Consider the following 72,089-nt stretch of genomic DNA (forward strand, 5'->3'; position numbering starts at 1 on the left):
GTATGAATTTATAGGCCTTTTTGTAGCGTAATTTCCTCGTAAAACGCTATCAAATTCTACTTTTCTACTCCTCCTCGTCAATACTATCCAATCCATATCAACACAGCTCCAAACAACACCTTAAAACCACATAAAACAGTCCAACTATCAAGCCTCAGAGAAACGTCATGTTTTCGGACAAATGTCATCCCATGGTTGCCAACAAATGCCACTCCCTCTCATAAAACTATATTACAAAATTAACGAATATAAAAATTGGACAAGACCAACTTTGAACAAAGTGTGTAAGAGATTATAAATAAGAGGAGAGGAAAAGAAAAGGTAGCTTCATTTGCTTGAAAGTGTACGTGTATACTACAACAGGTGTTTGCTTGGACTTCAAAAATTTAGAGACGGTGCCATAGTAGAAACGGTGCCATAGCTAGGGGTTAGAAACGGTGGAATAGTGGGATTTGATTAGGATCCTTTTCGTAGGATTAGTTTTTTTTGATAAATAGATTAACTAAAAAATTTTAAATGAATATTTTCGTAATTTAACTTTTAAATTCGGAGTTCATGCTTTGCTTTTAATAGAAGTATAGATATAGCTAAACTCCCAATATTTTTCTACCATATAGAAATGTGAAGCCATGAACGACCATGGCATTTTTGCAAATCTAACTTCAGTTGAGGGCAAATAGTAATAGTATCATCAGTGGCTAAATGAAACTGTAGAAGAATCCTTTTTCCATGTACATCTCTAACAGAGAAAAAAGAATTAATAGATGCAAAACTATTCTCTTCATCTTCCAAGGTAGTTTATCCGCTGTTCCATCTCCTTTATTCTAGATTCTTTCAGTTGCAAGATAAATTCTCATCCAACTTTTCCTTTACTCTTTTGTTCGCTATGTTTATATAAAAAAAAGTCTTTTAATATTCGAATTTTTTCTTTACATAAAAAAAAGTTCACTAACAGATAAAAAAAAATTAATATTTTTTCATGCATAAGTGTTATATGATTAAATTTTAATGCGCATTTAATTAGAGTAGCTTAGTCAAATTACCTGTTTTTATTTAGGAGTTAATATTTTTGTAATAAGTGTGCAAATAACTAGTTCAGTTGCAAGATAAATTCTCATCCAACTTTTCCTTTACTCTTTTGTTCGCTATGTTTATTACTCCTCCGGATAAAAAAAGAGTCAATTTAGCCTTTTTTTCTTACATAAAAAAGTTCACTTAGCGAATTAAGAAAAAATTAATCTTGTTTTTTCATGTTTGCCCCTATTAAGTGTTATATGATTAAATTTTAATGCGCATTTAATTAGGGTAGCTTAGTCAAATTACCTATTTTTATTTAGGAGTTAATATTTTTATAAGGAATGTGTAAATGACTAAGTGGACTCTTTTTGATCGGGAGGGAGTAATGTTTTTCTTCTTTGAAAGGAGGTTTGGTATGTGTAAATTGTTGATTGGGGGTAGATAACCATGAACAAACAAATTATAGTAGTAATTTCAGACTTCTTTTTTAAACTAATAGTCCCGTCACTTTCTTCCATCCACTCTTCTCTGTTAATCTGTTTGATCGAAACATTTTAGCTACATATTAATTGTAAAATTTATAGTTATGGATGATCATGTTTTAACATATTCTGCTCAAAATCATCGCATTAGTTCTTTTTTTAATGTAGAACTATTTTGATTGGTGTTACTTCAGTATAGTTTGACTAAAGAGTAATCATGGATTCAGTGTTCCTTTGTCCCCTGTTTTGACACGATAAGAAAGTTCTTAATGCTTCTCCATGCTCATCGAGATGAACCAATGTCAGTCTGTTTTACTCCCAAGCACACCAAGTTCTTGATGGAGCTCATTCTAAGTCTCGGCTGAGAACTTTGATTGATTGTATGTATTCACGCAGTCTGTTGATAATGAAGTATTTGCAATTACTTGCAAATTTGAACCTCTGCACAGTCGATGGTTTCTTTAAGAAACACAAGTGACGAGATGTTCATTGAAAACTTCCCTCATATTTTGCATTAGTTAGTTAGTTTGATATTTCCTCAGACTATTTGATTGTAAGTGGGAATTTTCTGGAAGATGAATAAATCACGGATAATATAGTTTCTTGGTTGGTAATCTTTTCTGATATGATAAATTGATAATAGAGGTGACATTATTAGGGCTTTGCATATTGCGGGTAAAACTGATAAATCAAACCAGAAAAGTTTTACTGGTTTACCGATATCGGGTTTTTGGTTTGATAGCTCAGAAATGGTTTAGAGTTATTTGACTATCTGCTCCATTACCTACTTAATGTCACTTTATCACACAAATATTGATGTGCTGCAGTGCAGGCCTTGAACTTCTCTACTGAAATAGCCTGTCAATTAATGCAAACTTGTTATCTATGAAAGCTAGATTACATATAAACAGATAAAGAAAGGTTTGGATAGCATAAACTGATCTGACTTACATGCTTGACATGAGAAAAGTGAGACAATAATAAGCTACATGTATTGAACATTGCTTTGCCATAGAATGTTAGGTTCCTTTTCTTTTCTTTTTTCTTATATCTCTTCTATACAGCTACATCACTGAGTTAGTCTAAACCCAAATTTGATGAGCTTATTTGACAAGAAGTGAGGAGATTTAAGAGCCTATTTGATTAAGATTTATTAGACTAATTATTTAGTAACTTCCATGTCAAAAGCCATGTCAGGGGAGAGATGCCATCAACTTGGACAATTAATTCAAGCAAGTTGGTGTAGTTTAATATAGGCAGCATCCTGATTTCTAGATACTTCAATTATGTGAAAAATAAATGTCTAGCCAATATCCGTTGGAGCTATAAATGAGCCGTCTAGGAACTATAAGCGATATGCTATTGGTTTGGTTATCAGTTTAGCGTATTTAAAAATCAATGACCGATATGTCCAACGATAACATTCAAAACTGAATCGAACTGACCGATAAGCAGCCCTAGGTGGCAAGATAAGCCTTTTAGCTCTCCTCTTGTGTTGTATTAGTTACACATTTGTGATAGACTATTCTAAGCTGGTATTATTATGAAGAATCACATAGAGCATTAAATTGAATCTCTTCTTTCTTCTCAGGAGGGAGAATGTACAACTTCATAGTGAGAACTTCATGCGTGCTTTTTGTTTCCTTGAAGCTGAGCTAGAAAGACATGGATTGAGTTATTATGGCCAGTATGAACAACTCTTTTTTTTGCTTATGTTAGCTATTGGGAGTTTAATTTTATCTCAACTGCAAATGATTAGAAAATCAATTTGATTGAAATCCTTTGTGATTTTCATATTTTCACCTCAAGATCCTTTTTAACTTTCACCTATTTTTTCTAAATCTGACAATTCCTTTGAACTTGAATAAATTGTGGAAGCGTAGTGCAATAAGAACTTATTACTATTGGACACCTCGAAAGAAAATAATACTTTTCATTTCCTTTTTAATATTTGTGTTTGTATACCATTTTGAATGTATTGTGCCTAGCCATTATGAGACAAATAGTCTTGCGGTTGAATGATTCTCCATGTATTTGAGGTTGGCTGTTGGAATTACAGGAGTTGGCTTACTTTGTTGTTTCAAAATTTTTTGGGTAATTTACAAGACAACATGTGTGACAGTGGCTCAACTGGAGCTATGTCTTATTATCAAGTCACGGAGAAGAAGCCCGCTTGATTATTATCTTCAACTACTTTATGAAATCAAGGCAGTTAACTGTTCTGGTATGTTCCTTTATTCATGTTCTTTTAAGAAATAGCTCCCATATTTTAATGTAGCTGAATTCTAGAATGCTGTAAGAATTGTTGAAACTGCCAACATTGATTCAGTGCAAGTCTGGTCCCTAATTTGTCATTTGGTCTGATATTCATGTCTTAGTACATGATGTTTTGTAATGAGATCTATTTCAGGATCACAACCATTATACCTCAAGGAGTTGATAGCTCCTACACTTACGAGGATATAAACATTTTAATTTAAGAGTTACACAGACCATTAGGTGGTTCTGAATCTTTGTATTAACTCATTGATGACTTCATTTTATCAGATAATTGAGCCTTAGAATGTTACTCGAATCTTATAAGTTCTAATGTTTGAAGCATAATTTCTTTTGCTCTACATGCATGGTATACAACGAGATGTTGTTTCAGCCTTCAGGATAGAACTTTTGTTTTATTTTGTTGTTCGAAGAATCAAATAGAAATTCTTTTGGAGTTGAACTTTTTAAAGTTCTTTATTTTCTTTTACATTTTGGATTAATGAATCGTAAGAAAGTGTTTGTGTTGTGAATAACTGGTTTGGCAAGATCTAATTGCAAAATGACTCCGGCTTATCTCTTTGCGAAATCTCTCACTCCACCTATGTTTAGTGTGTGTCTGTAATCTAAAGCCAAGAACTTCTCTTTGTATATATTTTCTCATTTTTCTTATTAAAAATATACATTTTTCTTATTAATTTCCGGGTGCTTTTTTAATATTTATAACCAAATTTCATATATTTCTTATATAACTATACCTAATCTACGTCGGGTTTAATGGGTGCTGGAGCACCTCCACAATGTACATAGGTCCGCCCCTACTTCAAGGCATGTACTGAGTGTAATTCTCAGTACATTAAATAACTTGCTTTAACTGAAGATCTGGAATAATACAGATAACCATTATGATAAGAGGGTATAGGAAGTTAAACTACCAGGACCAGTTCTAAGAAATTTTAAAAACTTCCGTTACATCTCTAAGATATTGTAGAATTTTGGATCTTCTATGGCAATGAATTGACTAGGGATCTCACAGATTGAATTGCGTATAAAAATCTATGTTGATGATGTTAGATCTTTTCTTAATTTTATGATCGATCAAGCCTCCTTGAAAGAAAGAACCACGCAATTAGAAAGAAGTTTTATTACTTATTGATTACAAAGCTAATAACCTGAATCATTGAAAAAATAGAGCAATACTTCCATATCTTTTCTCTGAGGGGAAGACATGAAAACTAAACAACATATTCCTCAAAGAAAGGACATGAAAATTAGATAGATAATGCAAGGCCTGAGTCCATCTCCTAAATCTGTTTTTTCTCAATGTCTTTTTTCTGTGTAACTCTACTTTGTGACAATGTTGATTGAAGTTAGGCCCCGGTAAGTAAATCTTTTAGCTCTTTGGCTTTTAGTTTGTAAATAATACTACCTAAAACTATTATATGGAATATGTGGAGTGAGGAGTTTTTTTCTTTTTGGTTTGTGGCTAAAACTATCATATGGAATATTAGTATGACATAAGTCTTGTATCACTGTTCTTATGGGTACTTATGGATTATTGTTCAGCTCTTCAAACTTTTGAACTTATCAAATTCTTCTTTTGTTTGCAGAGGGTAAGAACTACATGAAGGAATAGCTTTCATTTCTTTCAAGATCAAGAACTACATGTAGCAATATCTTTCATCTCTTTCAAGATTAAGAACTCTGGACATGTAGCAATATCTTTAGATTTTTTGAGACATCTCTTTCAGATTTGACTTTTGAAACTGTTAGTTTATGAAAGATTATGGAAAATCCGTCCCCATTCACAAAGGGAAGAACCGCATATATACAATGTACATGCCATGATTATCGGCAAATCTCTAGGAAACAATATGCTAATAATTAGGAAGACTAAATATCACCTTTGACTAGATTTTTGAGACGGCGGCAAATGAGCTAATAATTAGGAAGACTAAATATCACCTTTGACTATACAACAAATATTAGGCCTAATATTCTAGGAAGATAACGGCGGCAAATCTCTAGGAAACAATATGCTAATAATTAGGAAGACTAAATATCACCTTTGACTATACAACAAATATTAGATCAACGGCAGATAATTAGGAAGGCTTTGAATTATATATATATATTTAACAGTTTAGATTATCTTGAACATTCACACGCTTTGTCTTTTTAATCACTGGAAGGATATGAGCTTGTTCTGCATTCTCAACTTAAACAAGACCTTCTTTTGAAAAAGCCATTTAGTCCTCAATAAAAGTATATTGCATGAAAACGTATGCCAAGAATATCAGATTTCATAGCTTTCTTCTTCCATGTAATATCAGAAATTGGTTAAGCATAAAAAATCACACATTTTATATTTGTTTCTTATATCTTTGTAATCTACATCTTTAAATGTTCCTTTGCTATTTGCTAAGGGTTAACTTATGCCTTACGTTTGTATTTTTCAAATCATAATAACATAACAATATAGTGTAGGATCTAACATAAATAAAGAGAAAATGAGCAGAATTTAAATTACTAAGCACGGCAAACCTCATCTAGTCGAAGTTATAAAGATCCAGATAAAAAGAGATCAATGCTAAAAGGGTTAGCTATAATCTAATAGGAGAGGATTCCCAGTACTATGGGAATCACATCCTATACATGATTTTAAATTAAATAGGATGAGATCAACACGGTTAATATGAGAATAAAAAAACAAAAATGATAAGGACTTGATTTTGACACGATCAGACATAATTCTTTGCTGTAAGCCAGCAACGATGTGACCCAAATAAACCTTCACGAACTCCTCGAGTCGATGAAACATTATTTGTCATGATATCAACCGAAAATTACTTGTGACACATGGCTTCTGTTAATTGACTGATAAATTCATCTTCACTATTAGGATTTAAGAGTGTGCGACCAGCTCATTTAATTAAAAGCTTAAATTGTTAGATATAACACACTTCTACTTAAATAATTTTATCTTCAACATATCCCCACATGTGCAAACCTAATTTTTTTCATGGGTCAAGTACGTGAGTTTTTTTTTTTTTCCAGATAGGTGGCGAAGAGATTTGAATTTAGGGTCTGTATGCCATGGGTCAAGTACGTGAAGGTAATGTTTAGATAGGTGGCGATAAGATTCGAATTCAGGGTATGTTTGCTCTGACACCATGTTGAAGTTTGTCTAACCAACATATTTTTCTTTATTTTATTATATTTTGAACACTCACAAACAATATGATCTACTTGATGAAATAAAGTTTAACAATTTCTTATTTATATGGTAATGTTGGGATTAACTCTCGTGCATCTCAACTCTTTCAAACCTATCATCTCCTACCAACATATAGACAACGAAAACTCTACCTTTCAAGGATTAGGAAAATAGAAAGAAATATCCTATCATATTTTGTCTCTTTTTCTCATCCAATGTCTCAAACTCGCATTGGAGCCCGATTAATAGCCAGATTCGCCAAGCTTATTTTTCTCTAAAAGTGCTTATTTATTTCAATAAGTGCTTATTTCTGAAAAGTGAGGTGTTTGACCAAGCTTTTTGGAGAAAAGAAATGCTTCTGGGGACCGGAGTATCAGAAATAGTTTTTCAGAAGCTAAAAGAAATTGCTTCTGCCCAAAAGCACTTTTTGAAAAGCAATTTGGAGAAAAATACACTTACAATCACTTTTTAAAAGCTTGGCCAAATACAAATTGCTGCTTAAAAGTATCTTATAAATTAATTGGCCAAACACAAACTGCTTTCACCAAAAGTATTTTTTTTTTTATATAAACACTTTTCAAAATAAGCTGATTTTAGAAGTTTGACCAAACAAACTATAAATTCGAGTTTGTGTCGAGAAGTCCTACATTAGTGGAGTAATGCGATTTTATACATAATGGCCGAATCTGCAACCTCTAATTAAGGAAGGAGGAGTACTTATCGGTACTCGTTTTTTGGGATGTCAGATTCTTTGCGCATTCTTACTTTGATTATGTCTTGTGTGCCAATTCCATACTTGGCTCTTGATCAATTCAAATTCTTCAATTAAAGAAATGTTTTACTTGTGCTTGACTAAATCTTCGTACTAATTGTGTCCTTTCAATTGCCTCTTCTAATTACGCCAACATCCAACGTAATCCTTGAACAAATCAAAGGGAATTAAGTTGACAATATGAGTTTCCTATGCTATAAATATCACCATTTAATCTGTTTGTTTCTTCATCAAGAATCCACGAAAAAATATATAGCAGCTATGGCCAAGTACACAACTTTTCTTGCTATCCTCTTTTGCCTCATGTTTGTTGCCGCAACTGGTAAGTCAAGAATTTAAGCCATGCATTACAATGTGTATATATATTCACCATTATCCGCAATTATTAATTATGATGATTCAAGTTAATTTATGGTATATATCGAAGATCATTTTATATTTCCTCTAATATCTCGTACCAATTATCAAACTATTGATTTAAACACCAAACCAAACCAATGTAGTTTTAAAAATTTATACACCAAACCAAACCAATAAAATTCAGCAACCTCTTTCTCGGTTGTTCATTTTCCATTTTCCAATATTATACAAAACATATAACTTTTACTTTAAATAAGTCCTAGTAAGATACAATTATATAATTAAGGTGTTTCTTAAGAAAATAACACAAAATGAGAAGAGTTCCAATTAAAATATTCAACAAAAGCTAATATAATCGAAAAAAATATCGTAAAAAAAATGACATAATCTAAAAATACTAAGTCATGCTAAAATAAGTATTAATTATATGACAAAGAAAAAAACTTAAGTTATGTATTTTTACCTCTAAATCAATTATGTAAAGAATAGATATCCAACATTATTGTTATTTCTAGTAATTTCTTTTGTTAGGATTATGAGTTAGTTTTGGTTTGGACTTTATTTGAGTTACTAACATCCATAGGATATAAAACTTATTGACATTCAAAATTCTAAGTTCAAGAATAATATGATAATAGATAAAAAATTACAAAAAAATTTAAGAAATATTTATAAATTACTTTACAAATAAATATTTTTATGTATAAAATATTTTAAAAATTGAATACATTTTTTTTTAGTTAAAACCAAACCAAACCAATTATGGTCGGGTTTTTTTTTTCCAATACCAAACCACTAGTCGGGTTTTTTTTTTTCGGTTTGACTCGATTTATTTAAAAATTATCAAACTATTGATTTATGTAGTTCCAGCTCTTCCCACTTTCCAATATTATTGTCCTTTATAAAGTAATTACATTATTATTGAGTTCCAATACGAAGAAAAATATCGTCAAATTGTAGACTTGGCAAAATATTTCCCAACTTGTATATTAGTTCACTACGGAATGATGACTAATTTACCAAGTCCACATCCGATATACAAATGGTATTCAAAAATATTTTATGTAGCACTAATTTTTTTAGTCTATTTAAAAAAGAATGATACTTTTCTATATTTGCAAATAATTTAACTGCAAAATTTTGATTTTATGTAACCACGTGATTTTATAGCCATACAAATACAAACAGAAGATGGAAAATATTGCTGGAAGAAAAGTCACAAGTGGAATGGGCCTTGCCACTACTCTTACAAATGTAGCCATCACTGTAAGCATGGATATGGAGCTAAATATGGAATTTGTAAGAAGTACAAATGGGGTAATCACAAACATCATTGGGCAAAATATGCTTGCTACTGCTATTCTCCTTGCCATTAATCATGAAGAAATTTCAAGTCCCAATTGCTGGTATTTAACTAAATAAATAAAAACTGCTTATTTATCCATGTGTATTAAATAAGGGATAGCCAAGAAGTTGGGGTTATTTTGTGTGTAACAATGTAATAAGGCTGTAGCCTGATCAACTATTGTGTTGCTTTCATTTTGTAATTGTATGCTTTTTGTTTAGTGTTAATGTGAAGTATGGTATTGTGCTGAATAAATTATTTGTTGCGTCAAGTACCATGAAGAGCACCGCTGAAATAGATGATTACTGTAAGATTATTAAATCTTTCTTTTTATTCTGGATGATCAGGCAAGGGATTAGGTAAAATTTAATCTTAAAAGCTTATAAATAATCCATGAGTAATAAACATTTGGGATCAAATTCCCTAGTTTCTGTTTTTCTTACATTAAAATTTTAAGCTTAACGAAAAACGTTGTTCAACTAAATTATTATTCTCATTCAAAAGATGAAAGGTGTATAAATTTTCTAACTATTAAAAGTTGAAAGATTTATGTGTAATTTCATTCAGATTAATATGCATTTAGAAAGAAATGTTAAATTAAATGTATCTACCTTTCATTTAAACAAACATAAGCAAAATAAAATCTCATTGGAAAGAGACCAACATTTTTTATTGAGCTCTTTTTAATTTTGTGTCATAATTTCCATTTATATTATTTGTATTTTCAATTTTGCCCTCGTGAAATTTTGTAAAAAAAAGTGGTTTCATTGTTTTGTAAGAAAATAAAGAGGTTAGGATGCGGATCATAAACAAAGAAAGAACAAAACAAGATGCATATCGCAAAAGAGGACGTACGTTAGGGTAAGCCTGTCAAGTGGGTCAGGCCGGGCCAGGCCATATAAATGCGGGTCACATGGGGCTGGGCCGGGGGCCTGGCCGGGCCATAGTTAGTGGGCCGGGATGGAGGAAGGAAAGGGGTGTCCAGCCCAGCCCCCTACCCAGGTAGGGGTACATAGTGGGCTGGGCTAAGTCGATGGGCGGGCGATTTTAATTATTTTTTTAAAAAAAATCTAATACTAAAATTTATTAAGTTTGATACTTTAAAATCTAGTTGTTGTCAACTTTATCTTAACCATTAAGTTCCTTAAATTATGCTTTGGCCCTATTTTCAATCTATAAATACCATTCATTCTTCTCCATATTGTCTCACAATTCCCTACTATATATTTCCCTAAATTTCCTACTCATCTAAATCTCTCTCTCTTCCAACTTCCAAGTTCAAATTTCAAAATTTAAATTTAATGGATAATGATAATCCTCCACCTCCTCCTCCAGTTCGAAGATCAATTTCAAGTCCGGTGTGGTTGCATTTTGAGCGAGTAGACGAGGAACATGTTAAATGTCAACATTGTGGACAAATATATCTCCATAAGTCCGAACCGGTTTTTGGGGGTACTGGTCGTTACGTAGGCACTTGGACAAAAGGCACAAAATTGAACTTTGAAGTTTATCTCTTCTTTAAATTTCTCCATCGATGCTAGCGTTTTGAACTTTTCATTTGTAATAAGTTAATCGCTCAAGTTTGTATGTTTTGAATTTGCAATGTTATCAATTTAAGTTTGAAGTTTTATTTTAAATTACTTATGTAGTCTTATATCACATTCTCAAATTTTTATAATTTTTAGCACTTGAATAGCGGTTTGGGAGTCTTCATTCCAACAACATATTCAAGGTATACACAAATATACCATTAACATATACAAGATATACACAAATATACCACTTAAATATTTTATTTAAAAAAATTAATTAATTCGAAGTGGGTCGGGCCCACAGTGGCCGAAACCCGGCTGTTGGGGGCGGCACTGGGCTAAATGGCATGTCCCGTATGTCCGGCCCAACCCCCTAATTTTTCCATTTAGCCGTACTCCACCACCCTTCTTCTTAGGGTTGGGGGGCCGGGCCGGTTATGGGCCGGGTTAGGTGGGCTGGTCCCGGGCAGACCCGGCCCAATTGACAGGCTTACGTTAGGGGTGTAAAACGCAATGGACCGTTCAGTAAAGTGACAAGATAATATAGTTGAAGCACATGAACGAGACGATCATGTGAAAGTAAATATATAATCGAGTGGAAATGTCCTACAATGTAAAAGCTTAACAAGACGAAGTGAGAAGTTCAAATTCGTATACAAGTTTATTCATTAAAATCGTCAGAATAGGTAAATAAGCATTTAGTTAAAAAAAAAAAAAGGGTTTGAGAATCAGATATATTTATGGAGTACTTCTCTTAAGGCTAATTAAAATCAAGAATATATGTGCGTTTAAGTAGAACGATTGCTGAAAAACTTATTTGCATACATATGGGAGAAAATTAAACTCATTGGCCTATCTTTTCAATTTCGATATCAATTTTCGCTGCTCTGCAAATTCTTGTTTGAACCTTAAAACGCTTTGTTGTTACTACTATTATGGAGTATTTGTACCTCTGAAATGATCTAGTTGAGCTCTTTCCCCCCTTTTAACTTGTACACTTATAATCCATGAAACGCACGTAAAATGTAATAGAGAACTACACCATTAAAAACAATTCACAGGTAATAATCTTCACTGATATATAATAGCTTTACAGGGCCATAAAAAATGCGAGACTTCACTTTCCGGGGACAAAGTTTGTGGCATAGGACCATGCATTATTGTTAACTGGGTCAGCAAGATGGTCTGCAAGATTCTCCAATGGTCCCTTCCCGGTGACGATAGCTTGAACGAAGAATCCAAACATGGAGAACATGGCAAGCCTACCATTCTTTATCTCCTTCACTTTGAGTTCAGCAAAAGCCTCTGGGTCATCAGCAAGGCCCAATGGGTCGAAGCTACCACCAGGGTAAAGTGGATCAACAACCTCACCGAGAGGCCCACCAGCAACCCGATAACCTTCAATAGCTCCCATCAACACAACTTGGCAAGCCCAGATAGCCAAGATGCTTTGTGCATGGACCAAACTTGGGTTTCCCAAGTAGTCAAGTCCACCCTCACTGAAAATCTGAGATCCTGCCTTGAACCATACAGCCTCACCGAACTTGACACCGTTACGAGCCAAGAGCTCAGGGAAGACACAACCAAGAGCTCCAAGCATGGCCCATCTGCAGTGGATTACCTCCAACTCACGGTTCTTGGCAAATGTTTCTGGATCAGCTGAAAGTCCAGCAGTGTCCCATCCATAGTCACCAGGAAATTCACCAGTCAAGTAGCTTGGGGATTCACCAGATAATGGGCCCAAGTACTTGACACGGTCCGGACCATACCATGGGCTGCTAGAAGATACAGGCTTGGCCTTGGTAGCAGCCTTCCTCATGGTGACTTTTCCATTTCCGGTGATTTCAGAGGAAGATGGTGAAAGTTTTACTGCCTTTCCGGCAAAAGAAGAGGAAGAGAGAGCCATTGTTGCAGCTGCCATTGTTGAAATAAAATGAAATACTCTTGAATGTTGCTACTAAATGAAATATTTAATTTGTGGCTTGAGTTTCATGGTCTTGCATCAACTGCATGTATATAAATGTCTCGGAAGGACCAAGGTCCTCATCCTAGAATATCATTATCTGTTTTCTAATTGGTGGATCACAATTTGCGTTGTGTTTTTCATGTCCATTTGGCAAAGTTCTGAACCGTTAAGCATGAGTAGATTTTTTTAGATATGTTATTATATTTAAAAATCCAACCCAATGTAGATTTCCTCTCTTAAAGCCAACCCGAAGTTGCCATGTGTGATCGTGGATTTTTTGCAATATCCACTTGACCAGATCATAAGAGCAATTCATGGCCATGCAATATCATCCATAGATATTTTCTACCAAAAAATATACATACGTTTTACCTCAAGGATATAATGATCTTTATGACATTGTTTTTGGTCAAGATATCAAAATTAAAGTACTACTAATTTTAATTTGATAAACATGAATTTTTTATATGAGGAAATTGATCTTGTCCTTAAAAAATCAAAAAACATTTATTTTCTGAGTGGGGGGGGGGGGGGGGGGGTTATTTTTTTCAAATTTCTACTTTTGAAGTGAAAAACAACATCGATCTGCTACTATTTAAAAGCATTTAATTTATTTCTTCACAAAAGATTTGGTCAAACACTACTAAGATATAAGTAATTTTTTTAAAAAAAAGAAAAGAAAAGAAAAGAATACACACTTTTAGTCTTTCAAAAACTTGGTCAAGCAGGCTGTTAGCCTATATATTGCAATATAATTAACCTTTATTTAAGTGAGGTAATAAGTTAATTAAAGATACAAAAGGGTAAACTAATCACAAGATATCATCTGAAATAAGTTTAATTACAAGAAAATTAAATAAGGGAGGTAAGTATAATATCTCAAATAAAGTTGGAACTCAGTGTTACAAAAGTAAATTTGAATGAAGGTGTCAAAAGTTTAGAATCTTTAATACTCAATAGTTCCATTAAAGAACTCACCGCTTTGCTAAAATTGTTATATTGATTTAAAGAGTGGATCTCACTTTACCCCCTTAACCTATAATAGTTGAGAATATGTGATACCTCCTTCATCCTTTTGAACAAGACCGACAATCCCCTTAGCAACATTTTGCGGTGAGCCTTTACCCCCTTTATCTTTAGTGGTTGGAAAATAATGTCCCTTCACCTTTTGAAGACGGATAACCCCTTTGAACAATATTTTTCGTTGAGCTTTGAAATTAAATTTATCGTTCTATTCGACTATTCCGACATATATACTTGAAGATAAAAAAATTAAAAAAAATTAAAAAAATAGTTAAATTATGTATCTGCTCATTGCAATTGGTCTTTTACGCGCATGCAATACAATAGTACATAAGTTTGTCCTTACAATAGTATAATCCTAAATTCAAAAGCGTAAAAATACTGGCACCACAAATATTTGATTAAACTAATAAAATACCGCAAATCTTTATGAAGCGTACATTATTCAGCTGAAAATGAATAATTCTTCTTAATCCTAGCAAGTAGAAGCTTCATAAGACCGTCTACCCTAAAGTATATATCACAAATCCCACCTAGATTTACCTTAGGCTGGTAACCAGCATCATTATAACTATTGCGCCCTATCACTAGTCATGATTCCATTCTGGAAAAATAGCTCTATTGGAATAATCTTCCAACTAGTAGGAAGAAACAAGAATTTAGGACGATTACTTTACAATTTGTTTTTTTTTTTTTTGGCAGACTTTAATATTAATCATGTTGCATACAAGAACAAATGTAATGGACAGACACATATGTAGTTTGATTTTTAATCTTCAAGCTAAGTATGTAGGAGTTGAATAAAAAGATAATAACTTTAAAGTTCACCATAAAAATATTGCTCAAGGGAGTTGTCCATCCCATTCAAAAGGCAGAGAAGGTATTGTTATTTAACTTGAAGAATAACCTTTTTGGTAAAACAATCAAAATTAGGTCAACAACATCTCTTTAGGTAAATTATTATAGGCTTACAACCAAGGGATCCTAGATTGGTTTCCGTTTTTAGAGTAAATGGTTTACCTTAGAAGTCACTCCTAAAACATTTTTTATTTGTTACGAACTTGTTAAATAAGTAATGGTTGTTATCTTATCAAAATCAAGCATCCTTAAAACTTAAAAAACATGTTTGTCATACTGCTCAAAAACTCATACTATTATTTCCCCATCCTTACCAGACACAATATATCCTATTAATAAGTTAATTAAATACACATAGTATTATTCTTATCCTACCACTTTCTCTTTTAGTTCACATTACTTAATGTCCACGTGTTATTAAGGAATGAAAAAATGATTATAATTTGACACCCGCCTAAAAGTAGGACGAACAAACATAAGGAAACGTGAATAATAATTTAAGACGAAAAGAAGGAAATGTGACTAATTATAGGGAGGTTCCATTCATTCTTTTTCTTTAAAACCACAAGACTTAAAGTAAAAACATATTCTTTTCAGATGTTTATTTCACGTAACAGTGTACTAGGAATTAGATGCAAGAATGATGTTAAAGGTCTAGTTTTACCGACAAAGTAGATGATTAATAAGCAATAGCACTAACGTTGTCAACTATTGAAGTAAGTCCATGTCAACCAAACTTCTAGATTCTTAATTATCTTTCAAAAAATGAAATGCTAATGCCAATTAAATCTATCGGTTTGATTTCAATAGATTTGACCAGAATAAAACTAAATTATAGTAGTAGGGAAAAAAGATATGCTTTTCTTTCCTCTGATTAAGAAAAACTACTCTATACCTCCATCCCCACCAACCCATATTAACAGTCGTTGGGTACCTTTTTTCCCTCTATTTTTCAACTTGGGACTTGAATTCTCAGTCTAATGTTTGAAAGTAGAGGAGCTCTACTTCAAAGCAACCCTCTCCCCTTCCAAGACGTTTGAAACTAATGCATACATCTGAATATTAAAATGTGTATTATGATCTAAACTGAATCTAAATGCACATTCAAATATTAAGATGTTGTATTAAAATCTTAATACTAAATTAAGACGGTTTGTTTTATCAACATCGAAATATAATTTATTTTTTTTGTTTAAAATTCAATAAAAGTAAAATTCAAATAAATTACTAAATAAATCTAATATTTTAAAATTTAAATATTTTTCAAATATTATATGGTATGCAGTTGGTGGTGGTGATTGCTGGTTGTGGGTGCCAATTTGGATTCGATTGGATGATATGGTAGTTGTGGGTAATAGCTACTAGCTACTGTTGATGGCAGTTGACAGTAACAGTGGTTGTTGATAGTAGTAGTTGCTAGTGACAACTAATAATTGTGGTGGATGATAGTGATAGTTAATGGTAGTGGTGAATGATGACAGTGGTTGGCGGTATATAGTGATGGCTGATGAGAGTGATTATTAGTAGTGATTGGTGGTTGTAATGGTGGTCGGTAGTGCGATTGTAAATGGTGGCTAATGGTGGTGACAGATGCCTATGGTGATTGAAGGCGGTGATGGTTGTAGCTGAGGATGGTGGTTGTGGGTGGTTGATATGGTGATAGTTGATGGTGGCCGGCTGCCTCGAAAGCGGTTAAAGTGAATATTAGTGGTGAATTGCCTTCTTTACAGAATCCTTAAATAAACATCTTAATGATATTAAAATTTATTATAAATCTTAATTATTTTGATATATTCAAACTCGTTAAGTGGTTGTAGAATTAAAAAGATAATTGCACTTAATTTTTAAGATTCAGACCTAGAAAACAAATAGACATAATGATTGAGATTTAAATAATTAAAATTAAGGCTTTCATTAAGTGTGAATAAATAAGTCGTTAATGCTCATGTTTAGCCTATTTGGTTTTATGTGATTATCGGTCTCCACACATGATATAAACATTGAATGAGGATAAGTATTTTTTGCCCCTCAGGGTCTCAAACAATAGTAGATGCATCCTTATTTCTCTAATCCACAAGTTTATGAACTATTCTTTCCTTTGACTACGTCTAATTCATATTAGGATACTAGAATGATCGTATAAGAACAATGATAAATTTCAAATATATCTTATAAAGTTTGAGCATTGACACTTAGGTCTCTTTAGGTATTACATTATTATTCTCACTAGTGCATGCAAGATGGTGCTCTTTCTACAAATTAGTGTCTTTCAAATATAACATGACATTATATTAATCCAAACACAACCAAAATGGTGTCTCTCAAGATTCATTTTCATTCTTCGAGTTTTCATCAATAAAACTCTTATTGAAGTTGCTTTCTATTCGTTTAAAAAAAAAATTCGCATAACCATGAAACATGATGCTACTCACTTTTTTGTTCCAGGATATTACTCCCTTTTTGAAAAATAGCAATTTTTATCATATTTCCTTCCGGCCAACTTTTAAAAAAAAAAAAAAGGAATAATCAGTTGGTGAAAGAAAAATCCATTTAGAGAAAAACAAAGTTGTAACTTTTCATAGTACTATAAGAGTCAATTTTCAAGGTTTTAATTTATTTGTGTTATTCTAAAAGGGAAAACAGGTTATAAAAGTGTTTGATGTTTTGCTTCCCTTTCCGACATACGCATAAGTATAAAGTATGACACAACATTATTGGATCGAAATAATCAGGGCGTCATGCGAGAGTTAATAATTGCAGACCTTGAGTGACAATAAATCAGACAACAAAGAAAATACATACTAAAACATGCATAATAAATCTAATAAGGTTTGACCAATTGACCTAAGAAAATTAATAAAAAGCATAAAAAACTGTTGAGAGAAAATCTCCCCGTAAACAAAACTCTCTAAACGACTACATTATGGATGTTATTGTGTTATTTATGAGAAGAAAGAATCTCCTATTTATAGAAGTCCAAAACTTCTCCTCCAAGAAAAGGATAGATATGGTAGAATCTTTTTTCACAAAAAAAAAAAAAAAAAAAATACAGAACTTTTCGACCAAAAAATCCTTTTTGAAATAAAACACAATTATGATAGAATTCAAATAAGGTAGGAAATTCAGGCCAAATCCTAACAAAAATATCTCACAATGATTTGCTATGATGTAGTCATTATTATAAGTTGGACCTAAAACGAAAATGTTCTGTATATGCTTTGAGGTATGTCTTTAATATTCTTAATCCTGTTAGAGTGAGATTATCATGATTTCTTTTTTCTTTTTCAAATATATATGTTGGTACTTATTTGAATGATTCAAAATTTGATTTTTAAAAAGGCGGTATTTCTTTTTAAAAGGTACATAAAAAAAATTATAACTGTGATGTCCTGGTCAACTTGCGCTCATTTCGACTAATTCCACCCAGAAATGATGCAAGACCAAGGGCAAGGTTTACCATGTGATTAATGTTGCAAGAAAAATGCGCACATCTACTAGGTTAATCAAATGGGGATTATTGGTGGATCCTATATGCACATTATGCCAATAAGCTCCTGAGACTAGAGACCAGCTTTTTGTTGAGTGTCAACATACCAAACTGATGTGGACAAGAATTTTTAACTGGGCACAGAAGGGTAATTTCCCAAATGGGAATTGGGACACTCACTTGCACTGAGTTATAAGAAATGCTAAAGGGAAGTCACCAGCTGCTAGAATATTCAGAATGCTATACGCGGAAGTAATGCATGGAATTTGGATGGAAAGAAATAAGAGAGTTTTTGACAGGCGAGCTACAGGGTGGGACATCATTGCTAGAGAAGTTGCATATATGTGCAACATTTGAGCTTTCCCTGGAATCCGAAATCTTGTACAGAACTACAAGTTTTGTTTTCTGTTGCTAGATTAGCTTTGGTTTCTGTCTGGTTTCTGAGAATTACACTTGAGCAACCCACTGAGATATAAAGTTGGGTTGCAGTTTGTATAGCTTTTCTCTTGGTGATTAGTAAAATTATTAGTTACCAAAAAAAAAAAATACATCTATTTTTTATGAAAAGATGTAACTCTATAACATTTTAGGTAAATCTCACACTGGCATAAAATAAGATGTTGGGTATATAAGAAGCAAGTTTAGATCCTAGTAATGCGTTTCAAAATGATACCTCTGATTTGGATCTTTCGCATCTATCTCACATTCGCAAAGGAAATTGCTTAATATGCATGCCAGATGAAGTGTAATTAATAGGCGCCTGATTATATTGTAGAATAGTCTTTTCAGGAGTCAATTCCTTAAATGGTTATTGAACTTGTAGAAAAGGCCACTAAATTACCTCTTTTTGTCTAAGAGTTAGTATTTTCATAAGAGGTGTACAAATGGCTAAGTGGACACTCTTTTTTATCCAAAAAGAGTAACATTAAGCAATGATCATAAATAAATAAGGTGTATTTGTTTATTTGCTTGCAGATCTTCTGTAAATCAAACTGTAACAAAGGTTTAAAAAGAAAACGGAAGACAAAGAAGGCAAAAGGTTTCTTGGAAAATAAATAAAAGTAATAATGAAGAAAGAGGAAAATTAAGTGCACTTAGTTTTCTGAATATTATTGTAACATAAAATAAGGAAATAATTCAAACAAATTGAGAAAATAGATAAATAGGAATGGAGGTCATAGAGAGGTGTCACATCACCTGGGGGGATCTATGTTATTAGGGGAGGGTGGCACGGCACTCGGTCGTTTCAGTCGAAAGTCAATGTATATATGTATATATGTAAGCGAAATACTATAAATATTAATCTTGCCACCCGGAGTATCAGATCAGCACAAAGTGCCGATGGTAGATAGTCGCATTTTGCTCTCCAAGGTTGCAAGTTCGAATTCGTTCTGGTACACTTTTAAGACTATTTTTTAGCATTCTGCTATTCTGGACTTGCATACAGCATACTTAGAAAACGCAGCGGTTAATAAATAATGACAGTGTTTCCTAGAGTGCTGGTTAGGACCTATTGTTTGCTTACATTGGTCTATGGTTCGAATCACAATTGGATATTGTTTTGGCAAATATTTAAGCGAGCTTTTATTGTTAAAATTTTTTAGTGAAGCGAGAATTGAACCCTAGACCTCTTCTAACTTGAGATTCAACCAACAATCTAGACTCTTTCCTGTCTACAAATTTGATGAAAAATATCATTTAATGCTTCTCCTAAGTAAATATTGAGACCACTTGACAAATATTGGGTACACTATTGTTCATACAGAATATTGCGTATGCCGCTGGTCATAGCGATGTGGCACCCGAAACTTTTAAATCCTGAATCCGCCTTTGCACATCACCTTGGCTATGCCTAACTTTATATTATATATAGATTTGTTCACTTTCTATAAATAACTACTCCATTCCACCACGGAAAAAATCAGTTCTTGTTTTCATCCTTTAATTCTTCATATTATCACTCTTTTCTGAAGTCCATTTGCTTCATTCACTCAAATTTCTACAAAAGCAATCGAGATATTTAAGAATTTCATCTAGTTGGATGCACATTAATTAGGAGATTCATGAATTGTTTGTTGTATTTTGGAAATAAGATATCATTTTGTTATTTGTACCTAAGTAGCAATAAAAATCTATTTAAAGATATATAGTGCCTGCCATAACATGCTACAAACCGATTTATTTCACATTCATAACTCTATCTTATCTATTGTAAGTAGTATTTATTAATTGCATATTGTTTATTATAAGTGTTCACATTAGTGCTTCCATCTTTAATATTATTCAACAAAATATTGTTGGTTCCTAAGCTAATATAAGTATAATTTGTGAGAATTATGGTAGTAAAATTTGTGAGAATTATGGTAGTAATTTTTTATTGATAATGCAAAGTCAAAATTTTCTTGTGGGTTCTTTTTTCACTCACTTAGCTTTTGTCCTTCATAAACATCAAATGTCCCTCATAGGTGGTGGAAAGTCTTTCTTTTCACTTTATAATGAGAAGTCCTTTCTTGGGTTGGAAAATCTGCTAGAATAAGGGAGTGGCCTCGCGCACATGAAAATTGAGCTTGTGTTTGATTTATTTGTTGCCAACGAAAAATTTGCAAAGGAAATATAGGATAGTTTGGAAAAGAACTATGGTGCTGATGCCAATTATAGAACAGGTTCATGACTATGACAACTTGACTGCTGATGTTCTTACCGAGGGCATGAAGTGTAAAGATGAAGCTGAAAGCATGTTTTTGAAATTCAAAGCAGAAGTGGAAAACCAATTAGATAGGAAAATTAATAGACTTAGATCTGATAGGGGCGGTGCATATGGTACTAATACTCTAGAGGTTTTTTTGTGAAAAAAATGGTATTATACATGAAGCTAGTGCTCTTTATACTCGCGAAACAAAATGGTGTAGCTGAATGTAAAAACCGAGCCCTTAAGGAAATGATGAACTCTTTGCTTTTAAGTTCGGGTTTGTCTGACAACATGTGGGGCGAACCTGTTTTGTCTGCATGTTATATTCTTAATAGAGTCCCTCATAAGAAGTTAGACAAGACTTCATTTGAGTTGTGGAAAGGATTTTCCCCTAACTTGAAATTTTTGAAACTGTGGGGGTGTTTGGCTAAGATTGGTCTACTTGATTTCAAACAAGTAAATGTAGGATCTAAGACTTTTGACATTGTTTTATTGGTTATGCTCAAAATAGTGCTGCTTATAGATTTATGTCTTTGAATGACTATTCTATTTGTGAATCTAAAGATGCAGAGCATGTTTTTCCTTTGAAAAATAATGTGCCTAGTGATGTGTAAAATAATGCTTCTACATCTATGTCTGTTAATTCTCATGTTGTGCCTTCTTCTTCTAATTAGTGTCTATCTACTTAATGAAGAAGACCCTAAGACTTATGATGAAGCATTGAGGTCAATGGATGCTATGTTTTGGAAAGAGGCCCATTAAAATTAGACTCTATAGTTTCTAATCACACTTGGGACTTGCATGATTTGCCCAAAGGTTCTAGACCCATTAGTAGCAAGTGGATATTTAAAAATAAATTGAGACCCAATGGTACAATAGATAAATATAAGGCTAGACTTGTAATTAGGGGATTTAATCAAATGCAAGGTGTTGATTACTTTGACACTTATTTTCCTGTGAATAAAATAGCGACCATTAGAACTCTTATTGCCTTAGCCGCTATTCATAGTTTAGTGGTACACCAAATGGATGTTAAAATGACTTTTCTAAATGGTGATTTAGAGGAAGAGATTTATATGACTCAACCTGAAGGTTTTTTGGTCCCAGTACAGGAAGATAAAGTATGCAAATTGAGAAAGTCCTTGTACGACCTAAAGCATACACCTAAGCAATGGTGTGAAAAGTTTAATGGAACATTAGTGCATGATGATTTTATTTTTAATGCTTCTAACACCTGTGTTTATTCCAAAATAATAGTATCAGATCGCGTGATTGTATGTTTATATGTGGATTACATGTTAATCTTTGGCCCTAATGTGGATGTTGTTAATGCGACTAAGAACTTTTTATCTTCTAAGTTTGAAATGAAGGACCTTGGAGAAGCAGATGTGATTTTAGGAATTAAAATCAAAAGAATTGTTAATGGCTTTTCTTTGTTTTAAGTGGTTTGATGAGGATAACTAAGCTGACACGCCGGAGTTGGCCGCCGGCACATAAAATGGTGCCTTACCGCACCGGGCAGCGGACACGCGGTAGCGTTCGTGGTGGTGCTTCAGGATTCCAATGTACTGCGTCCAAGATCAGAACGAGCTTGCCGGCGGACCACTGCCGTCCCATTCTTGAGTGAGCTGGAGCGCAGCCATCTTATCCACTGAACTAGCTAGTCTCATTACATTGAGAAGACGTTGAAAAAGTTTGATTGTTTTGATGTTGCTCCAGTAAGAACTCCTTATGATCCTAGCATACACTTGAGAAAGAATAAATAATCTAGTGTTTCTCAAACTGAATATGCTAAAATAATTGGGAGAGTAATGTTTCTCATGAACTATACTCGGCCTGATATTGCTTATGTTGTTAGTAGATTGAGTAGATATACTCATAGTCCCAGTAGTGAACATTGGACTGCTCTTTGTCATTTGTTAAGGTATTTGAGAGGTACTATGGATTGGTGTTTGCGTTTTAATAAATTTCCTGTTGTTTTAGAAGGTTTTTCTGATGCAAACTGGGTAACTGACAATGATGAAGTTAGCTACACCAGTGGCTATGTGTTTACTTTGGGTGCAGGTGCTATTTCATGGAAGTCTTCCAAACAGACTTGTATAGCACGCTCTACTATGGAACCTGAGTTTATTGCTCTTGAGTTGGCAGAGCAAGAAGCTGAGTGGTTGAGAAACACAGATGTGTGGTTGTGGGAAAGAAAAGCTTCACCGATCTCTTTACATTGTGACTCACAGGAGACAATCGGGATTGCTAAGAACAGTGTATACAATGGAAAAAGGAGGCATATTCGCATCAGACATGGTGCAATTAAACAATTATTGAAACATGGTGTTATCTCCTTGGAATATGTAAAGTCCGAAAGAAATTTGGCGGATCCTCTAACCAAGGGTTTAGCAAGGAAGATGATCCTTGAAACGTCGAGGGGGATGGGCCTAAAGCCTATGAATTGAGGTAATATGGTGGATACCCGTTTGTGGTCAAATGAAGCCATATAGGCCATCAATATACACTAAATTTCCTATCCATATGGCGTGTAGTAGTGTTTATAAGGTTGAGCGTATTTGCTCTTAATGATTCCATAACTTAAGGTGGTTTATGTTGAGATAGACTTGGTGGGATCACCTACGTGAATGTAAAGGTGTGGTCGCCTTTTATGAAAGACTTAGGCCATCTTTCTAAAGCACTCATTAGACCTAAGGTGTGTGCATGACCATAAAAGCACTTTTGTGAGTATCGCGGAGTTTGCATAAAACTAAGGATATAGTATGTGTTATGGGGGTCTCAACTCATGTCCTTTTAGTTCAAGAGTACTTCACTTTTTGGATGTTTGTTGTTGCCTCATTTCACTACGTGTTAATTCAAATCGAAAGATATTGACACTTAAGTACACGTTTCTTCTTTTGCCCAAAAATTATTCTTATTCTTTAGCTTTGCATTAGTGGAGATTGTGAGGATTATGGTAGTACTTTCTTTATAGATAATGCAAAGCCAAAGTTTCCTCGTGGGTTCTTTTTTCACTCACTTATCTTTTGTCCTTCATAAATGTCAAATGCCCCTCATAGGTGGTGGAAAATCTTTCTTTCCACTTTATAATGAGAAGTCCTTTATTGGGTTGGTAAATGGGCTAGAATAAGAAAGTGGCCTCGCACACATGAAAATTGGGCTTCGTAGGCAAAATGGATCGATTCCCCTCCAACCCCCCCACCCCCACCCCCACCCCAACCCCTGCGCGACATATTTACTTTCTGATTCTGATCTTCACTCTATTGTCATCTAACTATAAAAAGAGGTTTAGAGGTTTCATGGAAATACATCTTTTCTTCTACTTAAAAGTTTGTCTTTTCTTCTAGTTTGTGCAAACTCCAAACTTCTAGCCATTAGTGTAGGTTTTTGGAAGTGTTGTGGAACCTTGGAGCGTACCGAGCTAAACGATTTTCACCGTAGTCGGTCTGAAAATCGCTTTCAAGATAGTGGCTTGCCACGACACAACAGTGATTTGATCAGTTGCTTTCTTCTTTTACTTGTTACTGATCTATATTGTTCTCAATTTTTACTCACACAATTTAATCAGTTCATCGATAAGCTTGTTTACTCACAAGTACAAGTTTAGGTAATCATGCCCCACCTCTTTGATAGTTTCAAACTTTATTTTAAACACTTCATATTAAGCTAATTTCTCTATCTTTGGTTTCCATTTAAATTAAAGGTTCGAACAGAATTATCACCACTTTCTTGAAGGAAGCCTTTATGTTTTGTGCCTAGTCTGTCTTATATTCCCTCCAAATTTTTATGACTTGTTGGTTTTATAGTAATATCTAGAGATCACTAGAATCTTGAGATGCCACAAAATCCATCATGAAAGTAGTTTTGGGTTTGTTAATTAGTTTAATTTGTAAAATTAATATTTTCTCACCAAAAGTGGATTTAAAATGCCATGATAAGGACTTCTTTCCATCTCAATTCACCAAAATTATATTAAGAACAAAGACAAAAAGGGAAAGGTACCAAATATTATACATGCCTCATGTGCTGAAAAACAGTGTGGAGATGATGGTACAACCTAGCAAGCAATGAACTCCCATACAATATTTGAGTATTCAAAGTAGGCGAAAAAAATACTCATGCTTTTTATTTTATTTATTATTAACATTCATGCTTCATTCACATCTAGTGCTAACTTTTCAGAGAATCACTCTTCTGACTAAATGGCTGGAGCTTCAAGTTTCCATTTCTATATTTAATGACCCATCATTTTTCTGAGGGAAAGGTGTTCTTTAGTAATGCTATTTTTTTTTTTTAATTTTAAAATGTTTTACTGAAAACTATTCCAAATATTTGTCAAGACCTAACTTGATCAGTAAGGTGTAGTTGCCAATAAGGCAATAACAACAGAATTTGGGGAATATTAATATCTTTTAGAATAGGTTTGTTAATCTTCCCTTATATTGGTAATTACTTACTATGTACTTATTTCATTTCTCTTAAAAAGATATTAACAATAATAGCAAAAGCATTTTGAATTTGAGTTGTGGAGAACAATGATTAATATTCTCAATAAATAACTTTCAAGGGAATAGTCTCTGATACTGATAGCTATAGTTTTGGCTTTAGATTGTCTTCCGACATCTTTTTATCTCATTATTTTTAAAATTTTAAAAAAAAATCTTTAGATAAAAACTATAATTCATATTGACTCCATTTAGCACATTCGCTTTGGTTTCCATGGATCTTGAAGCGCAAGAAGATTTTATTCGTTGGTGCTAACTAAGGGGTCTTTAAACTTTTATATGTATGTTCATAAAACTTTTGGCATGATAATTTCATTTACGTCTATTCAAGTTTACTCGATCTTTTCTATTGAAACCTTATCATGCAATTATATTATTCGCTATCAATGATACCCTCGATATCATAGTAACATTGTATCAATTTCCTCAATCCTAGTGATTAGACTATTTGATTAGACTGGTGATATCATAGTAACATTGTATCTGATAGACTATGTAATAGTATAAATATTGTAAATATTCCCTTCCTTATGTATTGTAATCGAGGTCTGTAATTTAGGCTAGTATCATTCTAATTAGGGATACCTACTTTGTATATAATAACTTTGATACATCGATACGAGGCACGGATTGATTTACTACATGGTATCGGACTAGGTTTCCTTCGACCCTAGCCGTCCACCTCTCTCTTTCTCTTTCAACCCTAACCCTAGCCGTCCCCTTCCTCCTTCCTCTTCTCCCTCCCATGGGCGACAACAAAAATTTCCATTGCTTTAACCGTCACGAATGTGAAATCCTTAATCCCAATCACTGCTAACATGGAAAGCCATTATCACGAATGGGCAACCCTATTCAAAGTCCTAGCCCGCGTTCACTCCGTACTCGAGCACATCATACCACCCAACGGCCCCATTTGAACTCCACGCGTATGTGTGACAAAGGCGGCTAACCTTCGGCTACGGAAACGCCTAGATGCGGTGGTCCTTGATGGATATACGCCACCGTCTCCCATATTCTTACCTACATTCTCGTGGCGGATGGTGTTGCAGGAACTTGGAATCCGAGTTGCTCGGCTTTTCCAAGATAACAAACACTCGCGGGCGGCGTACCTTGAAGCGAATTCACCACCGCAAAAATGGCCGACTTCGGCTCGGTTATGGCTATTACAATAGGCTCGAGTCTCTCGCGGATCGACTTGCAACGTCGGGTCGCCGGTGTCAGTCAACGTACGGTCTTGCGACTTCGTAGGCTTACCGGAGACGTATGCACACTTTGTCACCACCATTCAACGAGAAAGATGTCTTGCCTTCTTTCTGCGAAGTGTGCTCCGGACTCGAAGCTTGAAGATGCGTGCCAAGGAACGTGCCGCGATTCCAACCTGCGGCTACTCTTGTTGATAATGACACTCCTCTCCGCCCACAGCGGTCACACATAATTCCGCTAGCCGACGTGATAATAATCGTGGCGAGGTTCTAACGCGGAACAAGGGCAAAAATAACAACAACAACGCCAACCCGCGGGAAACAAGGCGCGGCGGCCCGACGGAGCGCCGGTGGTGGCCGGTGGCCGACGGGACGACCACCGGCCCGGGGGCTACTGCGGCTGCTGGCCGCCCCGGCGGTGGCCGGGCGCCGTGCCGTGCCGACGGACGGTGGCGGCGGCGACCTGCCACGTCGCGGCCGGCGGCGGCGTTCTTGGCGCGGTCCTCGGCCTCGGCGGGCACATTCCGTACACGTTCCTCCCGACTCGGGGTACACACTCAGAACGGACGTGGAGAAGCGACCGTGCATACTCTGTCCTTGCATCGACGGATGACAATTGGTACATGGACAGGGCGACTTCTCACGTGTTGCCAACTCGGGTACTCTCGCGTCTTATTTTAATTTGGCTTGATAATTCTGGAATCATTGTTGGTAATGGTAGCAATGATTCAATTCGAGGCTATGGTCATACATCCCTTCCCCACTTAATGCTCGGTTACGTCTCACTTGCAATGTCTTGCATGCTCCAAAACTCATCAAAAAACCTTGTTTCGTACGTAAATTCACTAAGGATAATAATGTTTCTGTTGAGTTTGATCCTCTTGGGTTTTAAATGAAGGATTTACCGACGGGGAGCCGCCTAATGAGATGTGAGAGCACGGGAATTGTATCCTCTCGGCTGCACGAGAATGGTCCACTCCACCATCCACCTTCCTTGCCGCATCACCTAGCTTGTGCATTCCCGCCTCGGCCGTCGGAAAAGCTATCCTTAGTTCTCTTCGTAGTAATGCCTTAATTGAATGTAATAGGGCCGTCTTATTTTTGCACCTCTTGTCCTTTGAAAACATGTTAAATTGCCATTTTCTGATTCGTTGTCGTTTCTACTATGCCGTTTGACATTATTCATAGCGATTTATGGACATCTCTGTTTTAAGTTCTAATGGGCACGCTATTATGTTTTTCTTTCTTGATGATTATAGTAATTTTCTTTGGACTTTTCCTATCTCTAACAAGTCCCAGTGTATTCTATCTTTCTATCTTTTAAGGCATTAATACGGACTCAATTCGAAAGAGACATTAAAAACATTCAATGTGACAATGGGCGGGAATTCGCAAATGGGCAATTTCAATCTTTTTGCGCCTCACGATGGTATAAATTTTCGGTTTTCTTGCCCCAATACATCCCTCGAAATGGCAAAGCGGAACGAAAAATTAAATCCGTGCAACATAGTGCGCGCTCTTCTTGTCCACTCTCCGTCCCCCCCTCTTTTTTGGCATCATGCTCTCCAAATGGCCACCTACCTCCTCGATATACTTCCCACTAAAGTCCTTAGGCATAAATCACGAACCCAAGTTCTCTGTCGACGAACCCCCTCGCATTCGTCTCGGGTTTTGGGTGTCTATGCTTTATCCTTTTCCCATCTACGACTATTCATAAGTTACAAGCAAGATCCACCCCGTGTGTTTTTTTTTGACTATCCGTTGAATCATAGAGGATATAAGTGTTGTATGATTTGTCCACCAACAAAATCATCATCTCACGGCATGTCTCTTTGTGAAACTCGATTTCCCTTCTCAAGTGCCTCCCCACCTCTGACGTCCTATGAATTCTTGGACCGTGGCATTTCCCCGTATACCTTGCATTTCTATCTCCACCCGCTCCTCCCATTGTTCCCTCGGTCCACCCCTCCACCGCTCACTTGCACACCGGTGGACACGGCCGGCTGACCCACTCCCCCGGCTTCACGCGCACGTGGGCGTCCGGCGGTCCCTCCTGTACATTGTCCCCTCCCCTTTGCCCCACCCGTGAGCCGGCGAGTCCTACCACCCCGCCGCGGTCACGCAGCAGCCCTCCCGCATGGTTACTAGAGCCAACGCGGGATTTTCAAACCCAACGACACTTTCGCTTAAATACTTCCGGCCTCTCTCCGTCTCGCCTCTCCCGGGAAATCTGTCAATGCTCTAAATGACCACAATTGGAAAGCTGCCATGGTTGATGAATATAATGCTCTAATTAATAATAAGACGTGGGGAGTTGGTTCCACGTCCCCACGATGTGAATCTTATTCGTTCTATGTGGATTTTTCGTCGCCAAAAGAATTACGATGGTTCTTTTGAGAGGCACAAAGCCCGTCTTGTACGTGATGGCGGGTCTCGACAGGTTGGAGTTGAGCACGACGAGACCTTCGGTCGGTCGTCAAGCCGGCTACTATTCGCCTTGTCTTGAGCATTGCACTTACACACTCTTGGCCCGTTCATCGGTTGGATGTCAAGAATGCTTTCTATTACACGGTAATCTTGAAGATTTGTTTATATGCGTCAGCCCTATTGGGTTTAAGGACTCACGGCATCCCGTCATGTCTGTCTCTTGAAGAAATCGTTGTACGGCCTTAGCGAAGCTCCCCGTGCATGGTTCCAACGCTTTGCGGACTATGTCTCCACCATTGGTTTTTTCACATGCTTGAGATCCGATCACTCTCTCTTTGTTGTTGTCGAGTTCGACATTGCTTACATTCTGCTATATGTTGATGATATTATTCTCACGACTTCCTCGATGCTCTCCGAAATCCATCATGTCTGCAACGAGTCTTTGGTTGCTATGAAGGATTTGGGCCCTCTCGACTATTTTACGGGTATCGGCTGTACCCGGACTTCACCACAAGCATGTTTCTCTCGAAAAAAATTATGCGGCGGACATTATAGAGCGTGCGGGCATGGTACTGTAGAAACGGTCGGACGCGGTCGACACGAAGCCAAACTTGGTGCCACGGCCGGCCCTCCTTGCGATGATCCCACCCAATATCGTAAGTTGGCGGCGCGTTACGATGCCTTACATTCACGCGACCAGACATCTCCTATGGGTTCAACAAGTATGCCTTCACATGCATGATCCTAAGGTTGCCCATGCATCTCTTAAACGCATAGTCCGATACATTCAAGGTACTATTGACTTTGGTCTCCACGTACGCCCCACCAAGTCCTCGTGCCTACTCTTGTATCTTATGCGATACGGATGAGGTGGTTGTCCGGACACTCGCCGCTCCACATGCGGATTCTTGTGTCTTCCTCGGCGATAACCTCCTCTCTGGTCATCAAACGGCGACCTACTATGTCTAAATCGAGTGCAGAGGCCGAATACCGTGGCGTTGCTAATGTAGTATACGAGTCTGTTGGCTTCGCAACCTTCTCTTGGAGCTCCGTTGTCAATTCGGTCGACTACATTAGTCTATTGTGATAATGTTAGTGCCATATACCTATCGGGTAATCCGAGTTCGGCCTGACGCCGCTAAACATATTGAGATGGACATACATTTTCGTACGTGAGAAAGTTGCCCGTGGAGAAGTTCGTGTCCTTCACGTCCCGTCCCTTTACGGATCGCGGAATATCTTCACTAAAGGTCTTCCGCGCGCGTCTTTGATGATTTCGGGGAGACCGAGTCTAAGCGTACGACAACCTCCCGCTTCGGCTTGCGGGGGTGTGATAGACTATGTAATAGTATAAATATTGTAAATATTCCCTTCCTTATGTATTGTAATCGAGTCCTGTAATTTAGGCTAGTATCATTCTAATTAGGGATACCTACTTTGTATATAATAACTTTGATACATCAATACGAGGCACGGATTGATTTACTACAAAAAGATCTTTCTTAGAGAAGGTAGTTTGATGGACTTCAAAAATCTAAAAGAAAAACTGGACCAAATAGTACATTAAAAATTATTATTTTTCACAAAAGTAGTAGGATGGGTGATCGATGAGGATGTACTGCTTGGGTAGTCTAACTTACAAGCCAAGGCAAAATATGAAGACCATGCTGTCCTTTTCTCTTTTTTTTTTTTTTTTTTTTTTTTTTTACAAAAACTAAAAAAAAAAAACTACTGTAAGTGAATACACTCTGCAAATTTGAAATGAATGACTTTCTGGTTCGAGGGACAAGTTTGTATACTACAAATACGGAAGTATATGATGTCAAGCTAAAAAAAAACAACATTTATGAATGGCTTTCTCAAATGAATGTCTTCACTTTTTCAAAAAAATTGCAACGTGAGTGTTTGAAGACTTTGTCATAAAGAAATTAAGGTTAATCTAGAAATAGTATATTTTGAAAAGAAAAAAAAAAGTAGTATTTTATCATCCCATTTGTGGTTTCATTATTTGGACCCCTTAATTTATCTAAGGAGAACAATACAATATCACATGCCACGAGAAAGAAGGAGAAGAATGTCAAGTTAATTAGTGGAAATAACTGAAACAATTAAAATCACAAGACAAGCAGTGCTGAAAATTGAATTTTCTTAAACATGTCAAAGAAAAATGATAAATTACCTTTCTCGTCCCTAATTGGGATGGAATATAATTGATACCCAACCCTTACTATTTGTTGTGACCCTGAAGTATCTGATTGCAAGTTCTAATTCAACTTAACATCAAAAGTAATAGATAATAAATCCTTATAAGAGGCAATATGTCAAACTGAATAAGGAATAATTATCCCAAAACATCTATCAAACTAACCCTCTGACAAGTAGAGGCGGGGCCAGAAATTAAAGTTTTATGGGTTCAAGATTTTAAATCTTTTAAGCTATTGGGTTCTAAATTGGAGTAATAATTTGTACATATTCAATGATTTTCTTAAGATAAATACATGATTTGGACCAAAGTTACTAAATTCGTAACTTCTACTCTTCCTCCGCCCCTGCCGACAAGAAGTCACGAGCTTCTAGAATTTGGAAAAAATTGAAATACATAGATTATGGGTATTACCAGGAATAGTATGATGTCTAAAGAGAATGTAAAAGTTGGAAGAGGTCATCGCTGGATCAATCAACAAATGTCTATCAACTGAATAGCCAAGTCCGGAACTCATCAAAAATACCGTCACCTACGTCCTCAATACTTGTCACACACGTAGCAGACCCAAATAGGCTAAGTACCACTGAAAGGGGTACCCAATAAGTCTTGTTGACTGCCCCTTAAGCGTGGAACAAGACTAGTCTGACGCTAAATAAATAATAAATATAATAAAGGTGCAATGGAGTAATTAAACAATTCATTTAGTTAACATTGAAATCTATAAGCTGAAATTGAATCATGAAATCTGAGATATGCATTGAATCCGAGTATAACTGGAAACATTTTATTCTAAATAGGTTTTACAAACCATGGCATCGGTATGTGGAGTAGATATCCTACCCTGGCCCTGGAAACACTCACACTTGAGGAGGTTGGCCACTTCTCCCAAACTAAATATGTGCATGTTAGCACCTGCAAGTGCCGGATTGTTGTCCTACCCTGGTTGTGGGGATACTCACACTCGTGGAGATTGACTATTTCTCTCATACATGAACGTGTTAATTAGCACCTGCAAGTATGAGGTAGATAGTCCTGCCTCCGGGACACCACGCCTAACGAGGTTGAATACTTTTCACATGCCGCATCTGATCACATTATCTAAATTTGAGCTGAATCTGAGAAAGACAAATTATTTCATATGCAACAAGCAATTAAATCAAATCATGCAATTTAATCAATTTCAATATTATGAGCTAACTGGTTAAACGTTTGCACCTGACTGAGTTATTTATATTGTTCATTATGAAGTGTAAAGCTAGCAGTTCAAGCACTAAAATTGCAAAGCTTATTAGATTGTACAAACATATCAGGCTTTAACTTAATTTATACTTAGGTAATCTATAAACACTTAATATGCACGTGAAACAAGGAAGTGTTGGGTTTTGATATTGGTGAATGGGAAATGATGGGATGAAAAGTGAAGGGAATGTAAAACATCCTTTTGTTTTGGTTAAAGCATTTGTCCCACATAGGAAAAAGAGAAGAAAAGAGAGGTGCATATATTACATTACACCCTCTCTAGTTGCTAAAAGGGTTGAGGGGGCAAGGACCCCTTGTGCTGTCGTCGTTGCTCGGCTTGATTGATTATCTTTTTGGACAAACTTTTCTTTAATTATTTATTTATTTAATTAATTAATTATAAACATCCAACACGGATCGACCCTGACCCGCGACTTGTGACCGACCCGGTCCTTTTTTCTCTTCCCGGATATTTTCGAATTTCCCTCCAAAAACCTGGTGACTGATCTGAATGGTTGCAAACATTCAGAATCAGTATCTCCAACTGCTATAAATTCTTATTTGTTCCAGAATTCATTACTAATTTTTCTGCGCTCGAAAACAAAATAAAACCTTTCTCTCCAAAACTCTCTTGTTTTATTCTGTGTGATACACTGCCGTTGAGTGATTCGCCGCTACCTGAATTTGGAGTACTACTATTCTGGTAAGATAATCGTTCTATCCTGGGAGGAGATATTCCATCAACCTCGAGTACTGTGAGGGGAATAATTTCCTTAAGGACACACTTTGAACTAAGTGGGCTCGATTATATTCTGAAAATATTTTTATTTTTCCAACACTGGTTCTGTTCATTTTCCAGTTTCTGTAGTTTACTGGTTTTAAGTATTTTACTGTTAAGTATTTTATACTGTGTAATCTGTTTTTACTAAGTGTTTTACAGATTGTGTTGAAACTTTATTTAAACTTATACAGATTATTTTGCGAACAATCTTAAGGAAATTATCTATAATATTATAATCTGTATTATGTTTAAGGAGATTAAAACTTGTGTAGTTTTCTACTCCATATGAATATTAGTGTTCTGACTCGAAGATATAAAAACTTTGTTGGAATACCAAAGTTCATAATTATACTGCGATTTGAAGAAATAAAATCTTCATCGTTTAAGTTTGTGATTTAATTGCTATTCTGGTTTTATTAACAAAAACAGTTTGTCGATTTGACAGTGACAAAGAAATAATGGCAATTGAGACTGGAACTCCCTCTGCGAATATTGCACCAGCGGTTACTCCTACAACCCGTACCGCTGTGCCACCGGCTGAGAAACCTGCGAAGTTCACCGGTGCCAACTTTAAAGGATGGCAGCAAAGAATGTTCTTTTGGCTTACCACCCTTGGTATGCAAAAGTTCACCGATGAGGACCCCCTCTCCCGTGCACCTGTCGCCGACATGCCCGACAACCAAAAGTTCATGGTTACCGAGGCTTGGAAACGGGCTGATTTTTTGTGCAAAGGCTACATTTCGAGTGCCTTAGAAGACGACTTGTACAACGTCTACGGTTGCAAAGAGAGACCTCAAAGAACTATGGAGTGCAATTTGAAAAGAAGTACAAAACCGAAGATGCTTGCTTGAAGAAGTTTGTGGTTGCCAAATTCCTAGACTACAAAATGGTGGATGGAAAAACCGTTGGAACCTAAGTTCAAGAGCTTCAACTTATCTTCCATGACCTTATTCTTGAAGGTATGGTAGTGAATGAAGCGTTCAAGTGGCTGCACGATGATTGAGAAGTTGCCGTCCTCTATGGAAAGATTTCAAGAATTATCTTAAGCACAAGAGAAAAGAAATGAAGTTGGAGGATCTTGTGATTCGTCTCAAGATCGAGGAAGATAAGAAAACCGAGAAGAGGTACGAAAGAGTTCACCAATTGAAGGGGCAAACGTCGTTGAAGATCTTTATAGCTCCGAAAGAACAAGAAAAGGAAGAGGCCTGGAAAGGAGAAGGATCCTAACAAGAAAAAGTTTAAGAGGTAATCGTTATAATTGTGGTAAAAACGCGGGCCATAAAGCTCCCGATCGTGCCCCCAAGAAGGACAAAGAGAAAAACAAGGGTCGGCAAACATGGTGGAAGATGTTGATGACACATGCAATCGTCCGAGTGCAACTCGGTTGGTAACCCAGAAGGGTGGTGGCTTGATTAAGGCGCCACTCGACATGCGCGCCTGCCGTTAAGGAAGCATTTGGAACCTACACTCCCGCCGGATCCGAAGAGGAGGAGCTATACATAGGAAATCTTGACCAAAGTTGAAGGATATGGAAAGGTTCCATTTGAAGATGACATCCGAAAAGGTGTTGACTCTCAACAACGTCATACACGTTCCAACAATTAGGAAGAACCTAGTTTCAACCGCACTACTCGTGAAAAATGGGTTTAAGTCTTGCGTCTTTGGTTAGTGATAAATTTGTACTTAGTAAGAATGACATGTTTGTAGGAAAGGGCTACCTCACCGAGGGCCTTTTCAAACTTAATGTAATGGTTTTTGACAATATTAATGGAAAATATGCTTCTTCTTACTTATTGAGTCAAATAATTTATGGCATGTTCGTTTAGGACATGTCAATTACAAAACCTTGCGAAAAATGATTAATCTTGAAATATTGCCTAAATTTGAGTGTAATATATCTAAATGTCAAATATGTGTTGAATCAAAGTTTGTTAAGCATTCGTATAAGTACATTCAAAAGAATTCAAATCCTTTAGACTTAATCCATTACCGACATTTGTGATATGAAGTCAATACCATCTCGCGTGGGAAAAAGTATTTCATAACTTTTGTTGACGATTGCACTCGATATTGTTATGTTTATTTGCTAAATAGTAAGGATGAAGCAATAAAAGCATTTAAGCAATATAAGAATGAAGTCGAAAATCAATTGAATAAAAAGATTAAAATGATTAGAAGTGATAGGGGAAATACGAATCTCCTTTTGCGTAAATATGTTTAGAATATGGAATCATCCATCAAACTACTGCCCCCTACACATCACAATCCAATGGAGTTGCGGAAAGGAAAAATCGAACATTGAAAGAAATGATGAATGCTTTACTAATCAGTTCCAGTTTACCGCAGAATTTGAGGGGAGGAAGCTATCCTTACAGCTAACCGAATACTCAACAGAGTACCCCACAGCAAAACACACTCTATTCCTTATGAAAAATGGAAAGGAAGAAAACCCAACTTGAAATATTTTAAAGTGTGGGGGTGTCTAGCAAAGGTACAAGTTCCTTTACCCAAAAGGGTGAAAATAGGATCAAAAATCGTGGACTGTGTTTTCATTCGATATGCAACAAACAGTAAAGCATGTAGATTTTTGGTTCATGATTCTGACAATCCCGAAATTCATAATAATACGGTAATTGAATCTGATAATGCTGAATTCTTTGAAAACATCTATCCGTATAAAATTGAATGCAAGTCGTCGAATGAAAGATTTAAACGACCACGGCAAGAACCAAAGGAGAATGCCCCTAGCGAAGAAGATCCAAGGCGTAGCAAACGTCAAAGGACATCTACTTCCTTCGGTCCAGATTTTATGACATTCCTACTTGAAAATGAGCCTCAAAATTTCAAGGCGGCTATGTCATCTCCTCGATTCAAAGATTTTGGAAAAGAGCGGTCAATAGTGAGATTCAATCAATCTTAGATAACCACACATGGGAAGTGGTTGATCTTCCTCCTGGAAACAAGCCTTTAGGTTCTAAATGGATTTTTAAAAGAAAAATGAAAGCTGATGGCACTATTGACAAATATAAGGCAAGACTTGTGGTCAAAGGTTATAGACAAAAAGAAGGTCTTGATTATTTTGACACATACTACTTTAACAAGAATAACGTCCATTCGGGTGTTAGTGGCTGCGGCATTAGTGTATGGACTTGAAATTCACCAAATGGACGTTAAAACGACTTTCTTAAATGGTGATTTGGAGGAAGAAATTTACATGGAACAACTTGAGGGTTTTGTGGTTCTGGTAAAGAAAAGAAAGTGTGCAAACTTGTAAAGTCGCTTTATGGACTTAAACAAGCACCCAAACAATGGCATGCTAAATTTGACCAAACCGTGTTTGGCAAATGGCTTTAAAATCAATGAGTGTGATAAATGTGTTTACATTAAAAACACTCCGAGGAGCCACGAAGTCATTGTTTGTTTGTATGTTGATGACATCTTTGATAATGAGCAAAGATATGGCGGATATAAATGTTACAAAGCGTCTTGGCATTGGCTAGCAAATTTGACATGAAAGACTTAGAGTTCTTTGATGTAATCCTAGGAATCGAAATTCATAGAACTCCACAAGGTATAGCATTATCACGGTCTCACTACATAGAGAAAGTACTTGACAAGTTCAAGTGCGTGATCTCGGGATTGCCGAACTCCAATTGATGTGAGTTACGCACTTCAAAAGAAGGTGAAAGTAAATCACAAGGGGACTATGCGAGAGTGTTGGGAAGTCTGATGTATATCATGAATTGTACACTACCAGATATAGCATGTGCTATTAGCAAACTGAGTCGGTTTACAAGTAATCCCAATCACACACATTGGATGGCAATGAAACGAGTTTCGGGGGGTATACGAAACATACTCGAAGACTATGCTTTGCATTATAATAAATATCTGAAGTGATTGAGGGATATAGTGATGCAAATTGGATCACCGGATCGGCGAAGTTAAATCCACGAGTGGATATGTTTTCACAATTGGGAGTGGAGCAAAGGTGTCTTGAAAATCATCCAAACAAACTTGCATCGCCTTCCGTTCCACTATGGAATCCGAATTCATAGCTTTAGACAAGGCCGATGAAGAAGGTTTTCTCGAATGGCTCGGAATTTCTTAGAAGATATTCCATTCTGGCCCAAACCTTTGGCTCCTATATGTATACATTGTGACAGTCAAGCAGCAATAGGTAGGGCAGAGAGCGTAATGTATAACGGAAAATCTCATCACATACGAAGGAGACACAATACCGTTAGACAACTCCTCTCTAGTGGCGTTATCATTGACTATGTAAAGTTAAGAGATAACGTAGCGGATCTGCTTACAAAAGGCTTATCTAGAGAGGGAGTTAGTAGATCATCAATGGGAATGGGGTTAAGGCCGAGGGCAAGTCATCATGGCGGTAACTCTACCTAGTGCAGGCGGAGATACCAAGAGCTAGGTTCAAGGAGATCAAACAAAGTTGTGGATCGACGGTTCAACATTGTCAAATAACTCAACCCATTCTCGGATGAAGACAATGTTCAGAAATAAGGATAAAACTTTATGGCTTGTTAATGAGTTAATAAAGCATTAAGGTTTTTAATAATTATCTAAATTTGGTAGTGTATGACCAGATAATGTGGCTATAGGACCACATGTTTAGAAATCACCTATGTGAGTGTTAAGTGCAAGCCGCTTTAAAGGGGAATGACAATGAAGGCCCATTCTCTATGCACTCATGAAACCAAAAGCGGTGTTCATGGTCGAAACGAACACAACCGTGAGAACCATAAACAATTGAGGGTTGATTGTGTGACTTATGTTGTCTAGGTATACAACAAAGTTCGACGGTTCAAAGATATCAAATCTACCGATTGATCGAGTATATGCGATATAAGTTCACTACGGAAAGTTCAAAAGGAAACCTACTTATCCGGATACGCAATCTTCGCTTGTATATCACACTTGTCCGCGCATTCTTTTATATTATGGCCATTCCCCATTCATGTGTGGGATTGTTGGGTTTTGATATTGGTGAATGGGAAATGATGGGATGAAAAGTGAAAGGAATGTAAAAGGTCCCTTTTGCTTTGGGGAATGTAAAAGGTCCCTTTTGCTTTGGTTAAAGCATTTGTCACATAGGAAAAGAGAAAGAAAGAGAGGTGTATATATTACATTACACCTTCTCTAGTTGCTAAAAGGGTTGAGGGGGCAAGGACCCCTCGCGCCGTCGTCGTCGCTCGCTCGGCTCGGCTTCGGCTTCGGCTTCGGCTTGATTGATTATCTTTTTGGACAAACTTTTCTTTAATTATTTATTTATTTAATTAATTAATTATAAACATCCAACACGGATCGACCCTGACCTGCGACTTGTGACCGACCCGGTCTGTTTTTCTCTTCCCGGATATTTTCGAATTTCCCTCCAAAAACACTGGTGGTGATCGATCCGAATGGTTGCAAACATTCAGAATCAGTATCTCCAACTGCTATAAATTCTTATTTGTTCCAGAATTCATTACTAATTTTTCTGCGCTCGAAAACAAAATAAAACCTTTCTCTCCAAAACTCTCTTGTTTTATTCTCGTGTGATACATCGCCGTTGAGTGGTTCGCCGCTACGAATTTGGAGCACTACTATTCGGTAAGATAATCATTTTATCACAGGAGGGATATTCCATCAACCTCGAAATGCTTCACAGGGAATAATTTCCTTAAGGACACACTTTGAACTAAGTGGGCTCGATTATATTCTGAAAATATTTTTATTTTTCCAACACTGGTTCTATTGATTTTTCGGTTTCTGTAGTTTACTGGTTTTAAGTATTTTACTGTTAAGTATTTTATACTGTGTAATCTGTTTTTACTAAGTGTTCTACAGATTGTGTTGAAACTTTATTTAAACTTATACAGATTATTTTGCGAACAGGAGTTTACCTCAAATCAACTGTCCAAGTCTTCTTAACAACCCTCGTATAGTCAACTCCACGAAATGTACATTCTACAATTTAAGTGTTTAAAATTGTTAACCCAAACTTTTCACTCAACCTAATTCCTTAATCAAATGTATTATGTAGGCATTTAGGGCTTATAGTTAAATCCATGAACTCCATCAATCTTTTATTCTATAATCGTAATACGGCCAACATATTCTACCTCTAACGATATGAGGTAACGAGATTTACTTTGAGCAAAGTTCTCACAAAATTATAAGTTTTTCCTCTCTTGAGTCTTGAAGTTGCTCCTTGGAATCATGAGATTTGCCAAGTGATTTGATGTCAGGAAGATAATTAAGTGATAGAATATATATATATATATATATATATATATATATATATATATATATATATATATCATGAGTTACTCATCTTTGATTACCTTGAAGTGCCTGTGTCAAAACCATTTCAAAAGCTCTAGGTCTGAAAATAAACTATATAGTTTTCTCTTTTCCGCTTATATTTACTACCTCCGTTTCAATTTATGTGAACCCATTTGACTGGGCACGACATTTAAGAAAGAGTGAAACTTTTGAAACTTGTGGTTCAAAATAAGTCTTGAATATTTGTGTCTGTAAATCATTTCATAAAGTGAATTTGTTTCCAAATTAGGAAAGAGGTCATTCATTTTAGCACGGACTAAAAAGGAAATAGGTTCATATAAATTGAAACAGAGGGAATATAATATTTTACCTGGATGCTATGCCCACTGCTTTGCGCTCAAACGGATCAACGCTTGGGTGACGCTGCCCACCATGAATCGGTACTTTAGCGCCTAAACAAGCTCTTTGACAGCCCCCAATAAAATGTGACAGTTTTGTAGGACTGTCAAAATGACAAACGGTTTGAAGCATTCAAAACTAGAGTTCAAGGGCTTTAATTTGATACTTTATTTCATGGCTAAACTCCTTATACATTGGGAGTTGTGACCGTTTAAATTTAATGCACTAAGGTCGTCTTCTTTCCCTAAAAATTCCAACTTGTTCCAAACTACTTCTCCGCTCTAAGCATTATATGACCTTTTGAGCATAAGATTTAGGTATAGGATGTAATGCTTGGTAAAAAAAATTCGAGATATTACACTACCAATATATGATAGTTGCATATGTCTTGCAATAAAAAATCTCTTTAATTGAATTAAAGTCAACAACAACAACAACAACATACTGTCAAATCTCAAATGCCCATGATGTGGGATCAGGAAGGGTAAAGTGTCTGTACCCCTATCTCGGAAGATAGGAGGTTGTTTAGAAAGGCACTCATTTACCAAGAGAAAACACCTTTAATTGAATTAGAGTATGCATTCAAATACATACCTAAAAATCAATTATCAAATGTAACAACTACGACAAAAAAAAAAAAATCCTCTTTCTCAAGCGATGTTGATATATGAATCTTCAAGGGACAAGAGATGACAATCTTTTTCGAGTAGTCCTTTTTAATGTGCTTTTTAAGCTATTTGGACCACTATGTTTACCGTGTATGACCGTTCCTTCCAAATAAATTTAAACACCAAATATGATTCTTGAATATTTTCACTTTATTACTTTCTTATATACCTTCTAATAATTTTGAAAAAATTCTCATTTGTACCTCTTACTTACAAAATCTAATTAAATTTGATGATCAACAAAAAATAAGTCCTCTTCTTTTCTTTTTGCTACACTTTTTAAAAAATTAATTTATAAAAAAAAAAAAAAAAAAAGGCTTGATTTTAATGCAAGTGAGACATACTTCTCCATTTCTTCAGTTTTATTTGACATTATTTTTCTTTTTAATTTGTTTAAAAGATGACGACGACTTCCAATTGAAATAATTTAATTTTAAACTTCTTATTTCACCCTTAATAGTATAATTTATAGCCATAAAAATGTTTATGACTTACTTAAGATCGCAAGTTTCAAAAAAAAATCTTTTTTAAACCCTGTCATTGTCAAACCGATTCAAATAAATTGAAATGCAGGGAAAAATTGTTAAATGAGAAAAATGGCCAAAATTTGTTGCAAAACATCATCATGACATAAGTAGAAGTCACAACTCAAATGCGATTGTTTTAGATAGTTAAAGGTCCTCGGATGCTACTTTCTCTTCTTATCCAACAAGTCAGTGTCCAATTTTTGAGTTTTGATGACTATTATTTCAACTAATTCGGATTCATGCTAAATAAGTTCTTTAAAGAGAAAACGCTCCTAATAAGAAATTTCTCTATTTTCATGATTCGAATCCAAGGTCAGATTAAGAATAGAAGTATCGCATTCATCCAGTGGCGGAACGAGAATTTATACTAAAGGATGTCAAAATATAAAAAGTAAATATACGACGAAATTAAGGGGGTTCAACACATAGTGTGTGTGTGTGCGCGCGCGCGCGCGCTCTCTCTTTTTACGTATTTACACAGTGTAATTTTTCGGCGAAGGAATGTCAGTTGACACCCCTTGGATGCATGTGGCTCCGCTCTGCCACTGCATTCATCCCATGATATAATACTCTGTCCCAATTTATGTGGTACATTTTCTTTTTTAGTCAATCCACAAAAAGAATGTCATCTTTCTATAATTGGAAACAATTTAACTAAAATTTCTTTTTTACCCTTAATGAAATAATTTATGGCCACACAAAATGTCAAAGGTTTATTTTAGACCATAAATTTCTAAAATGTTCATTCTTTTTTAAATTTTGGATCAAGTCAAAAGGAGTCACTTAAGACGCATGGATTAAACAGGAGTGACATAAAACCAAACTTATCATTAGTTGTTTAAAACAAGTAATAGGTGGTGAAATTACATCTGTTAGCTAAAATAGTCTTCCCATTCAAGTAAAGTCAGTTGAGGCCCCGCCAAAAAGGCCATTGAGTGAAAAAGTGGCCAACTTCCTTCCCCACCTAATAAAAAAAATAAGGAAATTTGAATAAAAAAGATATAAATATATATATATATATAAATAAAAATAAAAAAGACAATTTGAATCAAATTTGGTCGTTCCTCACGGATACTTTCATCATGAAAGATCATTAAAACCAAAAGAAAAAATATAAAAACTCAAAAGGTGAAAGGTAAAGTGGAGGACAAAAGAAAAGGTGAAAATATAACAATAAAAAGGAAAAGAAAACAAAAAAAAAAATGTTGCCAGCTACAAACAAGATTCAAAGTAGTTGGTGAATCAAAATCCTAAAAAGGGACACCAGTATTATGGTATAGCAAACTGAAAATAAGCTAGACAGACAGAGAGAGAGAGAGAGTTATAGAGAGACAGAGAAAGCAAAAAGCTCAGTTTTTACTTCTTCTTGATTTGGAATTTGCTTTTGGTTTTTATTGCAGCTTTTATCATAGGGTCTATGGAAGATTCAAGACAACAGTGGAGGTACAGAGTTGAATCTTTTTTTAAAAAAATTAAATTACCTTCTTTTTTTTTTGGGCTCAATTCTCTCTTTTTTCTTTAAATGATTTTTTCCTCTGTTTGCTGTTTGTTTGTTTTTCTCTGTTTCTTTCTTGTGGTTTCTCACCCGGTGATCGGTGCCCATATTGGGTTCGATTAACTTGGATTCACGAAGAAACGCTTCCATACTCCAAGCTCAACCTCTGGTTAAGGATGGAAAGATCCTACCAACCCCGTTACAACCTTTGGTGATTTTTTTTTTGTTTTCTCCCCCGACGTTCAATGCCCGTATTGGGATAGATTAACTTGGATTCACGAAGAAGCGCTCCCTGGCATATTTTTTTTCATACCCAAGGCTCGAACTCACGTTAATGATGAAAAGATCAAATCAGTCCCAGCACAACCTTTGGTGATTTCTTTTTTTGGTTTCTCACCTGGTCTATGGTGTGTTTCTCACTTTTTCTATGTGTGCATGTTAAAATTGTGAGGCCGTAATGTTTTTTATTCTTCGTGTTTTTGTCCGTGTATATAAGTTAAATCTTTTTACCGACAATTAAGACAATTTCTATCTCTCTCCATCAACATATTGGAAAAAAAGAAGATCAAGTGAGAAATCAAAGCCAAGATGTAAAATAGTTTCTCTTGACTTCATGTGCTTGAAGAGAAGCTTAGATGGACAATTTTCTTGTTATATATGTGTTCTTAAATATGGCTAGTAGGAACTTTGGAATTGGCCATCATAGTAATAGTCCTACTTTTGTGTTGAAAGTCTGTGTTTTGAGATTCAATTTACGAACTGGAATCCTCTTTTTAAACTTGTATTTAAATTTCAAAAGATTATTAAGAAAAATTAATCCCTAGGTTTTTCTTCCCTCTATTCATTATTTTTATTTTCCATGAATTCTTTTTATCCCTCCTTGCCACTCTTTGAAAAACGAAAAGAAAATCATTTCATGGTGAATAATTTGAACTTATTTTATCACCATATAGCAGCTAAATCTGCTAAACTTTGAAATTTAACTTTTTGTTAGATGAAACATCTTCTTACTTAGTATCATGTTACATATATACTTCTCAATAACGAAATAAATAAAGAAGTTCTGGCAAGTACTTTTTGGTGTTATGATTTAGCTGTGGGATCTATGTTTTACCAATTCTATTCAACATAATTTTAGATATAAATAAAAAAATCCAATTCAACCTCCAAAAATGCCAATTCTATGTGTAAATTCTGTAGTATTATTCTTTTAGTATCATCAAATGTTGCCTTTTGAACTGCATGTGTTAGATTAAGTTAATTTGCTATTTTTTCAGGGTGAAAAAGTAATGCTAGAACCATGGGTAAAAAAGGCAGTTGGTTTTCTGCCATCAAAAGGGTGTTTACACCCAGCTCCAAGGAGAAACTAGCCAATGTAAGTTTATGTCACACTTTCAGAAGGACAAGTTGCTAGTCTTTGCCTTTATGTTTTTTTCAAAAAAAACCATATTACTTCATTTTGAGAAAGGTGGTACCTTCATATTTTGAAATTAGCATTCTCGGAATTTTCATTTTATGTCGAATATGATTTTTGTTCGCAAATAAATTAATGATAGCAAAAATGTTGAAGATGATGTTTGTTCGCGATGATTATAGCTCACATACATAAGAATTCAGATCATAATGAGATTTCCCCCCCTACAAAACTAGTCTATAGACCAATTTCAACAAGTTTGTGTCTTATTTCCTCTGACTGAAAAAATATATGTAACAATTGAAGCCAGCTTAAAATCCAAAACCATTTTAAATCAAGATGTATGAAATGAGACCACTATTTACAGATATATTCTGATCTGTACACTGTTCTGTAGCATGTACAACAAGTCAATAACTACTATTACTACCCCTCATCCTGAGTAAGTTGGTGTCGGTTATATGCATGGCGGATGCAGAGTATGATGCATGGATTCACAGGGACCCAATAGCTTTTGTCCAGACATTATTTATGTATAAGAAATTCATTGAATAAATATATATATATTTGACTGTGAAGTGTGAACCCAGTTAGTATTGTATATTAACTTGAGGTCATTACAGGAACTTAAAATTTTCAAATCCTGAATCCGCCCGTGGCTACATGAGTCCTCAATTGTCCATGTTCATTTTAATTAGTAGTACAGTATTATATGTCTTGTAGCATGTATATGCCTGAAATGTTCCTGGAAGGATCATGCTGGGATCATGTGGAGAATTTGCTGCATGATTGTACCTAAATTTGACGATTGTTGCAGGAATCAGACAAGAAAAGTTCTAAGGAAAAGAAGGGTCGCGGAAAACAGAAGCATGCAGAGACCAAATCTTATATCCCTCTCTTCAGAGGGCCAAGTAGTATTGAGAAAATACTTGGAGAAGTAGATGAACAAAAACTACTTTCTCCAAGATTCACTTTACCAGGACCTGTCTCTCCTCGGGTTTCTTCTTATAGGGGTACATCTCCTGGTGCTACTTCTCCAAGAATCGCCTCTCCTAAGGCTTCGTCTTCTCGCCGGCTTGCTTCTCCCAAGGCTCCTTTTCAAAGGGTTACTTCTCCTAGGGCTGCTTCTCCAAGGGCTATATCTCCTAAGGCTCATCCTGTTAGAAATGTTGCACACGCTCAAAATAAAATGCTTGGCAGGGTGGAGAACATGGAACAAAAAGTGGAACAAGTAGCAGAGAAGTCTTCCCAGCATGGAAGGGTATCGTCTTCTAATGTGACTCGCAACCGCAAAGAAATGAGCTATGCTTATAGGCCAGAACCAACTTTGAGAACTCTCAATGTTTCAGCAACCAAGATACAGGCAGCCTATAGAGGTTACATGGTAAGTTTCATGAATATAATTGCCTCTTGCAATGTTCGGCTAACCTGTTTTTATTACTCCCTCCGTCCCCATTTATGTGAAGGTGTTTGACTGCACACGGAGTTTAAAAATGAAAGAGAAAACTTTTGAAACTTGTGATCTAAAACAAGTCATAGATATTTGTATGGCAAATCATCTCATTAAGGGTAAAATGGGAAATTTAAGGTCAATTGTTACTAAATATGGAAAGGTGTCATTCTTTTTTGGATTGATTAAAAATTAAAGAGTGTCACATAAATTGGGACAGAGAGAGTAGAAGCTTGTGATTTAGTTTTTGATGCAGCAAGTAGAGGAAAAACAATTCTTAGTTGTTGATACCAAAAGTAAAGTAGTTCATTCAGTAGACTGGCACATATTGTCCAACCAAATCTAATTCTCTCTTGATATGTTCCTCGAAAATCTGATTCAGGGCAGCTTCTTCCCCTACTGAGAACAGACCCCACTTTTAACCCCCATTTCTAACCTTAGCGAGAACGTGTATTAGTTGCATATAATACGGAATTTGAACAACTGCTTCATACACAATATCAGGAAGGCTACAAGTATCTAAATCTAATAGTTTCATATCTAAATCTAATATTTTCATATACTTTATCTGACCTGTTGCCAATACTAAGTAGCAGTAAAAGATTTGTATCCATTTTTCATACATTCTTTTAACTGTGCAGATTTGAAGGTAATAACCTGCAGTTTCAGCAATACAACTTGAATTTAGTGAGACATGTCGTAAGATGCCGAGTTAAAAGTTGTAGGTCATATAATTGCAAAATCATGAGATTTTGGATGAAAGTATGTCATTCATGCCCAATAACCATCTCCATAGTTCCATAAAACATTGGCAGAAACAAAATCACATGCAGATGATAAACCAGTTTGGAAATAAACAGAGAGATTAACTTTCTTTTGACAGTTCTTTCTACTTTTAGTTTCTTTTGTTAAATTCTAGACCCCTAACATTGCTACCATGTTTCCAAGAAACTGGTTGGCTCTCATTCCTGTATCATGAACTTTTCTGCTAAGGTGACTTTGCTTTAAAGACATAAATGTTTGTACTAACTCCACCCTTAAATTATGCTCCTAATTCAATCTCAACTATGGAGTGTGCATTCATTCATAGACGAATTCTATCATATTGCCAAGTTTGTTCTAGTTGCCTTCTAGGAATAGCATCTTTTGTCAAAAGGAGACATGTAACATTCTGGGACTGTCATTTCTGGTTATTTAATTTAGGGGTCGTTTGGTTGCTGGTTAGGAAGTCAATTATTCATGTATTAAACTAGTACAATGTTTGGTAGAATTTTAGTTGCAATGTATTAAATTCAGCACACCAAGTACGGTGTTTGGCTATCAATTTACAATCCCACATAACTAATACATGTATAAGTTATTACGGAACGTATGTATTATTACAGGGAGGAAGATGGAATAACTAATACATAAATAACTAACCCCTGCATTAGTAATACCTGCATAACTTTAACCAACAACCAAATGACCCCTTAGACTTTCCTCTTCAAGGAGGGGTGAAGGACTACTAAGTAAGAAACCTTTCAGCTCCCGTTTCTTTTCCTTTCAAGAAAAGTTGATTGGTGGGACTAGAATGTCTTTGGTTCTCAGAGAGTTTATCGATTATCAATAGATGTTACATTCCAATCTGAGTGTTTTCTGTTTTCACAGGCAAGGAGGAGTTTCAGAGCTTTGAGGGGTTTGGTAAGGCTTCAAGGAGTTGTGAGAAGTAGTAATGTTCAAAAGCAAACGGCAAATGCCATGAAGCAGATGCAACTTCTCGTTAGGGTCCAAACTCAAATTCAGTCGAGGAGGATACAAATGTTGGAAAACCAGGCACTTCAACATAGGAACGACAAGGAAATCGAGAGCACCATGAGCAAATGGACTCAGCTGGTATGTTTGGACCATCTTCATGATTTTTCTCGTATTTAGTGGTGATAGTTTGTACCATTCTTGTATGTTGAAAGTTGAAATCACCATAGGTGTTGATAGTTGTTGGTTCAAGTTGATCTGTTCAAATTTTATGATTTTCTAAAGGGATTTTTCATTTTTGGCCCATCTGCCAAAATTAATTACGGGCGCAAGCCAAAATATACAAAACATATACACTGATTATGTATATTACTTGTATATATATGTATATAATATGTATATTAATGCTTAATATACAAAACATATTCTGGCTACTTCTTTTAGGGCGGACCAAAAAGGTAATTGTCCCTTTTCTCTAAATAATGGTGATTTCTTCTCCTTAATTATCATGTATGGAAGAATTAGTACAACTTTTGTATCTACATAGTTCTTGTTTAGCTACACTTCAGAACTACTATTACATCATCATTTGGATGCAGGAATAACAGGAGTAATCAAACTAAAGCTCTTGTTTTTCTTGTTATGCAAATAGATTTTCTTACTTTTTCCTGTGATGTTTGATGAAAAATGTTGGTATAGTGTGAGGCCGGTAACCAGGATAATTGGGATGATAGCACGCTGACCAAAGAAGAAGTAGAAGCAAGGATGAGGAAAAAGGTGGAGGCAGTCATCAAGAGGGAGAGAGCAATGGCATATGCATATTCTCACCAGGTACAATAAGACTCCTGTCCTTTTAGCATATAAAGAATCGAAAATTTATATTATGTGTCTCACACAACTGACACCAGTTGTGTGAGGCAGAAAGAAGCCTCAAAATTTAGTAACTTTTCACATATATATTTATACTCCGTATCGAAAACGGAAAAGACTCAAATATAACTATCGGAAATAGCTTATTTATGCCACTCGTTAATAGTTTGGCTCATTTATGCCATCCAACTATCGGAAATGGCTCATTTATGCCACTCATCAATAGTTCGGCTCATTTATACCATCACTGTTACCAAAATGACTCATCCATGCCAATTTTTCATTAACGCCGATTATACAGTACCAGATATGACACGTAGCCTCCAACTAGATTATGGTTGTGGGTGGGTCGGGTGTATGGCTCGGATTTTTTATTAATTTGGGATTTAAAATTGGGTTGATTTAATTAAACAACGTAGACCTCTAATATTAAACCAGCCCAATTTTAAATCCCAAATTAATAAAAAATCTGAGCCATACACCCAACCCACCACAACCATAATCTAGTTGGAGGCCACGTGTCATATCTGGTATTGTAAACCCGACTTTAATGAAAAATTGTCATGGATGAGTCATTTTGGTAACGACGATGGCATAAATGAGTTGAACTATTGATGAGTGGCATAAATGAGTCATTTCCGATAGTTCGATGGCATAAATAAGCTATTGATTCAAACTATTGATGGCATAAATAAGCCAGACATTTCCTTAAATAGATAGTTCGATGGCATATTTAAGCCTTTTCCGTATAAAAAATGATGAGTTCATTAAATGAATGGTCCATCCTCCTCTGCATATCACTGGCGACTAGTGTTCAAGGTCTTGATAGTTGTTTGTTGTTATTGGTCTTTGCTAAGTACAATTTGACAATTAAGTATCTCTCTTACCAAGTTTCAAGGCTAATTTTGTTAAAGTACCTCTTTTATCAGCTATGGAAAAATGATCCAAAATCAGCTTTGGACATGGGAGCTAATGGTTTTCCATGGTGGTGGAATTGGTTAGAACGTCAACACCCTTCAGGAAACGCTAACAAGAGTCAATCTGGTACAAAAGATATCAAACTAACACCACCAAGGGCGATTTCAGAGCACAAACCAAGTCCAACGCCTCTAAACAACGTTACTTTCAGACGCATACTTTCTGATTACGATAACCATGAATCACCAGCCACACCAATGTCGACTAAGTCAGCAATTCCAACAAGGGGAAAACAGATGATGCATACTCCGAGTAGAACACCACAAATGAACAGCCCAAGTCTAAAGAAGTATTCAAGAGCCCGAACTAGTGCTGCTAATTACCCTTTTGACCTTCCAATGAAGGACGACGATAGCCTCACGAGTTGTCCTCCATTTTCGGTTCCACATTATATGTCACAAACTGCCTCAGCTAAAGCTAAAGCCAGAGCAAATAGCAATCCTAAGGAGAGAAATCGGGAAAAGCAATCGAGTGACACAAAGAAAAGATTTTCCTTCCCTTTGACTCCGAATATTTGGTCTTCCAAGTGGAGCAAAGGCTCTGGAAAGGATTCTACTTCTCAAAAAGAAGTCGATAAACCTGAGTCCATAGCAGATCATATAAGTGTGGATTCAACTGTTTCGATGCCCGCTGTTGTTGGGAGGAGACCATTTAATAGATATGTGTGATTGTTCTTTGTATGTTTTCTATTTCTTCTTTTTTTTACTTATCTTGGACATTCCTATTAACTTGTGGAGTTCTTATTGTTTGTTTTTTTGTTGTAATATGAGTGCATGGATTGGTGTATGGTATTGACAGAATAGTGGTGTACAATAATGAAGAGGCTATAAGAAGATTTTACTATGATTCAATGCCTCACAATGCTTTGGTTTCAATAAGAAGAAAATAGAAAGGTGATTGAGATCATTGTGGCAATTTCAACCAAATCTGTTGCATTTAGTTCAGATCATGTATGCATATGAATATATTAAATTACAATGTGTAATAATATCCTTATGTTGGAGTACTCTTGTATATAAAAAGAACGGAAAAGGGTTAAAAATGTTCCTAGGGTATTGAAAATGGTTAAATTTTGCCATACTTTCACCTATTTGATCACAATTGAACTTAACGTTAATTTTTGGGTTAAAAGACCCCTTGGACGACCGCAATCTCCCTTAACATCATTTTTAGGTTGTATTTGTTCTTTTGCTAGTTCACATGAGACTATAGAAGATCTAGTGAATAGTAGTGACTTTTTGAATTCCAACTCTTAACACTATTACATAAAATTGTCATCTGTTTACTGATGTAGATATGTTTTTTTATCGTCTTAAAATTAGCTTCTTGTACCCTTGGTATCAGTTGGTCTATTCTCATTCTATGCCTATGTTGAGTTGTTGACCACTTAGGCTTTCATTTTCACAGATTTGTTTAAATTAACATTAGGTCTAGTCGTCTAGACCACGATCATGTTTTAACCATTTTTTCTTGCCCCGTGTTACTCCATAAATAAATAATGTAGTATATAAAACATTAAAAAATTGCTCGTTCAACGTTTTATAGTAGCAAACATCATATTACAGGAGAAAATATTAAAAAACAGAAGCTAATGCCGAAGTTAGGCAAATTGTAATTGATTGTGTGAATTAGTTGCCGAGGTAATTATCGTGTTACTTGACCAAATGTAACAAAATGGGCAGGATTGTTTATTGTTGGGATCACGTGAATCAATAAATTAACGGAAGAGGGCCAAATCTAAATTATGGTCCAATTGTTCAACTTAAACTAGCATTATCATCAATTCAGAACCCATAAATCTGATATTTTTTAAGTTTTATCCCTTGACATAATCAGAAGTGTGAACAATACTGGGACAATTTTGCAAACTTGTGCAACATTTCCTTAATCAGAATACTTCAAAACATATTACTTTGGGATCTGCAATTACTCTTTTAAAGAATAGGGATGGAAAGGTTGCTTATGCTTAATTTTTATAGAAATCTTTTTTTAGGTCACCATTTAAATTTTACCTCTATTTCTAAAAGTTTTGTAAATATAGCCCTCAAAAGAATTACCATAAATATTAGATCGTCATTTTTACTCTTTAAATTTTCCATTTAAAGATTTAAAAAAGTGAATATTTTTCTTTTAAAAAAAAAAAGAAACTATGGACTAAAAGATGCATAAATTCTGTAGTTATTTGCATAATGGGAAATATAGCGATTTGTTCGAGGCCGTAATCAAAATGAGAAGTATTTGAAAGGCACGGAGAATCGCTTATTTATATAGCCAACCTTCAATGCAAGTGTACGTCATTGTTTATAGACGCACTTGCTCTGCAAATTGGCTATTTTATAAATTCGAAAAACTAAAACATATGAAAGAGGAGATGTTAGAAGTGATTAGGAATGCAAATTTGTTACCTTTGACAGTTGATGAATGGAGAAAATGATCAAGTTGCTTGATTTTATAGGCATGGAGAAGTGAAAAAGTAACCCTAACCCTAGTTTTTTTAAAGAGGCAAAATTGTTCATAATGGGCCTACAGTCCTGAATTGGAAGTTTTAGCCCACTATAATGAATGAATCAATCTGGCCCATTTTAAAACTGATCAATCATTTCTAAATTTGTACAAATATAGCCCTCGAAAAATTATCTTTGGGACAATGTTAAATCCTGATCAAACATTTGATACATATTGCTTAACCTAAAAGACAAAAACATTATATTGTCGACTAACGTTTTATAAAAAGTTATATTGTAGTCTAACCTTTTCTCATAAAATTTTCAGTTTTCTCAAAATGAATCTTTAGACCGTGGTCTAAAATGTCCATGAGTTGCGAGAGAATTAAGAGTCATTTACTAAATAGTTATCCGGAAAATAAAAAACTAGCGAAAGTTCCCGTAGTATAGTCCACTAGAATATACATAAATTTTCGTGGTTATCCCTTTTCGGGAAAACTATTTAGTGAATGATCCTATTGAACTTTTCTTGCAATGGCGAGTGGTGTCTTTAATTATTTGTTATTATTTGTTTTATATCATTATATATACAGAGTTTAGTTGAAAATCATTTTTAATTGATGAGTATTGAAATAGTTTTTAATGTTCAAGTTTTTAATTTATATGATAGTGTATAAGTTTTTTCGAGCAAAAAGTATACTATATAAAGTTTGTGCAATATTTTTTGAGGTGCAATATAGTTGTAAAATTGATGAACTTTTTACATTGGCTTAATGCATATGCAACCCCCTAAACTTGTTTTAATTAAGCTAGCTATGGAAGAGCAAAAACCGACACATACATGACCTAAAGAATAGTTTACCACATGTTTAAAATATTACTCCACCTTCATTTCCCCGATTTAATTTATGCTTCTAACAAAAATCAGATTTAGGGGGTTTGATAGACACACTTGAGGACCATTTCAGGGATTAGATCCAGGAGCAATGACTTAGTTGAAATGCAAAAATGAAAAAAAAAAAAAAAGGGACAAGTTTAGGGGGCCACACATGCATTAAGCCTTTTACACTGTTCAAAACTTCATTCATACATGCCTGATATCAAAGTTGAGTCAACTTACCATTTATTGTATGTTAATAATGATGATCAACTATCTTTTTCTATTTCGTTATTTCTTACTTGTCTTTTTTTGAGAATCTTAGTGCTATATATTGTTTGTTTTCCATGAGTCAAGGATCTATCGGAAACAGCCTATCTACCTGCACAAGGTAGGAGTAAGTTCTACGTGCACACTACCCTTCCCAGACTCCACTTGTAGGATCACACTGGGTATATTGTTGCTATTGTTGTTGGTGGTGCTATATAGTAGCAGCAACTTTCAGCACCTAGCTAGAGGCTTAGAGATGCTGAATTTTGCTGCATAAGGGTGTGATCCAGTATATTGAGTTGTGATCCAGTGAAAGTAGATGATAGGGGTTGGAAGTGCAGGATGACCAGTACCATTCTGTAGGTTGTGCTTTGATTGTAACTATCTGCCTTGGTAATAAAATGTCTTTATTTACCAAAAGAAATAGCAGAGACTTTGGCAACTACACAAATCAAGTTCCAAAATTCCCTTCGAAGCAGTCTGTTTCCAAGTGCATTGTAACAGCATGGAGAAGCACCTTTTCTTATTGGTCCTTCTATTTCTAGTTCAGTATTACTCATTTTCTATATCAGCTGCTTCCTCAAATGAGACAGATCAAGAAACTCTATTAGCTTTCCAAAAACTTGTTACAAGTCCCACTCCTTTTTAGGCCAAGAACTGGACCAATAATACTTCTTTTTGCTCTTGGTTTGGTGTCACTTGCAGCACAAAAAGACAGAGGCTAGTGGCCTCAGCCTTGGCTCTTCCTAATTTGCAACTTCAAGGCACAATTTCACCATCTTTGGGCAACTGTCCTTTCTCAAAGAGCTCAACCTTGGGAAAACAACTTCCATGGTGGCATCCCTTACGGCCTTGGCCACTTGCCTCGCTTGCGACTGATTGATATTCAAAACAATCAACTCCAAAGGAGTATTCCACCAAACCTATTTCAACATCAGAGAGTTCAAGCAATTTCATTGCCTTCAAATAAACTCAGTGCTTCAGTGTGGAAAGGGCCACGATATGTACCAGAATTCAGAGCATGGATCCCTCAAACAATAGTCTCACATGTGTAATCCCTCCTATTGGAAATGCCACAAAATTTTGATCTGTCTTTTGTAATTGAATCTTCAACTTTTTAACATTTTCTTAGAGTTGAATGTGTTGTATGCACACTCAAGTTCACTGAGTTGCTAATGAAGGGGGGAAATTGGCATGGCGTAATCTGCAAAGCGTTAGGCAGAACTGCTGCGAAAACTGATGCATACCAACAAAGAATCAAATGGTTTTATAATGTATGTATATATATTGCTAAACCAAAGTTGACATAAAATGTGCTTTCCCAGTCAATGTAATCATACATGGTTCCTCAATCTCAGCCTCGTGAAAGATTGTCGTGCTACCTTGCAAGCATCATCGAAGGTATACCCATGTGCAGTGTCGATTCAAAAAATGTTAATTGCCCAACATCTTTCACCCAGTAGCCAAATATGTGTCACCTACATCACTTCCCTCTTCCAAGTTTTCTACTTTAAGACCGTACCGATGAAGAGTGAAGATGCAGAATTTTACTGTGATGCTTGTGAGGAAAGTGGAAAACTTGCTAGGCACTACCTTTATCATATCCACTATAGGAATTGATGCCATGAGTTCCTCATTATACTTCTGTATTGTTGCGACTTTTTAATATCATGCCAAAAAATAACACTCTTCCAACTGCGTCCAAGATTGACAGAAACTGCTTCCTCAGCTTGTCAAGAAAGAAGCAGACTCAAAAGAGCTGAGGAACTATGGTAATGAGTTAACTTCATATACAAAAGCTACAAACATGTACATCTGAGTTTGTACATAACTTGTTTTCCAAAACACCTCCATTCCTCTCCAGTCAATTACCAAAAAACCTTCCTATCCTCTTCTCTTATTATCCTTCCGGCCTAGCTCCATAGAAGCTTTTTCACTGTTATTGGCATTGTATCCATGTGGAAATTATATAAAATAAGAAACATACTCCACAGCTTCGTTGCAGACTGGCAGTGTAGAAACATATAACTGACCTCTTTTTCACTTCACACATGAAACACCTGCTGCACGGCAATAACCCTTCTCTGCTATTTTGACTGTGTTAGACGAGCTTCATGTGAGCTAATCCAACAACATCTGGCTATTTATGGGATCCACTGTTTTCCCAAATTATCCTCCAAGGCCATTGAGTTGAGCCATTCTGACTTAAGGCACTACAAGAAAGAGATACGACGACATTTGACTGTCGGGGAAAAGGGAATTTCTAGACATTTATGAATAAATGTCGTAAAAAAAATGACATGTGATACAAAATGTCATAAAATGACGACATTTGGCAAAAAATGTCGGTAAAATAATGACATTTGACGTAAAATGTCATTAAAACAATGACATTTGATAAAAATATCGAGAATATTATAACATTTGTTTCAAATGTCATTATTAACCGTTAGTTACCGACATTTACACCTAATATTCAAAATCTAAATCTTTTTAAATTAAATCACCATTCTTTATTAACTTTAGATTAAAAAATTTATCGGATGCATAAAGTAGTAATTATATGACATATAACAAATGAACTTGGAACTAATAATAGAACTATTTAATATTCTACTAATAAGAAAAAAGCTACTGTGTTGAACGTTTGTGTTTTTTAAAAGTAACTAGTAATAGGAGCAGTTTTTTTTATATTTTATTTTGTTCTATGTACTTTAATAAGAGAGTTTCTTTTTCATTTGTACCCAAACTCCCCACGCCCCTTCCCCCGCCCCCCCAAAAATAAAAAACCCCTAAAATTAAAGTATCTTCTCCCCAAAATTTTAAAGCCCAACCAAATATCAATTCCCCCTTCCCACGAAATAAAACCCTTTCCCCTTCCCCCAATTCCCTTTACTCACGGCGGCCTAACTTCTCCCTCCCTCACCCTTTCTTATTTTTTCTCTCTTTTGTGCTTGAATTTTATGTGTGCTAGTTACTTTTTCTTTTGTAGGCTTTTACAAAGTGGAGTTCCGAAAGAGATGAATTGAATAATATGGTTGCTGCATTGAATCATATTTTTTTGTGGATGCGAAAGGTAATCCTCTGTCATGTGGGATTTAGGATTCACATTGAATTTTTAAATCTATAGTTTTACTTTTTTAATTGTACATTAAATTTTGAGATCCAAAATATTTGACTATTCGGCCTTAATTGATTTCAGGTAATCTTCAATTCTATTTTACATGTTAAGGACTATGTAATAATTTGATTCTTGTGTGGTTGAAAAAATAAGTGGGCTTCTCGGAGTTTGATTCTGCTAATTTTATTTAACCATATTTTTCTAACTTCTAACATACACCTTTATGTTTGGTTTGCTGTCAGAGACCTTGTTTTCATCTTCAATATGCAAACATTAGAGTCAAGCAGAGAAGTTTTCTGAGGAGGGAGTCGTCATAGAGATTCCAGTTGCTGCTTTGTATGAAGGCTCGCCAAGTGACTATCAAATAATTTGTATTCTTGTAGTCACTAGTCAACATTAGAATTTAATTGTAGTTAGCATTCTTAGCATGATGGGAGAAAATTTTGTATTTCTTGAGAACCATTTAGTAATGCTGGTGTTATAGTATTTATAAAAATGTAGTGTGTTGAAGTGACTCTTTTATTTTAATTCAGAATTGTTTTGGAGTGTATGACTTGTATATCGAAATTATATGAATGATTATGGTATGAGATTAGATTAGATTTTCTTAGTATATAAAAATGAAAAAAAACATACTGACTAGTGATGATTTTCTGACATTTCCGTGTATGTATAGCAAGGATGGCTATGATTTTCCAACATTTCATTATATGTAGCAATTTAATTGAGTTAAAACTCAAAACAGGTGACATTTAATAAAAGTCGTATATAAATGTTACTAACTTAATGCCGACATTAATCTAAAGGTTGGAAAACTTAATCTTGCGACATTTTAATAATGTCGTAAATCATTTACCGACATTAATATAAATGTCGGAAAGTTCTTACAAATATACGACATTTGTACTAAGTGTAAAACAAATGTCGGTAAGTGATTTTGCGACACTAATGGGTCTTATTACGACATTTATAAAATGTTATCGTAGGCCAAATTTCTTGTAGTGAGGTCAACATTTTGTAACCAGAGTTAACAGAGTACTTGCATCTTTTGGGTGTGCTTCCATCTATTTGTATCTGCTACTCCCTGATTAATTATAAGCCCTTATAGCATGTTTGGCCAAACTTCTAATATCTGTCTATTGTGGAAAGTGTTTGTCAGAAGTAATTTTCGAAAAAGTATGTTTGGGGAGTAGCAGTTTGTGTTTGGCTAATCAATTTGAAAGACACTTTCGCCAATATCAGCCCAGTACTTTGGGAGAAAAGCTACTTTTCTTAAATTTTCCGAAAAAAATAGCTTCTGCTACTACTCAAAAGCGCATTCAAAAGCTTTGCCAAACACCTTAATCTTCTAAAATAAGCACTTTTGACTTCCTAGAAGCTTGGCCAAACAGGCTAAGCCTTCTCAGAAGTTCACCCGCGCTTGAACTCCCTATTCTTCACAGTTTCTTCTAAGAGTTAATTCCCACCCATCATGTAACGAATATTATGTTACAACTTACAAGTACCCTGATTACTGCCAATCTGTATACACATTGGCCTGGCTAATGTTGGGACAGAGATTGAAGCCTTGAGATAAAGGTTACAGAACAAACTCAACAAAATTTATGCAATTCAACAACTGCCTCCAGCGAAGAAAAGGCAGAGCAACTTATTGCATATTTTACCATGTGATGGATGGAGGGATGGCGCAGCTCTGCAGTGATTTAATCTGCTAGTCCCCTGTAATTACCAGAGCTTGATAGAAGTGCATAAACATCCAAGTAGTAATTTTACTTCAGATCTTCAAACAGAAGAGAATGCTAAGAAGAACAGTCACAGAAAGAAGATAATGTGTTGTTCTACAAGGAATAGGAAACGGGTGCGGCATCATTTTTGAAGAGTCCTAGCAACATAGGTTTACATACGAGTTACACCTGTAATTTCTTTTCTTATAGTGTAGTGTAGTGCCCGCGTGTGCGCACCTTGACTAATTAACTGAGAAACTTATCCAGCTCATAACTCATAAGCACAAGTTGCCAAGATAACTGTGCCTACTAACGCTTAAGCAGATCAGCTCACTCCAAATGTTGTTGCTTGGATTTGAATATGGGATCTCCAGGTTGAAGTTATACTTGTATATAATGCAGGAATAGGTGCCCCACTGTGGGTGCCTACTTTTTTTTTTTTTTTTTTTTTTTAACCTTATCCAAAAAAAAAAATGCAGGAATAGTAATACATTGATTAATCACTTACATTATCGCATTTACTATCTGATGTGCAGGTCTTTGTATCAAAATCTAGATATACTACGCAATTTAAACACGTGTTTGGTTCAAATTGGACAAGATTTGTGATCAATAATGTTCTTAGCCTATATTAAAACTTTATTCAATCTAACATCAGTTTTACCATTATATTTAAATAAATCTAAATAATTAGCAAAAGCAATATTTAATCAACTACCAGGGCCCGGTGCACTAAGCTCGCGCTATGCACGGGATCCGGGGAAGGGCCAGACCACAAGGGCCTTTTATACGCAGAATTAATCAACTACTATTAAGGCTAAAACAAGCAACAAACTGTAGATTTGAAACTTTGAGTCTGTGGCATATTTACACATTCATCAGCAATTAGGGCAAGTTTGGCAAGGTGAAGTGGCAGGTTTTGGGCAAAGATTATTGGTGATGTGAAGCTTCTCATGGAGAAAGCTCCCATGATTTGGTGGGTCAAAATGATTGGAAAACATTTTCTCTAGGAAAACAAGTTCCTTAAAAATAAAGAAAATGACTTCCCTAATGAAAGTAAGGAAAATAAGTTCCATAACTGACATACCTAGTTCATTTTCTCCTATCCACCCACCCAACACCCCCAACCTCCCTCCCTTGACCATCCCACCCCCGGATGCCCACTCCTTACCCCATCCCACCCCCATAGTGTAAAGCTAGTTTACATATAAATGTTTCCATGGAAAATATTTTCTGGGAAATAAGTGGGTTTCTTACTTATTTTCTTGGTAAGTAAGCAACTCCAGCTAGAAGTGGATCTATTAAGGCCTGTGGGAGTGTCATGCCACCCGCAAGCTTTGATCGAAAGTCCATGTATATATGTGTATATATATAAGAAGCAATATAAATACTATACTTGCCACCCGGAGTACAAAAGCTGCTATGGTGATAATGGCACCGCGTGGAAGGTTTCTCCCTGGTGGCGAGGGTTCAAACCTATCCAACAGCATCATTTCTAACGTTTTGCTGTGTGGATCACATACATAACACATGTTAATATACGGTAAGTTGTTTTTTCTTCTTTTTCCTTAATTCCTTTTGACCTGCTTTTAACTAATCCATTAATTATTGTCGACTAGCTTCCACTAAAAAGACTGTCATTAATGGAACTGATTCTCTGCTTTGGATTCAACAATTCAACTGAAGAATGAAAATTGTCATATGGTAATTTGGGCCAGAAGGATTGTAATAACTACAACGCATTTAAGTCTTATGAGCACATGGGGTCTATGTGGAAAAAAGCCATATCCAGTGGAAATGAAACGGGGATAATATTATAACACAAAACAAAGAACAAAAAAGAGTAACTAATTCACCATTATTCCAGTAGTAGACCAATATTTCAATCGAGCTAATATCTAATTCACAATAACTGAACCATACACCAGTCTAAAACAATATTTTTCTTGTCACTCCACAATGGTCTAGTATACGAGTGATAGAAGAATCATACCAGCAACGGAGAAATACGATCCCTGAGAATTCTGAAAGAAAGATTCGATAATTTTGAAGTTTATACTTTGCTCATAAGTTATCATAATCATTAAGTTCTCAGAGAGTTGCGCGCCAAAATTTTATAGCTAATAATTGGCATGTTATGTTAAAGTCAGCAGTATCCACTGTCCAGCCATCTTAAAATCTTGGGTCTGCCTCGCATTGGAGCACATGAGGGTCTATATGGCAAATAGCCACATCTAGCGGAAATGAAACGGAGATAATACTAAAAGTCTAAAACACAGAACAAAGAACAAAAAAGAATAAATTGTGTAATCACTTATATTCGAGTAGTTAGACCAATTTTTCAATTGAGCTAATGATATCTAATTCACAATAACTGAACCACACACCAGTTTAAACCAATACTTTTTCTGATAGAAGAATCATACCAACAACTGAGAACTACGATCCCTAAGAATTCCAAAAGAAAGGTTAGATCTTCGTGAGTTCAATCACCCAACTATGTCTTCACCTCAACTTGCTTTGGTCCTAGTTCAGGGTGCAGCAAAACACGATCATCACTACGTTTAGCATCGAAAGAACCCTCCTTTCCATTTCTATACAACGGATTCGATGTCAAAATTCTCAACCCTTTATCCTTATCAATCTCTAATACCTCAGGCAATCCATTACTACATCCCTTTGACATTCCAACATCAATCCTTATGGCTTTGTTATCACAAATTCCGTTTATCCCACTTTCTTGAATTGTATGTCCCATTATCATCCTCTTCGCTCCTGGAATCGTAGCAAGCACGTGCTCAAGAGTCGAACAATCACAATCCTTCGCTAACTCATTCGAAAACTTCCTCAACCAAACAATCGAATTACTTCCTCTCACCAAATCCCTCGAAACTCTTCTCTTTACCCCACAAATCCAATCCCTCACTTCCTCATTCACTTTCTCCAATCCATAATCAACATGTTTAGTCAAAAGTCCACCATGTACAAACACTGAATCTCCAACCACAACAACTGTTTGATTTTTCGATAAAAATCTCTCCGATATCGGCCCCTTTGGCCTCAATGCTGCAATTCTTGTCCTAATCCCATCAAAAAACTCCGGTTTAACACCGCGAAATTCGAAAGGAATCCCCTCAAATAAATCCTTAACACAATCTTTTTCCAACCCAAGACATAATTTTTTCATATCATTACCTACACAATACCAAAAAGCCCAATCTTTAAATTCTTGAATACCCTCTTTAGTAACATACCTAAAATCACCATCAACATTCATAATTTCATGATTACCATTCATAGTAATTAAATTACCATTTACCTTTAAAGCTTCCCTTTTTAATTTTTCAAGAAAATAAAGAATCTTTAACTCATCACCACCACGGTCTAATACATCACCTATTTGTACAACTGTAGTTGAACCACCACACCATTTATCATGTTCATCAATTAAACCAGCAAGTTTAAAGGCTTGTTTGGATTTTTGGAAATCACCATGAACATCACCTATAGCAATTAAACGTGTAGGTGATGGGAATATTGTTTGTAATGGTTCATTATTGTTTGATGAAGTGATTTTTTGTGGTAAAAAAATGCCACCACTAACAGAGAAATCAACAAATGTGTCAATGAAAGAAGAGAAAAGGGTAGGTAGATTTTGGCATGGTAGATTTGACTGTGACTCCATTGGCATTGAACTAAGCTTTTTTCTTTTCTTTTTGTAGTTTGTACTTTGTAATTGTAAGGGTGGAAGTATGAAGGGTTTTTTGTGAGGTGATTTGACTTTTGGTAGACCTAAATAGCAAGTTGTTGATCCGTTATTGAAATCTGACTAATTCGAATTTGCGTGTAGTTTCATCTCTTCATGTTTTTTTCCTTTCATGTGATTAGGGTTGTTCACAGTTTTGGTTAAAATCAAAATCAAACCGTAAATTTAACCAAATCGAATAAAAAAACCAACATTTGGTTTGGTTTGGTTTGGTTTTAAATTTGAAAAACCGATAATATTTGGTTTGGTTATGGTTATAGTAAAAAATAACCGAATAAATAACCGAACCAAACCGATAATTATATACATAAAATTTATAATTATTTATATGTATAATATTAACTTTTCATAAATAATTAAAGATATTTTATACCTTTTAATTATTAATTTAATTTTGTCTACTTATTTTTAAGGCCCATGTCTTAAAAGAATATGTCCAAGTCCAACAATCCAAGCCCAACTCTAGTAAGTCGTAAGCATAAGGGTAAAAAGTAAAAATCCTACTATCTCTTTTCATTTTACATTGCCATCAATGTATTTCATGTTTTTGTAGAGAGAGATATTTGAATTGTCACGCTAGTCATAAATTGAAAAACCGAACCAAACCGAACCAAACCGACAATAACCAAACGGTGGTTATTATTTTACTTGGTTTGGTTATGGTTTTAGACATTTAAAAACCGACTAAATTGGTTTGGTTATGGTTTTAACCAATAACCGACCCAAACCGAACCATGAACACCCCTACATGTGATGTCTGCACTTTCCTTATATTCAAAAAAATAATTCAATCATGTCCCGGATATTGGTCATATTGACAAATTACACTAGTTTAAAAAAAAATTATGTTTTGAGAAAAAAAAAAAAAAGAGCCATCTTGTTTTCTAATCTATTCTTATTGAAAGTGTTGAGGGGTAAATTGTACTTTCTGAAAAAAAAAAAAAAAAAAAAAAACAGTAGACAAGCTATTTAGACGATTAAAGTAAGACAGTGATATAGATGATAGAGAATAAGAATCAAAGTGCGATAAAGTAAAAGATGACACCAAATATTTTAGATGATAGAGAATAAGAATCAAAGTGCGATGAAGTAAAAGATGACACCAAATAATTTTATATTGTTTTGGTCAATGTGAATCTTTTAGTTCAAGTCTCTTGTTGTAAGGATTTTCTATGTTTAGCTACTTGAGTTATTGATTGCAGATGTGCGTGTGGTAATCTTCAACTATCACTTTAGTTTGTAGCTTTTTTTCTATGATTGATACAAAGTCTTTCTTATGATATATCCCTCCTCTTCTTTTTTTTTCTTTTCTTTTTTTTCAATACAAATAAAATCTACAAAATGAAATACAGTATTTTGGTCAAGATTAAACCGAGAACTTAGTTTGCTGGGTAGACTTGCATATTGTTCTTTAGAGTCTTCGAGGTATTTATACGAGTGAATGACTAGCCGTTGTATAGATCTTGACTAGGTCTAGATCTTGACTTGGTCTAATTTTGAATAGAGATGGCAACCCAAAGAATTTGATTTTAAAAAGGGATCTTTGATTGATTGATCATTTCCAAGAATAAGGATGGAGCTTTAATGATCTTCTTTTTTTTACTGTTGTTGACTCTGTGATTCGCGTTATTGATTGTATGTTGACGTGAGATTTCTTTTCCTTTCCTTTTTTGCTAAAATCGACCCTTATTTCCTTATTTGTGTGCCTTTAACTTTGGCTCCCTAAATTAAGGTTTTGTCCTTGTGTGTATGTAGAGGTGGAAAATGGGCGAGTTAGGCTGAATTTAGGCGGGACAAAACCCAACCCGCCCTATTCTTACAATGTTTTAATTGCTTTATTTGTTCTTTTATAATTTCTTAGTACCTAATAATAATTATTTTTCTTTATTATAGTTATATATAACATATCAAATAAAAACAATATTTTTGACAATCTTTGACAAGATTTCCCAATAATCAATTTGGGCTAGATATCAATCCAAATTTTGATAGGCCGAAACAAGTTGAGCTGATAAATGGGCGGGTCAATAACCAGCCCAAACTTGGACGGGTTGGGCGGGTTATGGTTCCATGAGCTAAATTTGCCACCTCTATGTATATGGTTGATCTTGTTTCCTTAGATGTGCCCGATTTCCCTTAAGCTCAATCTACTTGATAAATGGTGCTTCCCGTTTATTATTTAACCAATCCTTAATCTTCAAGATTGGGCGTGGTAATCTCAATCTGTGTTAGCTTGCTCTCTTCTCTCTCTTGTCCCTCCTATTTTCATGCAAACCCTACAACTCAAAATTCAAGCTTGATCGATGGCCACCATGGCCATTGGCCAGTCCACCTTAGGGACTGGTCAGCAGTGTACAGCCCAGCATGAAGGAGAAACATCAGCCCCAATTGCGCCTAAACCACAATATGCTTCAGTCCTGCAACCTGAAAATATGAATAGTATTAATCTGGTAAAAGCAGTAAAGCCTATTCCACTTAAAACAATTACTTTTCTACATGGAGAACCATAGGTAAAATGGACTGAATTGGAGGTGAAACGTACGAATCTAATTGAGAATCTTGAATATGCAGTGGTTGGAAAGTTCTCTTATGGATGGCCAGATATTGAACAATTAAGAACCATGATTCCATTGGAATGTGAAGTCAAAGGAAAATGCACAGTGGGGTTCTTTAGGAGTCAACATGTCCTAATTAGACTATCCCTAATGAAAGATTTCGTAAATCTCACTTCAAATCGAGCATACTACATCACTAATAAGTAAGGTTATTCCTACCAAATGAGACCCCTCATATATGACTCGAAGTTTAAGATTGATAAAGAAACTTCGATGGCAATTGCATGGATTTTCTTTCCCAATTTATTGCCTACCTACTTTGTGAACGAACCCCTATTTACTTTAGCATCAGCAGTTGGTAAACCAATTTAATTGGATATGGCAACAATTAACAGAATAAGACCTAGTTGTGCTAGGGTCAAGTTTCCAATAGATATATTGTTTGATTGCTCTGAGACAGTTAGAATGGATATAGAGGATGAAAACACTGGGGCTATAAGAACTATGCATGTGAAGATTCATTATGACCATCTTCCAAAGTATTGTAAAGAGTGTTGGCTTCAAGGAGAAAATGATTGTAGAATTATCCATCCAGAACTGGCATATGCAGATATTGATGAGACAAAGGAGCAAGAACATGACACTGCTCAGACTCAGGAAGAGAATATTAGCCAGAATCAAGAGAATAAGGGACAAAGAAAAGAGGGTGAAGTACAAGGAAATGAGCAACTTAATCAGGGACAGAAGATAGGGGTGAAATGCACACAAGAGACAGGAACTCAATGGGATTAAGAAAATGAAGAAGGAGGTGGAGAAAAACAAAGGCATAATTCAAAATCAATATAAGGGTTATCAGAACCCTTTGAAGTCGTCTGCAAGAATGTTACCCAGTGGTAATAGTTGGTAATCCTAGAAATTGGTGTCCAAGAAAGGGTAGAAATAGGGTTACAATTCAGAATAAGCAAATAGAAAAGGCATTACAGAGTGGAAAGACAAGCAATGATGTTCAAACAAGCAACAAATATGCAGCTTTAGCAAACACAGACTAGTCTGATGACCATGAGGCTACTAAGATCAACCAATAGGGGCATACAGAGAATGATGCAACAAGCAGCAAGGAGGAACAATCACATGTTAATGCAGTAGATAAGCAAGTCAACACAGTTGCAGGACAGACAGGGGAATAGGTTAGGGAGACTTCTTTGGACCTGCAGGACACAACAAATGAAGGAGTGAAAGATAACTTTGCTCAAGACAACAGTGAACAAAAGGAACAAGAGGTTGTAGAAATACTAGAAACATATGATGAACTAGCAACAGATACAACAAAGAAGCAAAAAGACACTGAAGCGCAGAATTTTAGTGGAGAATCAAAAAAAGGTTGAGGGGAAAGAGTAGAAAGTGCAGAAGGAACATAAGACGAGAACCCTACTCAATCATCCAAGAGTTTTAGAGAATTATATCAGTAATATGAGTTCACTAAAGCACACTATAGGGGCAATTTTACAAATTTTATTCAATCAGATGGGGCTAAACCACATGAGGAAGATAATTCAGTTGAATCAGGTCACACTGGTGACTTGAAGACTGTTGAAATTGATCCAAAAATCAAACCACCAGATGATGGGGGAAGAAGCCAGGTGCAGATAAGAAAGATAGAGAGAACTCAAAAAGCATAGATCCCTGTGGTAGTAGCATCAACTGAACCGAAGTAAGCAAGTAGAGGAAATAGCTCACCAACTGCAAACCTGCATAACTGTAACATCCTGTAAATTCGGGTTAGGTGTTAATATATAAAAATCTAGTGTTAAGATGATATTATACCTATACGAATCCATTCTTGATGAATTCGGGTGGAAGATGGTCGTTTTGAAGTCAAACCAACAATTGAAGTTCTTAAGGGCTCTTAACTTCGCCTAAGTTTTGGTAGGTCTGTTTTATGAAAATTTGTTGCGAATTTGGAAAAAAATCCTTGATAAAAGTTGTATATCTTTGAAATATATTTCCAACAGTAGGTCGCCCAGCCCGAGCAAAGCTATGTACAAAAAGTTATGTCCATTTTACTGAAAGGCACAAAAGCTAGAGAATTCGCCCAAAGTACGGGCCGTACTTTAAAGTACGAGACGTCCTTTTGGATGTAATTCTTCCATTTTTCACTGGTCTTGGCAGCCTAAGTACGGGATACAAGTACGGGACGTACTTGTAGGCCGTACTTTCTCTGTTTCTGGCAAAGAATTTGGGTATGGTCTTATTTTGTTCCCTTAACATTACTAATCTATTCTAACATCAAACCCATGATTCTTACCATGATTCTTGTGATCAAAACCTAGGGTTTGCAGCATAATTCTTCCTAAAGTGATTCAAGCTAGGGTTTGGGCGTTCGTCATTAGGAAAGTGAATTGTTAAACTTTGTTTAACACATTAAGGTATGTCTCTTTTAAAAGATCATTTTTGGCTATAAGGATGATTTGTATGTCTCTCTTTTTGGAAACTTATTTTGAGTGAAAATCACTTTTGAACCTATTGTTGGAAGTATAAGTTTTATTCAAGATTCTTTGATGAATGAAAGGAAAAGTAATCTTTTTATGTTTCTTGAACTTTAATTCATGTCTAAATAGTGGTTAATGTGTGTGAGGGGACAAACCCACATTAAACCTAGATTGTAACAAGCCCTATATATGTATAAGATATTATGAATGTTTTCCTCTATACGAGATGCTTAATAATGATGGTTAAGAGTTGGTAATGGCATTCTCATTGATGAGTTGGGACATGAAAATCTTTTGTAAAGAAGTTATGACATTGAAATCTTTGCTAAAGAAGTGTAAACGTTTTCAAGACATTCATTAAAATGATTTATCTTTACAATATGGCATAATAAACCTTAATGGTAAATGGTGATGTGACTACCTTGAGATGAATTGTAATTCGGCTTTTATGCTATGAACACTGTTGATGTGATTTTGCCTAGCCATTCGGGAGGATGAGTGATCACCGAGGATTTCATATTCCAGTGTATTTATGCCTAGCTACTCGGGAGGAAGGGTAGCCACTATGGATCCTAGTGTGGTAATTGCCTAGCCATTCGGGAGGAAGAGTGGCCACTACTGGGTTCGCTACCCGGAGTGTGGTTAATGCCTAGCTATTTGAGAGGAAGGATAGCCACTGAGAATTTCATATTCCGGTGTGGTGCACTGTGACAAAGGAACCTTTACGATCATCCCTTCGATGTGATTGATTCTTGGGCCTGTATTGGCATGTGTGATATTTTTATTCTCTCTTGGAACTGTTGTTGACAATCATGATAAATTTGAAAGGCATAATTGAAAGTTGTAACTTGACAAAAGGCTTTATAATCGGTTTTGATAATTCTAATTGAGATACACAAGCTGAATACCTGTTTTTATATTGATTAATGGCTTTGTAAACTGTTTAACAAATGATATTAAGAATCATAAAGTGGAATGACTGTTTTTATACTACCTTTTCAGAACTGATTTCTTTATGTATTATTATATTTTATTTTATATTACTTGTTGTCCCTGAGGCACTCATTGAGTACGAAAGTACTCAGGCATACCATTGTTATTTTTTATGATATGTTAGGTAACGAAGAAGAGCAGGTTCGTGATACTCTCGATGCTTAGGAGAACTTGCTGCTGCTGTTGATTTAGTGAGCCCACATCCTTGTTCGTAGGACACTTTCTGTTTCATTTATTACTCTAGATTTTTGGCCGCGTCCCGAAGTTAGATGATGGTCATGTCTCTTAGAGAAGCTTCCAGATAGTTGTCGTATCGTGGGTTGATTGTCAAAGTCTCGTACGACTTAAGGGGTGGTTGCCACGTTTATGACTATTTACTTATATTAGACTTCCGCCGATCTTATTTCACAATTGTGATCCCGATATATCGCTTACTTATAACTTTGTTTAATTTAATACGGAAAGACTATTAAACAGGAACTTGATGTTGCATTTATTTTATAAACTATTAGAGGTGAATATTGAACCTGGCGGGTTCAAGTATTATTATTGTGTTGTTTAGGTTCTTCCGATATTGTTCATGATGTCGGATGCCGGTCACGTCTAGGGTGTGTTTCGGGACGTGACAATAACATAATAGCACATAAGGTATCAGATAAGGAAGTTAAGAGGGCTTTGAAAAAGTTGCAGATACAGGAGGATGTTTATGGCAATAGGCATAATCAAAATATCACACATAAAGTTACTAAGGAGGCTGATTTATCACCAAAAAGTTTTATCAAAAAGTGTCAAAAAACAGAAGAATCAGGAGAATAATTTACCACAGAGGCTAAAATCAAATAGGGTTGCAGCTTCAAAGCATAAATGATGATTAAAGCATTAATATGGAATATTAGGTGTCATAATACTCGAAGCATTTCACAGATTAATCAAGCACCCAAGTAGTAAAAGTTTGATGGGTGTTTTGGCCGATGAAAGGTGCTAGAGGTTATAAAAGTTGGGCAGTGAGAGTTAACATGTCCCTTTTAATAAATGGAAAAGGGTCAAACATACCCTTGTACTATCAGAAAAGGGTTAAATATACTCCTCGCTATACTTTGGGTCCAAATATACCCTTCCCGTCATACCTTAGGTTCAAATATATCCCTTCATTATACTTTGGGTCCAAATATATCCCTCATCCGTTAAAATTATCCAAGGTGGACATGAGATATGACGTGACACTAACAACTCGGTGAGGTGGACACCACATGGAATGCCACCTCACCACCCCAACCCATTTACTCTCTCTTCCCCCTCTTCTTTCACAACTACGATCTTCTCCCCCTCCACAACCTTTGCCACCATTATCTTTCACTCTCTCTAATGGTGATACTAAAAATCTAATGGAGAAGTTGTCTTTAGCTTTGAATGTGTTATAGAGAGTGGACATGAAGTTAGTAGTCAATTTGGTCTGTTTGTCACAGTTTGAGGACTGAAAAGGGAATAGGGGAGCTGATAAGTCCATTATTTTGTATCCTTTTGTTGTTAAGCTAGAAAGCTTATGATTCAAGATCTTTTTCTATCTGTCTAAGCTTTGGGGATGTACTCTAAGACCGACTTTAATAGCCTCAGTATTAGGAGCGTTTGTCGAAAATTTTCCTTTATTCTCCTTAGATATCTGTATTCAATTAACACTTCACTAATTGGAATAGTAGTATAAATTTGAAAGACGAAAAACATAAATGACAGACCTCTTGTTCTTCTAGAATACTGAACATTCTGAGACAACTTCAGTTTGCTAAAAAGGCTAATATTTGAGACCGGATGTAGTATTGTTTTTCTTTTCCTACTCCTGGTAATGTTAGCGGTTAGTTTGAAGACAAAGTGTTTTATGGAAGACTTTTCTCTTAGTCAATAATGCGCTAATTGATTTGATGATGAATGTTGCAGAAATGTGGAAAATTGGAGGAGCATATTGAAAATGGGTTGGAGTGGTGGTGCTAATGGTGGCAAAGGTCGTGGAGGGGAAGAGACGATAGTGGTGGAAGAATGGGGGAAGAGTGGGGGTAAATGGGTTGGGGTGGTGAGGTGGCATGTCATGTGGTGTCCACCTCATCGAGTTGTTAGTGCCATGTCATATCTCATATCCACCTTGGACAATTTTAATGGATGAGGGGTATATTTGGTCCCAAAGTATAATGGAGGGGTATATTTGAACCCAAAGTATAACGGAAAGGGTATATTTGGATCCAAAGTATAACGAGGGATATATTTAACCCTTTTCTGATAGTACGGGGGTATATTTGACCCTTTTCCGTTTAATAAACATTTTCCTCATATTATCAGGCTAGCTACTTCCCTTTTATTTTTGCCCCAATTAGATCTACCTTTTTGTTCTTTCTACTAGCCACTATTATGACCCAATACTCCATAGTTTTTCAGTTCTTCTTCATTGACTTTTGTATTACATTTTTTTCAACTTCTTTTTACTTTATCAGACTCACTATATAAAAAAATAAAAATATTAAAAAAACTTATTTAAAAATGGACTCCAAAGCTACCCCTTCGGAAGACGAATTGGTCCTCTAGAATGGTAAAATCCACCAATCTTTTTTCTAGCTAGTTGTCCTTACCATCACAGTTTCACGACATCCATAATACTTATACGATGTGATTCGTAGTACTTTATGTTAAGAAAATTAAGCACCCACGAACTCAAAATCTTTTTACATTTAGTTAGACAAATAGTCAGTTAATGCCTAGTGTTGTGTAGCCTGAGTACATCCTCACTACATTTATGGAGTCTCTATGACATCACAAATGTGAATAAGTATGGGATATGTCTCGATCATATAAAAGAATAAGAATATATCATAATATCAAGGCATCAACCAAACATAAATTGGTGCTCACCAAAAATATGTATACAAAGAAGGAACGTTGCTGACTGGCATGATTGTCCCACAGAATGTATAGACCTAGAATGAATCAAACAATAGGTGGTCCAAATGAGTGTTTGAGATTAATTAAGAAATTTGATTGGGTTTGGGAAGGTCTAAGAGGGAAGATTGAAGCACATTTGACATTTGAAGTTAGTTGTGTAGGCTTTTGTCTATCTCATTTAAATTAAAATAATATGTAATAAACGTTGTAATAATATAATAAAGGGGTTCATGGGCCCGAAAATCTTTTTGTTACTATGTGCTAATTGAATCTTTTTCTTTTGATCTTGACAATATGCTTAGCTATAGTTTTTTAAATTAGTATCATGCCAGTAGGATTTCATGAGATAAAAATCAAACTTTACTTGTGTTTTATTAATAATATATAAGTCTAATACTATCCTATTTCAACTTGTTTGTCTTATTTTCGTTTTTAATCCGTTTAAAAAAGAACGTCTCTTTTCTTTTTAGATTCAATTCCAACTTTTTAGAAAGACAAAAATCTCAACTTTCCATGATACATGAGGTGGTCCTCTTAGTAAAGGGGTATTTTGGTACATTTGACATACCTTTAGTTTAAAACCATAAGATTATAAAATCTTATTTACTTTATTAAATCCAGTACAAAGTCAAAACAGACAAATAAATTAAAATGGAAGGAGTAGTACTTTGGGCTTTAAAATACTTTGAGCCTCTTGAACTACGTAACTGTTTTTAAACTTCCAGTTTTATCATAATGTGTGCAACTTTATTTTCAGGGACTCCTTTATTTAGGATGCTCTTTAGATAGTGAATTTGGGTATCCAATTCCACGTTTGTTAATATTGCTGTTCTCATTAAGCCAATGCATCAGAAGATTTGTGCCATTTTGTGACTTTAATGAATTCATAATTTGCCTTGTTCAGAATCTCTTGAAGAAGTCTGTTTTTCTCCCTTCTGAAGTAAAGTTAATCTTTTCTCCTTTTCGAGATCCATTTGAATTTCATCTATATTTTCTTTTCCTTTTTGAGAATTTTTATTTTTTTATTTTTGAAGTTCTAGTTTAAGTGTCGTGTTCTTATTTTTCACCTTGAGGACATGGTCCTTATTCCTTAAGACTAGTTGTAAAGCTGGGGAGGCCCATCTTTGTACGATAAATAGGCCGGGGAAATGGGCCGTCTTGAGGGGTGTGAAACTCATGATACAAAAGTAGTAAATTTAATTTAAAAAATATGACTTATGCCATATTTTTCTTATTTATCTGTGGTAGTCAACATTTCTTTTTGTCTAATCTATCAAGGTTTTTTCGCTTTTGTTAGTTGCATTTTCGTATTGCTTTGAGCTATTTATGCTTATCTAATCTTTTCTCGTCATGTTTTCTCTTGAGCTTTGATCTTTCGAAAATAGCTTTAAGCTTACGTAGTCATTATGAACTAGGTAAAGTCTCGATACACTTTACCCTCCCACCCCATGTTGTGTGATTTCTATGTTGTTGTTGACTTATGTCACATTTTTCTATTGCAAAACTAAGTTAGTCTAGTGAAGTGTTAATCATGTCTTGTTGGTAAGTCTTCATATTTATTAAAGTTTCTTAGTCATATAATTGAATAAATTTTAAAGAACAAATTATTTATGAGGAAGGAAGTTTGGAAGGAGAACTAGAAAATAAAAAGAAACACAAGATTCAATATTCATAAGAAGCAAAATTTTGGAGGTCTAAAACAAATAAAAGGTGTGTTTGATATGGAGGAAAATAT

At 35.5% G+C, this 72,089-nt stretch overlaps 3 protein-coding genes, 4 long non-coding RNA genes and 1 other non-coding gene across 11 annotated transcripts; 4 read left to right on the top strand and 4 right to left on the bottom strand.

Annotated features, from left to right (window-relative positions):
- The first annotated feature begins 635 nt into the window (after positions 1-635).
- On the top strand, positions 636-5,459 carry LOC132034518 (uncharacterized). 2 transcript variants are annotated; one of them, XR_009409132.1, is made up of 4 exons: positions 636-793; positions 3,091-3,186; positions 3,622-3,723; positions 5,366-5,459. It is a non-coding gene; the product is annotated as an uncharacterized LOC132034518 (long non-coding RNA). The 2 variants fall into 2 exon arrangements; XR_009409133.1 differs by lacking the exon at positions 636-793 and adding an exon at positions 1,376-1,879 and having other exon boundaries at positions 3,091-3,723.
- Positions 5,460-7,534: 2,075 nt separating this feature from the next.
- Positions 7,535-9,432, top strand: LOC132032565 (uncharacterized). The gene is made up of 2 exons (XR_009408520.1): positions 7,535-8,066; positions 9,275-9,432. It is a non-coding gene; the product is annotated as an uncharacterized LOC132032565 (long non-coding RNA).
- Positions 9,433-12,035: 2,603 nt separating this feature from the next.
- On the bottom strand, positions 12,036-12,973 carry LOC132034520 (chlorophyll a-b binding protein 50, chloroplastic-like). Its single transcript, XM_059424928.1, has one exon. The coding sequence runs from the start codon at positions 12,900-12,902 to the stop codon at positions 12,099-12,101; it is 804 nt and encodes a 267-aa protein (XP_059280911.1). The 5' UTR covers positions 12,903-12,973; the 3' UTR covers positions 12,036-12,098.
- Positions 12,974-32,041: 19,068 nt separating this feature from the next.
- On the bottom strand, positions 32,042-40,425 carry LOC132032567 (uncharacterized). 2 transcript variants are annotated; one of them, XR_009408521.1, is made up of 3 exons: positions 40,026-40,425; positions 39,274-39,337; positions 32,042-32,432 (listed from the first exon to the last, which is right to left on the bottom strand). It is a non-coding gene; the product is annotated as an uncharacterized LOC132032567 (long non-coding RNA). The 2 variants fall into 2 exon arrangements; XR_009408522.1 differs by having other exon boundaries at positions 32,042-32,462.
- Positions 40,426-42,372: 1,947 nt separating this feature from the next.
- LOC132034521 (protein IQ-DOMAIN 13-like) lies at positions 42,373-50,036 on the top strand. 2 transcript variants are annotated; one of them, XM_059424929.1, is made up of 6 exons: positions 42,373-42,692; positions 44,022-44,119; positions 44,976-45,542; positions 47,259-47,483; positions 48,042-48,173; positions 49,142-50,036. In XM_059424929.1, exons 2-6 carry the CDS (start codon positions 44,045-44,047, stop codon positions 49,856-49,858), a joined length of 1,716 nt encoding a protein of 571 aa, XP_059280912.1. In that variant the 5' UTR covers positions 42,373-42,692; positions 44,022-44,044; the 3' UTR covers positions 49,859-50,036. The 2 variants fall into 2 exon arrangements, with proteins under 2 accessions (XP_059280912.1, XP_059280913.1); XM_059424930.1 differs by lacking the exon at positions 42,373-42,692 and adding an exon at positions 42,815-43,151.
- A 1,349-nt stretch (positions 50,037-51,385) lies between these two features.
- On the bottom strand, positions 51,386-51,509 carry LOC132035688 (small nucleolar RNA snoR86). The gene has a single exon (XR_009409407.1). It is a non-coding gene; the product is annotated as a small nucleolar RNA snoR86 (small nucleolar RNA).
- A 4,079-nt stretch (positions 51,510-55,588) lies between these two features.
- LOC132032568 (uncharacterized) lies at positions 55,589-56,446 on the top strand. Its single transcript, XR_009408523.1, has 3 exons — positions 55,589-55,857; positions 55,984-56,054; positions 56,145-56,446. It is a non-coding gene; the product is annotated as an uncharacterized LOC132032568 (long non-coding RNA).
- A 3,465-nt stretch (positions 56,447-59,911) lies between these two features.
- Positions 59,912-61,493, bottom strand: LOC132034523 (shewanella-like protein phosphatase 2). Its single transcript, XM_059424931.1, has one exon. The coding sequence runs from the start codon at positions 61,315-61,317 to the stop codon at positions 60,124-60,126; it is 1,194 nt and encodes a 397-aa protein (XP_059280914.1). The 5' UTR covers positions 61,318-61,493; the 3' UTR covers positions 59,912-60,123.
- Between the last annotated feature and the right edge of the window lie 10,596 nt (positions 61,494-72,089).

Source organism: Lycium ferocissimum, chromosome 10, assembly GCF_029784015.1.
Source record: "Lycium ferocissimum isolate CSIRO_LF1 chromosome 10, AGI_CSIRO_Lferr_CH_V1, whole genome shotgun sequence".
In the NCBI taxonomy this organism is placed as follows: domain Eukaryota; kingdom Viridiplantae; phylum Streptophyta; class Magnoliopsida; order Solanales; family Solanaceae; genus Lycium; species Lycium ferocissimum.

Bases quoted from the DNA above. Each gene is read 5' to 3' on its own strand.
- LOC132034520 (XM_059424928.1), bottom strand. From the start codon at position 12,902: ATGGCAGCTGCAACAATGGCTCTCTCTTCCTCTTCTTTTGCCGGAAAG.
- LOC132034521 (XM_059424929.1), top strand. From the start codon at position 44,045: ATGGGTAAAAAAGGCAGTTGGTTTTCTGCCATCAAAAGGGTGTTTACA. The intron at 45,543-47,258 runs GTAAGTTTCATG...CTGTTTTCACAG, and splicing joins CAGCCTATAGAGGTTACATG to GCAAGGAGGAGTTTCAGAGC. The intron at 47,484-48,041 runs GTATGTTTGGAC...ATGTTGGTATAG, and splicing joins TGAGCAAATGGACTCAGCTG to TGTGAGGCCGGTAACCAGGA.
- LOC132034523 (XM_059424931.1), bottom strand. From the start codon at position 61,317: ATGCCAATGGAGTCACAGTCAAATCTACCATGCCAAAATCTACCTACC.